At 34.5% G+C, this 72,089-nt stretch overlaps 3 protein-coding genes and 2 long non-coding RNA genes across 5 annotated transcripts; 1 reads left to right on the top strand and 4 right to left on the bottom strand.

Moving 5' to 3' along the window:
• Positions 1-10,925: 10,925 nt before the first annotated feature.
• On the bottom strand, positions 10,926-20,037 carry LOC125673611 (uncharacterized). The gene is made up of 3 exons (XM_056160293.1): positions 19,930-20,037; positions 19,281-19,307; positions 10,926-15,609 (listed from the first exon to the last, which is right to left on the bottom strand). The coding sequence occupies exon 3, from the start codon at positions 15,449-15,451 to the stop codon at positions 13,493-13,495; it is 1,959 nt and encodes a 652-aa protein (XP_056016268.1). The 5' UTR covers positions 15,452-15,609; positions 19,281-19,307; positions 19,930-20,037; the 3' UTR covers positions 10,926-13,492.
• A 2,152-nt stretch (positions 20,038-22,189) lies between these two features.
• Positions 22,190-35,491, bottom strand: LOC130053510 (uncharacterized). Its single transcript, XM_056160835.1, has 8 exons — positions 35,387-35,491; positions 34,750-34,830; positions 31,529-31,763; positions 25,217-25,333; positions 23,846-23,966; positions 22,704-22,780; positions 22,575-22,607; positions 22,190-22,227 (listed from the first exon to the last, which is right to left on the bottom strand). The coding sequence occupies exons 2-8, from the start codon at positions 34,789-34,791 to the stop codon at positions 22,190-22,192; spliced, it is 663 nt and encodes a 220-aa protein (XP_056016810.1). The 5' UTR covers positions 34,792-34,830; positions 35,387-35,491.
• Positions 35,492-39,806: 4,315 nt separating this feature from the next.
• LOC130053302 (uncharacterized) lies at positions 39,807-41,353 on the top strand. Its single transcript, XM_056160294.1, has 4 exons — positions 39,807-39,885; positions 39,973-40,034; positions 40,214-40,342; positions 40,452-41,353. The coding sequence occupies exons 1-4, from the start codon at positions 39,821-39,823 to the stop codon at positions 40,991-40,993; spliced, it is 798 nt and encodes a 265-aa protein (XP_056016269.1). The 5' UTR covers positions 39,807-39,820; the 3' UTR covers positions 40,994-41,353.
• Positions 41,354-43,321: 1,968 nt separating this feature from the next.
• Positions 43,322-47,409, bottom strand: LOC130053304 (uncharacterized). The gene is made up of 3 exons (XR_008801846.1): positions 47,255-47,409; positions 46,682-46,883; positions 43,322-46,481 (listed from the first exon to the last, which is right to left on the bottom strand). It is a non-coding gene; the product is annotated as an uncharacterized LOC130053304 (long non-coding RNA).
• A 3,897-nt stretch (positions 47,410-51,306) lies between these two features.
• LOC125673617 (uncharacterized) lies at positions 51,307-62,893 on the bottom strand. Its single transcript, XR_008801847.1, has 4 exons — positions 62,723-62,893; positions 54,485-54,715; positions 54,063-54,179; positions 51,307-51,364 (listed from the first exon to the last, which is right to left on the bottom strand). It is a non-coding gene; the product is annotated as an uncharacterized LOC125673617 (long non-coding RNA).
• Positions 62,894-72,089: the final 9,196 nt, after the last annotated feature.

The raw sequence follows: 72,089 nt of genomic DNA, 5'->3' as shown, positions 1-72,089 counted from the left end.
GATGGTGCAGGGGTTTCAACAGTCTTGTTTAAAGTAAGCATTTCGCAAATTCGCTGGTAGTAATAATGATCTACTTTGCCAATACAACCTATTATTGGATCAAATGCTGTGTGACGTGTTTCATTCCAATTGTTAGACCGTTGTTGGCACTGACGCACATTGATTTTGACTACGGATAACTCCGTTTACCTGTTTAAGATATAGGGCTCACGGCGGGCGTTACCGGTCGACAAAGAATGCTTGCTCCTCCTAGGCACCTGATCCTACCTTTGGTGTGTCCAGGGGTCCGTGTTTGCCCAACTTTCTATTTGTATTGCTTATAGGAGTTATGAAATTGATCGCTGTTCGTTATCTTTGCCTTTCATTTATATCTTCAATTTCCCGGCGGGTGTTCCACGGTCCCGTTTCGTCATGAATTCCGTGTTTCATTACCCATAATGTCTGCAATACCACCTTTGAAATGATTTGATAACTGGTGTTTGTTTACATCGTTGGACAGACGATTATCAGATTCTCTTTAAGCCCGATAAGTGGCGGATCTAAAGGGGTTCTGAATTCACGTAATGTTAATAAAAATGACATTGAAATCCATGTCGTCATGCAGGTGTTCTTTAGTTAGTCAAAATTAAGAATATTTGAAAATATACTAGAGCATATTCCTCTTTTATTCTTGCATGACCATATCAGTTGCGTGGCATGATGTTTCTACATTTTAAAGTTCATGCAATAAGTCGCTTCGGCGCAAGTAGAAGAAAAAAGATGCCATGACATTGAAAACTAAAGTGATTAGAGAGTTCAGATTTATGTGAATAAAGCTTGAAAATGTCATAAAAATTCCTAGCTTTGTTAATATTTAACCCGAATTGTCGAACCTTCTCAAATTTCAGGATACTATTCACAAACAATGATCGTTTATAACAGCACCAAAATAAATCCTACTTCCGCTAGCAAGATTCTCAAAAATTACATGTTTCCTCTCATGGTTTCACACAAAACATCAGCAAACAATCACCATCTTTTACTAGTACCTTAGCCAAGCCGTTGTTTACAAACAACTAGTTTTCTCCATGTATTCCAAATGCCGAAGCCCATTAGGGACGATTTCAAGATCACGCAGTGAGCCATTACTTCGCACCCGAGCAGGTTTCCCGCACGGAGACACTCACTCGTAATCCTACCATGTGACTACTACTATTCAGACTTACAGTTCTATCATTCCATGTATTTACCTGTGTGTCACTTATGCCCAAAACGCATGTGATGAACTTATGGCATGCCTACTTTGTATTAAATGCCATGATATTGCTTATTAAATAGTAGTTACATGTACATTTTAATATATCCTCGCTTTATCTTGCTTGACATCTAACACAGCAAAAATGTCAACACTACTTATCAGGCTAGTATCATAAAACTTGGTACACATGTTTTCAGTGGCTAGAGGAAGAATTAAAGTAAAAGCGGAAAAATAAGGGCAAAATACTAAAACAATATCACCATGGTGTGTAAATTTTTCAAAAAATGTACTTATGTTGTATTTCAAAACATGTGAACGCATCACATGTACAAATCATTGATACATGTATTGTCCATTATACTATACTTGAAAGAGCAGTGATCTTAACTGTATTTGTAAGTTCAAATATTATTTTGAATAGCATTTGAACAAGAAAAGGTAAAACAACTACATGAAAAGGAAATATTCACCTCATTTCTACATCCTCGAAATATATCTTTATTATACATAGATTTTCTTAATGCATGTGAAGGCATCGCAAAAACACTAGAGGTAAATTTGCGTATGCATACAATTTACACCTTTTAGTAAATGGGCGCATGTCAATGGGACTTACATTATTCAGCGCATCAACACATCAGAAGTAAAGCATTCATGTGTAGAATTTAATGGGCACATGTGATCTGTTCTTTTAGAACTAACATTTTATCAATACCCTCATGTATTGGGGAAAGCATCAACAGAACACTGCCAGAGGCATTTTCATACCAAGGAATTATCTAATTGGGCGTTAATCCTTTCTGGTTTACTAAGGTATTACTGGATAGGCGTTTTTGCAGGACCTCTTCTTTGTTGTGTTGGGTATTTAGCTTAGACAGCTCTCATTCATAAGAAGTTAAGTACAACCCTACAAAATAAGCACAACCTTACAAAAGAATGGAGTACATGTATATCATTTGAATAATCATGAAATTCCGAACTACACTTTATTTTGTAAGTACTGAATATCTCCTAGAAACTCGCAGGACTGTCATTAGAATATGATCTAGAATAAATGGACTTCTCTGTGTTGGAATATTCATCAGCATCAGGAATGTAAAAAAAGAAAGGTCACAATATATACACATGTATATATTGTAAAAAAAAAATCAAAATATAAAATCATGTAATAAAGCCACGTGCTAAATATATGCTGAAAAGTATGAAAACCCGACAAAATATTTTTGAAAGTAGAGTTGTGCGAAAGTGTACTGCTGTCAAATGACAAATACTGTTTTCCTAAGACGTACGAACGAGATAATTAATTCGTAAATGCGATATAACTACATGTATGTCGTGTGACTTAATAAGTGGTACGCACGACTTAAGTTAGTCGTCCTTGCGAAGTACTTAAGTCTTCCGTACGATATAACTAAGTCATACATACGAGTTAAGAAAGCCGTACGAACGAGATAAAACGTACGTTTTGAGAAAGGGCTAAAACAGGTTGTACATGTACCTGCTGCCCAATCCAATTCGCTTGTTGTGTAAATAGCTATTTAAGGAATGACTTTAATTGTGTGGCAAGTTATACGAGTATAACCTGGTTTGGGTCAGTTTACGCTTTATAATCCGCGAATCGGATTATAAAAAAGCGTAAACTGACCCAAACCAGGTTATACTCGTTTAACTTGCCCCACAATTAAAGTCATTTCTTATAATTTAATGTAGGAGACAAAGATACGAACCTTCGTTTATCAAAATGAACATAAACTCGGAAAAATACAAGTCAACTGAGCCGCGCAATGATTCACTTAGCAACAACGACGAAGCGTCTACATGTGGCTGTGAAGGTTGCCATCTTAACTCGTTGGCAATTTGCCTTATTTAATTCAACAGAGCCTAGCCTATTTATTAAAGTATTGTACCGAAGGTGAAGTTTGTCATGAAGGAAAATATGTGTAGAGTATGCATGCAATGTGTATTTTGCTGCCCTTTAGAGATTGACTTTGAAGTCGCTCATCTCCGACAGATTGAGAAATACACGAAATTGCATTGTTTAGGCCTAGATCTACCCAAAGAAAGTCTTCAAATATCAGAAAATGCAATAATTTGCGGCGTTTAACTCTGTGAAAATTTCTACTAAATGAAGGCTTACCCTTGCATGCAATAATTACGTTGTCACTAATGGTAAATCCAACACAAGAAAATGTGTAAGCAAGTGACAAATCGCGGTCCACATGTCAATGTGACTGACGTCATGTGGTAAAATGTGACGAATGATTTTTTGTTTGCTTTTTTGAAAGGCGGATCAGCAATGAAATATCCCCTTTCCCCAGTGAGAAATGTATTTGAAAATGAACAGGACAATGCTTACTTGGTAAATTATTAATTCGAATATAATATCTTTGTTTAAATCTATTTTAAAATTATTTGATCACCATACATTGGATACAGAATATGGCAGCACGAATCATCACTCGTACCAAGAGAAGTGATCACATAACTCCAGTGCTGATTTCTTTACATTGGCTTCCTATTGACAGGCGCAGCCAATACAAAATTATCCTCTACGCATATAAGATGATTCAGAAGATGGCACCAAAATAGTTGGAGGAGGTGATCACTGTTTACCAAGGTGAAGATAACGAACAGTGATCAATCTCACAACTCCTATAAGCAATACAAAATAGATAGTTGGGCAAACACGGACCCCTGGACACACCAGAGGTGGGATCAGGTGCCTAGGAGGAGTAAGCATCCCCTATTGACCGGTCACACCCGCCGTGAGCCCTATATCCTGATCAGGTAAACGGAGTTATCCGCAGTCAAAATCAGTGTGCCAAGAACGGTTTAACAATCGGTATGAAACACGTCAGACAGCATTTGACCCAATGCGAGGTTGTACCAACCAAATCGTTCCCTAAAATCTGAAAATTCAATGACACTAATTAGACCTAGATGTCGAACCTCCACATATGGAAACAGGTGTTTGGATGTGGCAGCAGCCACACTCTGAAACTATCTGCTTGACACCCTCCGCCGTTGTCAGAATTTGAACACTTTTAAAAAACATTTAAAAACACATCTTTTTAGACGTGCATATTATTAGTATTATATGTGGTTAAATCTTTATGGCTTCTTTACCATCATTTTAACATGACTTTTTCAAGTGTATAATTGTATATTTATTTCAACTATTGTATTTTAGATCATTTGATTGTACGGTGTGGAACTTTTTTCATGCATATCATGTTTTAGATTTTAGTAATTTTACTTCATAGTATTGATGTTTTTCTAGCATTGTTTTGATATTATCTGTCTTAATGCTATTATGATTTCCTTTTACTACTTTTATAACATGCTGTATCATTTGCATTGTGTGCGGCGCTTTAGAGAGGGTATTTATAGTCATATAGGGCGCTATATAAATAAATATTATTATATTATTATTATACAGAGAAAGATGATTTACAACAGTGATTAGCGTGCAAGTAGATACTAACTGACAACAAGAAAACACTATGTATATCAAACCGAAGTATCTTATTGTACACCTTGACTTTCTATTTGACAGAAGGCTGAAAACAATGCTTCGATGTAAATTTAGAGAGAGAGAAAATAGTTCCGGCTTCTGGTTGTCAAGGGTGTGTGTCCCCATATCAAACCAGGTTATACAAAAATAACCTACGTTCCTCAATTGGAATTTGACCAATCAGAGACAAGGATACCACAAAAATTAAATAATTGTTTAATATGAAGATACACATTGAATTTGATAAACAAAATCCATCATTTCTTTGTGACTTATAACTTGTAGCGTATGAGAAAATTGAACCGACGTATACACTTGAGTCTACTTCAATAACATTTCCAAGTTAATAGCTCTTCTTTGAACATTGTCATGGGTACAGAATATACCAGGGCGGGGGCAGAAAGGTTTTAAAGAAGGGGAGCCGAGATCCTATATTGTACCGCCCAAAGAGGTTCAGGTGAATATCGTATAACACATCTATTTTAACAGTCTAGTTTAAAGTCAGCATTTCGCAAATTCTATGGCCGTTATTACAACCAAGATTTCCAATACAACATATCATTGGGTCAAATGCTGTCTGACTTATTTCATACAGATTGCTAGGCTGTTCTTCGCACAGTGATTTTGACTACGAATTATTCCGTTTACCTGATCAAGACATAGGTCTCACGACAGGGGATGTATACTCCTCCTAGGCACCTAATCCCACCTCTGTTGTGTCCAGGGGTCCGTATTTGCCAAGCTCTTAATTTTGTATTGCTTATAGGAGTTATGAGATTGATCACTGTTCGTTAGCTTCACCTTTCATAACACAAATGCCAGGAACTGAGTTTTTGAACCAGGTAATGAAATGTTTTGCCTGTGCTTAGCCATCCTTTACTTGCCAGTTATTATGACCCTTACGAACTTGAAAGCAAGCTGAGTGGTGTTAACTTTGTAGTTAAGACACCAGCTCGGCGTTAAGAAAAAAGAGTTTGCCATATTAACATATCAAAACAATTGATAGATGTAACCAAAATTTTGTAATATCATTTTCCACGTTTGCCAATGTTAAGACATTTCCACATTTTATTGAATATAAATAATGTGTAACGAAGAGTGAAAATATTTCAATCGAAATGTCCTTTTAAGGAATTCCGAAATTATAATAATGATAATAATAACTAGCTCTAATTGTAACGGGGACCGTTACAGATGTTCCCCAAACCTCCCCCAATTAAAAAGTGATGTCCTTGTGAATCTATAGGAAAAAATCATTTTATTTTAGCCTTTAATTACATGTAGTACGTTCAATATGGTCATTTCAGTACCAAGAAATGAAAGAAAGCGTTGCACGTGCATACACGCGCACGCGTGTACGATTTCGATTTTTTGTTGATGTCGTTCAACAGGCATTTGTATCATATACCCACAGTATGAATTTCATAACGTTTCCACCAAATATAAGGAAGTTATAGCGATTTTAAAATCGTCCAATCAGAAATCAGCACACGTGCATGCACGTGCTGAGCAGTAATTCTAACCACAGCAATTTGTAAGGAGTACCAAGATACATCTAAACCCCTAATATGAATAGAATTTGATGAAAAACAAAAACGTTATCGTCCTTTAAAAATTGAACATTTAAAAACCGTTGCACGCGCATGCGCGTGTGCGTTGACATTGTTTGTTACACCAACATATAGATACACATATTGTCTAGATATGCTGTGAATATCATCTCATTCGCTTCATAAATAAGATAGTTACAAACGTTTTAGCATTATCCAATCAAAATGAAGCGCACGTGCATGCGCGTGCAAATTGGTAATTTTGACCATGTAAATCAGTTAAGGGTCTCAATATCTACCTATGATATGAATTTCAAGCCATTTCAATGAACAACAAAAAAGTTAGACTGATTCCAAAGTTAGTGTACAAATTTTGTAATGCGCGTGCACGCGCATGCGTGCGCGTGCTGGCAAAATAACTATTATTTGTCATATGTACAAATGATATACTATCATCCTATTTAGGTTTTATATCGCTTCCTTCAATATTCTGATTTTCCATTTTTTGTACCAAAATTGCAATGCACGTGCGCGCGCGTGCATGCACGTGCAAACAAAATGACTATCACTATGCACATCTACAAACGCTATACTATCATCCTGGAAAGTTTCATATCGATCCCTTTTGTAGTTTCTGAGAACACCACCGGACAAAAAAGTACCGGAGAAAAAGAATAATAATAATAATAATAATAATAATGATAATAACTAGTTCTAATTGTAACGGGGACCGTTACAGATGTTCCCCAAACCTCCCCCAATTAAAAAGTGATGTCCTTGTGAATCTATAGGAAAAAATCATTTTATTTTAGCCTTTAATTACATGTAGTACGTTCAATATGGTCATTTCAGTACCAAGAAATGAAAGAAAGCGTTGCACGTGCATACACGCGCACGCGTGTATGATTCCAAATTTTTGTTGATGTCGTTCAACAGGCATTTGTATCATATACCCACAGTATGAATTTCATAACGTTTCCACCAAATATAAGGAAGTTATAGCGATTTTAAAATCGTCCAATCAGAAATCAGCACACGTGCATGCACGTGCTGAGCAGTAATTCTAACCACAGCAATTTGTAAGGAGTACCAAGATACATCTAAACCCCTAATATGAATAGAATTTGATGAAAAACAAAAACGTTATCGTCCTTTAAAAATTGAACATTTAAAAACCGTTGCACGCGCATGCGCGTGTGTGTTGGCATTTTTTGTTACACCAACATATAGATACACATATTGTCTAGATATGCTGTGAATATCATCTCATTCGCTTCATAAATAAGATAGTTACAAACGTTTTAGCATTATCCAATCAAAATGAAGCACACGTGCATGCGCGTGCAAATTGGTAATTTTGACCATGTAAATCAGTTAAGGGTCTCAATATCTACCTATGATATGAATTTCAAGCCATTTCAATGAACAACAAAAAAGTTAGACTGATTCCAAAGTTAGTGTACACATTTTGTAATGCGCGTGCACGCGCATGCGTGCGCGTGCTGGCAAAATAACTATTATTTTTCATATGTACAAATGATATACTATCATCCTATTTAGGTTTTATATCGCTTCCTTCAATATTCTGATTTTCCATTTTTTGTACCAAAATTGCAATGCACGTGCGCGCGCGTGCATGCACGTGCAAACAAAATGACTATCACTATGCACATCTACAAACGCTATACTATCATCCTGGAAAGTTTCATATCGATCCCTTTTGTAGTTTCTGAGAACACTACCGGACAAAAAAGTACCGGAGAAAAAGAATAATAATAATAATAACTAGATGCGATCTCGTTGCGAGCAACGAGTGGGTCTTCCGTCCAATTTTAGATGAGATGAGATAAGATTTTGACTGAGATTTTCGTTCTGTCTAATCAAAAGATACTCGAGAGAAAAGTTAGGAATTGTGACACTAATCAAACTGTTAAGGTGAGCCATGAGACCCATTTGCATTTTTCATGATGTTGTCCGAAAGATCTTGCAAAAGTTGTTCAGGATGTCTTATTAAAAGTTTTTTGACAAAAATGTTTTAGATTGCAACAATAACCCAACTGTACAGATGAGCCATGAGTCCCGCAGGCCTATTTCTTAACATTGTTAGTTAACGCTTGCGAAAGTGAACAACTTTTGTTCTACATGTCTTATCAAAAGTTTCTCAAGAAAAAAGTTATTGATTGTGACACTAATCAAACTGTTCAGGCGAGCCATGAAGCCCGTTCGCCTTTTTCATGATGTTGTTTGAAAGATCTTGCAAAACTGAACAACTTTTGTTCTAGATGTCTTATTTAAAGTTTCTTGACAAAAATGTTATAGATTGCAACAATAACCCAACTGTTCAGGTAAGCCATAAGACCCACAGGCCTATTTCTTAACATCGTTAGTTAACGCGTGCGAAACTGACCAACTTTTGTTCTACATGTCTTATCAAAAGTTTCTCCAGAAAATAGTTATTGATTGTGACACTAATCAAACTGTTCAGGCGAGCCATGAGGCCCGTTGGCCTTTTTGATGATGTTGTTCGAAAGATCTTGCAAAACTGAACAACTTTTGTTCTAGATGTCTTATTAAAAGTTTCTTGACAAAAATGTTATAGATTGCAATAATAACCCAACTGTTCAGGTGAGCCATGAGACCCGCAGTCCTATTTCTTAACATCGTTAGTTAACGCTTGCGAAACTGAACAACTTTTGTTCTACATGTCTTGTCAAAAGTTTCTCGAGAAAAGAGTTATCAATGTTATTAATTGCGATACAAATTTTACTGTTCAGGCGAGCTATGATGCCCGGGAGCCTTTTTTAAGATATCATTAAATAGATTTCGCAAAACTGAACAACTTTTATTCTACATGTCTTACCAAAAGTTTCGTGAGAAAAAAGTTAATCATTGTAACAGAAATTCAATGGTTCAGGCGAGCCATGAGGCCCATGGGCCTATTTCTTGATATGACACGAAAGATCTCAATAAACTGTACAACTTTTATTATATATATCTAATCAAAATATTTACGAGTAAAAAGTTATGATTTAAAACGTGGAAAAAAATTGGACACTTTTTTAAACTCCATTTTCAACCCCTACCGAGCTTCCATAATAGGCACTTCCGGAAATTTTGAAAACCCAGGTGCACAACTACAACATGTCGTCTAACATCACTGAAAATTTCAGCACTCTAGCTTTTATCGTTTTTGAGTTTTTGTCTGGACAAAATGGTCATCAGAAAATCGATAAAAGGGGGATAACTTCCAACCGGAAGTGATTTTTCAAAAATTGAAACGGCGGTACAAACTTCAAATGGCAACGCATCAATCCTGAAAATTTGAAGCAAATCGATCCAGCCATCTCCGAGAAATCTTCTGCACAAAAATCGGTAAGGAGAAAAAAAAAGAATAATAATAATAATAATAATAAGAAAAGTGAAAAATCAACAATAGAATAATAGAAGGGTCTTCCGCTGAAGACGGAAGACCCTAATAATAACTAGTTCTAATTGTAACGGGGACCGTTACAGATGTTCCCCAAACCTCCCCCAATTAAAAAGTGATGTCCTTGTGAATCTATAGGAAAAAATCATTTTATTTTAGCCTTTAATTACATGTAGTACGTTCAATATGGTCATTTCAGTACCAAGAAATGAAAGAAAGCGTTGCACGTGCATACACGCGCACGCGTGTATGATTCCAAATTTTTGTTGATGTCGTTCAACAGGCATTTGTATCATATACCCACAGTATGAATTTCATAACGTTTCCACCAAATATAAGGAAGTTATAGCGATTTTAAAATCGTCCAATCAGAAATCAGCACACGTGCATGCACGTGCTGAGCAGTAATTCTAACCACAGCAACTTGTAAGGAGTACCAAGATACATCTAAACCCCTAATATGAATAGAATTTGATGAAAAACAAAAACGTTATCGTCCTTTAAAAATTGAACATTTAAAAACCGTTGCACGCGCATGCGCGTGTGTGTTGGCATTTTTTGTTACACCAACATATAGATACACATATTGTCTAGATATGCTGTGAATATCATCTCATTCGCTTCATAAATAAGATAGTTACAAACGTTTTAGCATTATCCAATCAAAATGAAGCGCACGTGCATGCGCGTGCAAATTGGTAATTTTGACCATGTAAATCAGTTAAGGGTCTCAATATCTACCTATGATATGAATTTCAAGCCATTTCAATGAACAACAAAAAAGTTAGACTGATTCCAAAGTTAGTGTACAAATTTTGTAATGCGCGTGCACGCGCATGCGTGCGCGTGCTGGCAAAATAACTATTATTTTTCATATGTACAAATGATATACTATCATCCTATTTAGGTTTTATATCGCTTCCTTCAATATTCTGATTTTCCATTTTTTGTACCAAAATTGCAATGCACGTGCGCGCGCGTGCATGCACGTGCAAACAAAATGACTATCACTATGCACATCTACAAACGCTATACTATCATCCTGGAAAGTTTCATATCGATCCCTTTTGTAGTTTCTGAGAACACTACCGGACAAAAAAGTACCGGAGAAAAAGAATAATAATAATAAGAATAAGAAACAGAGTAAAAACAATATGTTCCCAAACTTTGTTTGGGGAACATAATAATAAGAAACAGTAAAAACAATATGTTCCCAAACTTTGTTTGGGGAACATAATAAAGCCTTTATTTATCCAGGATTACATATTTAGCGATAACGCTAGTTTTCAATATGGTCCTGCATATAACATACATACAGACAGATATTAGTAAAATAAACACAGATTAAAAGAAGTAGAATACATATAAACTTAAGAAATAATTATGAATGTAAGATAAATAGGAACAAAATGAAGCTTAAAAAGTATGTTGATAATCTCTAAGATAATTTCTCTTAAAGCACACAACACTTGTTGAGTTTCTTATATTTTGACTCAAGGCATTCCACACTGTGTTCCCTGAAATGTTGAAAGATCTTCTATGATATTCTGTTTTTGCCCTGGGTATATACAATATATTTGAATAAGAATTTCTAGTTTGCCTCTGACTGACTTCTGATACATATTCAAAAACATTTAAATAATTTGGCATTGAACCATGTAAAACTTTATACACTAAAATGACTTTTCTACAGACAAAGTAATCTGATAGAGGCAACCAGTTAAGTTCTGTAAACATGACATTAGATGTTGTTTCAAAATTTCTGATGTTAAGAATTACCCTTGCAGCTCGTTTTTGCAATATAAAAAGCTTATTCACATTTTCAGCATTTCTTGGATTGCTCCATATAGTACAACAATATGTAAAATGTGGAAAAATCATAGTATTAAAAATCTTCAGCAGTGCATCGTTTGACATAAAATATCTTATTCTTCTTAAAATGCCAATTCTCTTGGAAATCTTGTTCATAAGTGATTCTATATGACTTTTCCAGGACACAGTTTCATCAATAAATCAAATCTGTCCCTATGAGTAGTCCAGCTCTTTTGGTCTCAGATTTTGCTGAGTATTTAAGTTTACTGCTGATGCTAGTAATATATGAATCAGGGCTGCTCTGTTTCAAAAACATGATAATGTTGATAAAGTTATTTCTTTTTTACAAAGAAACTTACAAAATGTTAACCAAATAATTCTACCATTGAGGAAGGGTGTATTGCTTTGTTACAAAGTTTGAAGTTCATTTGAATGTTAATATGCAACCAATTCTTGTTTTTACATATCACAAAACTTTTTTTAGATATAGCCCGGTGTCTATTGTCTTGAAAGTTACTAATAACATATACTTTATTTCAAAATATATTGTCTGATTAAACAACGTGATTTCCTGTTTTGATTTCAAAATTAACCCACCGCTAAGGAAGCGCTGCATATGCGTAAACGACGAAAATAAAACAAATAGCATGGTACAATGGGATGCACGATACAGTGAGAAGCGAGGATACTGACAAACAAAAGTCAAACACTCACAAGATGGGGTTTATTGTTACAAGAATAGGATACTTATTCATTAAAAGCATATCAACGGCAAACACAATGGTATTGCAGATGTCAAGAATATCACAAATATATTGTACACGTATTTCAGTTTCATTTCTGTTGATTGATTTTGTGTACCTGCAATAAGGTGTTTGATGTTGGAAAATGTCATTCAAACTTTTAAGGGGAAGGCGTTGAATTATACATTTGTACTATATATTGACATTACCTAGTTATTGAGAATCTGGAAAAAGACATTTATTTTTAGAGCTGTGTTTGCCAAAGTTCTCTAGAAAGCTGATGTAAATAACCTGTTTACTTTCTAGAATAGAACTTCCTAGAATTGCATCACTCCGCAAAATTACATTGATAGGAACTTGATTTAATTGTCCTTTGTGAACTTTGATGACAGTGGGTTAGTATTTTTCATTGATATTGATATTTCGTGGTGCAAGTAAAGTAGATAAATTGTTAAAGAATAATGCACTATAACTCTGGATCCCCGCCTAAAGTTTCCACTCATATATTTGAAAATTCTTTGCAATTTTACTTCTGAGATTCCTTTAATGCAAAATAGAACTCATTAGTAACTAATTATTAACTTTAATCCCAGTGTTAATTAATAGCTCTTAATTACAACTCTTTTTGATTAGAAGATAGAAAATATGTTCCTTAAAATCACGCTTTATAATGTCCTATATTATCAAATCCTTCTTGATATAAATAAATAGCCATTTCATTTGTCACATTTCTTTATATTATTGAGTACCAAAATGGTTAATCTTCATTTTTCATAGTTTAACCTCATTTGCAATTGATCTAAGAGTTAACATTTTCGCTGTGTTTTTGGTCTTTAAACACATGTTCCCCTGTGAAACAATACAACGTTTGGTATACATTTTCTAAATGAAAATATATTATACATGTAAAAAGGAATTTGTGTTTCACAGGGGGAATATGTTTTTAAAATATGTGCCGTTTTCCATTGAATTCTATAGAAAAATACGTATTTTTCACCCAATTCATAGTTATATTTCTTTGTTTTGTCAAATAAATCAACGTCTATAAAAATTCACATAAAAAATCATATAAAAATGATAAATTTCAAAAACTAACAAGAAGGTAGGCGAAACAATACTATCGTTCGAAGATCTTTTGAATTGTGTTATTAATTTTGCTGGCATTTGAAATATCCTGACCCAATAAAATATATGATAGACTGAAAAGATTCATATTTCAAATTTAGCATTTACAAGAAAGGATACTGAGATCTGTATCATGCTAAACAAGGAGTGGTTGATTCTCTTATTTGGATTTGGCACTTCGGTGTCTCCCTCTTCAGTGTCTGTTTTCTCGTTTTTTATTTCTGTTAAAAGTTGTTCAATGATGCTCGCCATCTCATTTTGTTTCTCAGATTTACCTTCCAACATTGCATAAAAATGCTTAAAACGTTGGTTATCTAGTAATGATTTGGCCTCTGCCTGGTGATCAGAATTAGTGCCATATACTATGAATAAACACAAGCGAACTGTCATTTCTAATTCAAACAATGCATTATAAATACTGGATTTCAAAGTCAAAGCTGTGTTGTGGATTGGATAATGTCCATCGATATCTTTTGTATTGGTGCAGGTCTCATCAAATTCTAAGAATGTTAAAATACTCAAAATCCTGCTATCACTTTTAATTGTTGCAGTTAAGGTCAAAGGTGTTTCTTCTCTCTTGTTAGCTTTGCTATACATTTCGGGTTGTCGATCTTGAAAATCAGCGTACAGTTTTTTCAAACTGCGACAAGAATGTAAATCAGATTTTGCTGTCATGGCGACTATGTGAAATATGTTGTTTCCATCACAAGTAATGCATCTGAGGACAGCATCTTTTGCATTCTCAACATCTTCTAGTGTTGTGTTGTTGGCGTGTTTGAGCAAACTCTCATCACTTGCACAACAGTCCCCAAATAAGCTTGCATAAAAATGAAGATCCGTGTCAATATTCTTTTTACGAATCATTTCAGTCATAAGCATCGCCAAATGGAAGCATTTGTTCTTGCTAACCCAAAATGTACCAGGAAATTTGAATTGACAGGAAGGCGTACCGGTTGCAGCAAAAAATTGTCTTATAAACGATACGCCATGTTTATCAAATTGTGCATCTAATTGTAAACAAAATATGTGTGCAAACGAAGACTCTGTCAATGCGATACATGAGAAAACTTTCGAAACATTGCCGTTTTCAACTACTTCACGAATAAGACGAGCACAAATTGCAGAACATTGCTTTTCAGTTATTGTTGAAAAGTCTTGATCTACAAAAGTTTCTATCGGAAACGCCTCTCTTGCCATTTCAAAGTGTTCAACAAAAAAATAATTTCCAACCGCATTGCAAATAGTTTGGTGTTTGAAGCAAAACGACCCAGGTTGCAGTTGCATCAAAATGGTTGGAATCAACTTCTTTGCTTGTGTTGCGAGATCTGAAGTGTCAAATTCTTTATTTTCATTTAGAAATGTTTCAAGTGTCTGCTGGCACATTTTCTCGTCCAATAAATTCATAGTTTTAGACGATGGATATTTTGGACATGATTCAGGTAGATACAATAAAAGAAGCAAAGTTTTGGTCTTATGTGTTTGATCTTCGCTTATTGCGTGTTTCACAAGATCTCTTAGATAATTCATTGGGTGTGAAAAAAAATTACTTCCCATACGTCTGTTTTTTTCTGCACATGCGTATAAATGTGCACATAATGGAAATCCAATTGGTCCCTCTGCGGCGACTATTTCTTTTCGAAATTTTTCATTTTTAGCTGGTTTGTCGATTCTCAACTCTTTGTTGGCGAAACTAATTTGATTATCGAAAATATCTATTTTTTCGGAATCAGTTAATTGCACATTCTTTACATCAATGACATGCTTCTGATCAAAGACATTTGATTTGTTATTCATGTACTTACAAACTTTCTCTATCACATCCTCTTTTGCTGTGATGAGTACTTGGACATTTTTTTCCTTTGCTAAATTGACGAATTTGAAACCTAAACTATCCCGCCATTTTGCAACTTCTTCGTCATACACGTATCCATCAAAAATGTTATCTATCAAAACAAACGTATTTTCCGTCGTGTCGATAGAAGCCAACTCGGATAAACGATTTATTTTGCGCATGGTCCAATCAGCAAAACTTGAATGTAACATCAAATGAATAGCTGTGTTTGTCTTTCCATGTCCTGGAGGTCCAATAAGAATAGCAACATGATGTTCCTCAATGACAGCCTTCGTTGTCTTGAATATTTCTGTTTCAACGAAATACTTATCGAAGTTTCTGAAGGGCTCAAGGAAATCTTTAGTGTGTTCTATAATGATAATAAATTCTATTATTGTTACAATAATGATAATGAGATTAATGTCGTATTGATAATAATTGTCATTCAAACTAAAACTTCGAAAGTTAGATATGAGCATATAAGAGAGATTTTAACAAAACTTCCTAGCGGTTAACTTAAAATGAAATAGTCACTTTTGGTTGCCAATAACCGTAAATGATAACATATTTCCTCATCATTACATACAGATCAGATTTAAGTCGGCAAGACATTATTTTTTTTAAATGTGATACAATTAAACTATTTAACCATCATTGGGATCAGATGACACTGCTTGAAGGATATCGAAAGATTGACTATTGAATGCTTTCTTTCATTCCTGGCTTTTCTTGTACGTTATATTATAGAATAGTTTACACTAGATAGAAAGTCACCGATTTAAGGTAAAGTGTCACGGTATTTGCGGTAGGTACATGTAGCCGTTAACTGTATTTGATTTCAACATCTGTCTTTTTAATGAATTGTATAGATTAAGACAAACTCCATTGCAAGACAAATTACGTAATTTTCATCTATGACGTCACATATACACGCCAAACATGGAACGTTTAACGGAAACTGTTACTTTATATTGCAGTATTACTTTCTTTTATGAAATTGGAATTTCGAACCTTTTACGTGCAGAAACCAAGTTCATTTTTTTTTTTTTTTTTTTTTGCATATTCATGTACATTTATTTGTAAAATACGTGTTCGTAGAATTGAAATGGTGTTTGTTGTTATCTATAATCAATATTCATTTACTGGATAACTAACATGCCTACGTCAACAAACAAAATCATTTTAAGCTGTGAGTGTTCAGGTCGTATGGGACTTCAATGAATATTTGAAAATATGTTTGCATACAAGTATAGAAGGAAAATATGTTAGAAGTTTTTATAGCAAAATTTTGAGACGACGATACATGATTTCAACGATATATTAAGGTTTCAACAGTACACATTTTCTTGGAAGGTTTTGGAAAAACTTTAAACATACTGTGCGACTACATACATGTAGACCAGAAGTGGTGTAAATCAAATGTGGGATCTAAAACATTCTAAACAACTTTCAGTAAATTTGATTGATTGATTGATTGTATATTGTTTAACGTCCCTCTCGAGAATATTTCACTCATATGGAGACGTGAAATCCCAAAACTTTTTTTTCAAATCAACAACATCAAAACGTTTGACTTTTCATCACTTTACACGACCTTTCTTCAGGAAAAATTAAAGACTAGACTTTTTAACATCATAGACAGTTGCTTCTTCAACAAAAACGGAAAACGTAAATAATCATATCTGGTGATCAGTCATCAAAAATATCCCTTTTTAAAAAATCGCTCTGATTCCACGCACAAGTACTCTGAAGTTGAAATAAAAAATATGTTGGAGTTCCTCATTGACAATATCTTCGTAGTCTTTGGTGATCAGGTCTTCCAACAGTCTGTTGGAACTCCCATGGCCACGAATTGTGCTCAACTATTAGCTGACTTCCTTTTATATTTATAAAGCAGAATTTTACGAACTTCTACATCAGAAGAAAAACACTTTTGCTTTGGCCTTCAATTCGACATTTAGATATGTCGACGACGTACTGTCTATTAATAATAATTTTAATTCATATATCGAATTATATGACCTCAAAATAAAAGACAGCACAGACTCGTCCTCTTCTGCTTCATAGACATACTTAGATATTTTATTGAAAGGAAATATTTTAAATACATTAACGACAAACTAACAAATCAACTTTATGACAAACAGGATTTCAACTTCTCCATCGTCAATTTCCTATATTTATGTAGCAATGTTCCATTATCACCTGCATATGGTGTTTATATTTCTCATCCGATTCGATGCGCAAGAGCTTGTTCTGCGTATGGTTAGTTTTTAAATCGAGGCATGCTACTGACAAACAAGTTGATGGTGCAGGGGTTCGAACACTCTCGCTTAAAGTCAGCATGTCGCAAATCATATGGTCGTTAAAACGATCTAGTTTGCAAATACAACCTATCATTGGGTTAAACGCTCTTTGACGTATTTCATACCGTTTTTCGCACACTGATTTTGACTATGGATAACTCCATTCACTTGATCAGAATAGATCTACATGGGATGCTTACTCCTCCTAGGCACCTGATCCCACCTCTGGTATATCCAGTTGTCCGTGGTTGTGCAACTCCATATTTTTATTGCTTATAAGAGTTGTGAGATTGATCACCGTTCGTTATCCTTTTTTTCGTTTTATAAAGGGTGGATCTGTAGTTCTCTCATCGGTCCCAATATTTTCTTACATAGTTATATTTCAATTACGTTTACATAATCTAAAAAGTAGCATATTCTGTCAAAGATTACGCAGTGTAGAAAAAAATTGAAAGTATATGAACTAGTGTATCATTGCAAACTCTGCATCCAGTCAGTTCGAAAAATCAACAATATTCTCTTTAGAGATGTGGACAGGCAAAGCTTACGTTCAGGATGCAAGCTATGTCTGTCCATTTCTCTAAAGAGAATATATTGGTAGTTGTATAATTTACAATGGTAATTTTTCAACCTTCTATAGCTTCGGATTAATAAAGCAAAACGTCGCTGTATACCTGAAATCAACCTCGCAAATGATTCGATATGTAAGTGCTCCTACAACGTATGACCAGTTTTGAAACCGAGGCAGGCTACTGACAAACAAGTTGATGTTACAGATATTTTAACAGGTTTTTTTTATAAGGTCACAATCTGTCATATGGGTCAAATATTGTCTGACATATTTCATACCTATTGTTAGATCGTTCTTTACACACTAATTTTTCAGTTTACGAGATCAATATATAGGGCTCACGACGAGTGTGACTGGTCGACAGGAGATGCTCAATCCTCCTAGGCACCTGATCTTACCTCTGGTGTGTCTAGAGATCCGTGTTTGTCCAACAATCTGTTTTATATCTCTTTAAGAAGTTTTGAGATTGATCACAGGTTCGTTATGGTTACTTTTTCAGCAGGACAAGAAGGGCCAACACCCTGCGAGATTGGTATTTAAAGAAATGACACCAATGTCCCTGATTGTTCGTCTTGTCCTAAGACCTTAATCCGATTGCACATTTTTGACGAGCTTGGTAGACGCGTGAGCTGGGAAGGACGTTGTTGGACCATTTGTCAGTCAATGGAATGTTGACAATATATTCTCCAGTATAAACGCTAATGGTGGATATACACGGTATTCGTAAACAAAATCAGAGTTTTTCCTATCCCTAACGTCTTTGGTCACGTTTTTATCTTCTTAGGAAATGTCAATGATTTTTTTTATAGATATAAGACTTTATTTATCAAAGATTATTTATCAGAAATAAGATGTTTCAAATTTATGAAATAACAAATAAAACAACAAATTACAAATTACCCATCATGCGTTTTGAAAGTCCCTTAGGATATATGGAGAATGATATAGTCATTTAGATTGATTCCGCCCCCTTGCTGAATTCCTTGCTTTCAATTGATATCATATTTTAATTGGATAACAAATCTAAGATATATTTGGACGTATACAGTCAGTATTGAATAAGTATTTATACACACAGCTTCTTGCTCGGTTGTATTCGAAAACTAAGGAACTATTCATAGCTCCATTCAATAAAGAATTACAGTTTTTGGTTGCTGTACTTACCTTTATTTTTATCTACTAAATCTGTTCCTGTAAAATACAAAACAAAACTCTAAATCAAAATTAAAATCCACATTTAATGTTGCTAGAGGTTCGTGTTTCCTCTGTTCTCGAATTTGTATTCTTAATAAGGCTATGTCGATTCGATATATCCCTGTTAACTCGAAATAAAAGACACCACAGGGTCTTCCATTTAGCCTAAAACTATTTGATTTGGTGCTTCTCCTCTGTATCTTTGTTTTAAAAACAAATTTACTTTAAAATGATACAGTTCATCACCCTAATTTACATTGAAGCTAAATGCCCATATTTTCTTTGTATCACCAGAAATCCAACATTAAAGTATTACGCCATGCTAATTTGGACGCACATAAGCTTTTTATGAATGTTTACGCTAATTAAAAGATATAAGCTAGAGAATAACATTTTCTGGAATTAACATTATTTTCTTTCATTTAGAATTTTACATGTTGAAGCGATATGTAATAAAATTGTTTTCTTCATCATTTCATTAAAACTAAATAAAATTATATATTCCACTGGAACTAGAACTGTCATCGTCTTATGAAAATAAAACAAAAATATTGCATGAAAGTTATCAAAAATCAGTTTCGGTTTGAATAGTTCAATAGGATTTTGATAACAATTTTACCTGTTTGCTCGTGTGGGATCAAGGGAGACGACTCCGTAATCTTGTCTGAAATGAAATGATCAGTTTGATTTAAAAGTTTCCACTTTAAATGAATAAATGTTTGTCGATTTGCGTCATTCCATCAATACTAATACAGACGTAGAAATTTGAATTAACAGACGTATACCATAAAATGTTGTATAGTTAGTATTTCTTATCCACTTACAAAGAGTCTCACACTAAACACATTGAAAGTACATGTATATGGATGTTTTGGACATATTATTATTCATCGGTTCAATGACATCTCTATGCTCTCCAGCTTAAATATTTCCTTTGCACTCTGTCAACTTGTTTACACTTGCTTGTTTGTTAATCGTCGTAAAATATAAAGTTTTTAAGTTTATGTAAAGAAATGCACGTGAATTCACATTGGCTGTTCGTGTAACATGAACTTATATGAACTTGTTATTTAAAATTTCACGTGAGACACATTTGCTAGTGTACATCCTCTTTTTGCTTGGGTGTTTGTTTACTTAAACTTGAGATCAAGTGTCAAAAGATGAGGATGCAGTCCTTCCAGCATCATTTAAAGTACACTCCACTTGAAAATTCTTGAATGCTAATCAACAGGAGTAGAAATACATGTGTATCACTACCTCGTCAGAATTCAATATATGTATACCTGTTTCTAAGTTTTTCTCCTAATGCTGAAAAATTTAGAGTTAAAAACAAATTCATTTCTTTACATCTGCATATTCTTAAGTTGGATTTTAAAAAGAAAAGGGGGTGTAAGTAAACCTAGTTGGCTGCTAAATGTTTAACTTGGGCAAACGGCCACTAATCAGGTTTTGTCACTGGTGGTCAATGTAACAATAAGTTCACTTTACTGCCAGTTACAAAGTACAAACCAAGCTCCGAAAGCTTAGATTAGAGTAGGACTTGTCTATCTGTTTGTTTTAGACAAATTCTAGATTCTTTGATGTACCAAAGCCAGTTGCGACACGAGAAGTTTTCATTTTAACACCCGACATTTGTAAAGACAATTCTTAGTATATTAGATATTCATCTTTTTTCAATATTTGAATATACAGAATATATTTTAACAGGCACTTCAGTTACATTGATGATGACATATCCCCTGAACCCCACAACTTTACAGGTTACAGAGAAAATTCAAGAACTTCTGCAAAATGTGGGACTTGGATAGAATCAATAATGTATTTGTGAACCCAGACCAATAGATATAATGTGCAACATACTACCTTGAAAATACTGATGTATATTTAATGGCTGTGATAAAATTTAGAAATTATTTTTTTGATATAGTAAGATGAGAAAAAAGACTTAATTTTTTTGGTATTACAAAGGTATTTGAAGTTAGGATGAAACCACTAGGGCCGAAACGACATTAGGCCGAAACTACTAACGGCCGAAAAAACTTGGGGCCGAACTGAAAAAGGGTCAAAACGACCAGAAATCAAACAAACAACAATTATAAAAAAAAATATCAGATTATTGAAACACAATAAATACTTAAGAAATATTTTTTTCATTTCTAAAAATACATGAGGGTATGAATAGCGCCGCTTCATACCAGCTTACATACACGCTTCATGTAACGTGTACTGGCATGAAGCATTAAAGTCCATACCCTACTGTATTTTCAAAATTGAAATTCCTTTTTTTATATTTACATTATACTTTTATTTATATCAGAATTCCCTGTCATTGAAATAGACATACTATATCCATTAAAATTCATACGTCCATTGTTCGCAACTGTAGCGGAGTCATGAGGAAATAGCTTTCATTACAATCTGTATAAATATCGAAAGTAAAAACATTGAACATGTACATATCTCCTGTTGAAAGATAATATACAACATTTCAGTATGTAGTCGTCCAAATTCACAAGATTTAAAAAGAAGGTCTTAAATTTATATTCCAAAGTTATCAAATCCACCATACCTGTCTGCCATCCTTTTCGAATTGGAATTAAAAAGAGTGTTTAATGGATTATCATACGGAATGATAATCTGTTGATAAATCCTGTTGCATAATGGAGTACTTTTATTTTGAAATGTAATTATATATGGTTCACGGCAGATATGACCGGTCAACTGGCAATGCTTACCCCTGCTGGACACCAGATTCCAAGCCTTTGGTGTCCAGTGGTCCGTATGTACCATACTCTTCACTTATTTTTAATATTTTTTATAGGATTTATGATAGTAATCATCGTTAGCCATATTCACTCTTTCATTAGATAAAGCCAATTTCAAAAGAATATCTCTACAGGAAGAACATTCCTTGTGTCTACAATGAAAGATGAATATAACGAACAGCGATCAATCTCATAACTCCTATTAGCAATACAAAATAGATAGTTGGGCAAACACGGACACCTGGACACACCATAGGTGGGATCAGGTGCCTAGGAGGAGTAAGCATCCCCTGTCCACCGGTCACACCCGCCGTGAGCCCTATATCAGGTAACGTGTATACAAAGTCTCATTAATCCATTGATATTGTGTAGTCCAAGTATTCAAATATCTAGATGTTTTTATAAAAACCATCACTGAAAATGTACATTCTTTGAGATTACTATGACACGAACGTGATGCCAGTCAATGATAATCAATTGAAAGAAATTCAAAACATACCTTTCATATACATTCTCTGTCTCTTTGACTGTCCTAAAAAAGAAACTGCATCTTGTAACAATACTTAGCACCAATTTTCATTTTCGTTTTACACTTATAAATATTCAAAATGCGTCCATAAATACTCACGTTTCTTCCAACAAATCCATAAGACTAAAGCTAAAGCCAATACCAAGGAAGCTACTACAACAGGCAACAGCCAAATTCTGAAAATGGAATGAAGGGAGAATATAACAAACGTATTAAAGAACAGAGAATGTGATACAGAGAACGATATTCTAAAAATGTGTAAGACAGTGTCGTTCTACCAAGGAATTCAACCGGAAGTAGTATAAACTACATGAAGGTTATCTAGTATGCATAGATTGAAATGAAATTGATATTTATCTAAACGATGGCATCCATTCCGACGGTTTCCATTATCATTCATTATTTTGTAATCTACCTCTCGCTGGTGAAAATGCCTTAACAAAGGCCATTGTTAAGGTAAAAATTCACTTTAATATTTAATTCACTACAGGAAAATTGTTACTTGCTGTGCTGCAGGAAGCACTTAACTACTATACTAGAAATCTTCTTTCATAAAACTCTGATACCTTGATGTACTGCGGATAAACTCTAACATCTTTATTACGCTAAGTGATATTTTTGAGAATTCATTTTTGAAGAGTAATTTCAAACGTAAATAAAATAAACATCAATTTTTTATAGCTATAATTCTTCGAGCTACTAAAGTAAAGCCTACTACTTTAGTACTATTGTAGTACTAAATTGGGCTCTAGCTTTATATTTACCACAATTTATAATAATTTGGTCTACTTCAGTAAACCTTTGTAGGATTGTTTATATTTTCTTTTACTATGGACATGATTTAAATTCATTTGTATCCATTGAAAAGCAAATATAGTTATGTTCTACAAGACTACTACAGTTTTACTCTCTAGCTTCCAACAGTAGTTCTATAAACGACGATTGTATCCGAATGGTACGTGAATATAGATTGAAACTTACATTGTATTTTGAAATAAGAATTGCTTAATGAAAGGTAAAGATAACGAACAGTGATCAATCTCATAACTCCTATAAGCAATACAAAATAGATAGTTAATGTTTTGAAAAGAATTAGGTTCACTAAAAGTTTAGATTACTAACCTGTCAGAAATAGTATTTACATTTCGTTTTTTACTGTACGAAATATCAAAACTTCTTATGATTTTGATCAGCATCAAATGTGATAAAGAAGCCACGATTCAAAAATACTTTCGACTTACAAAATAGAATCGGTACTGTCTCCGTGTATACTTGTTACGTTATTGCTGCCAATGGTTGTTGACGTCATGTTTGCTACATATGATTCCTCTGATGTTTCAACCAAGCCATAACATGATTTATCTGTTTAAAGTTTGTAGGAAAAAAAACATGTCCACACAAAGCAAAATTTATAGCTAATCATGTCACTAATTACAATTTCCAATTACTGGATATGTCACATACAGGAATAAATGGAGCGTGGAATAGTATATTCACAATATCTATGATTGATTGTACATTGAAAATTTTTCGCTCTGATGGAGACGTCACCATTGCCGGCGAAGGGCTGTAAAACTTAGGTCTATGCTCGGTGCTTACGGTCTTTGAGCGGGGATGAATCGCTGTCGTGCCACACCTGCTGTAACATTTGCGGTCTCATCCGAAGGAATACCCCCATCACAAATCTACAGACCTCTGACTCTAAATGGTTCGAACTTCAATCTATTGAAGTTCTTGAATTCTCTAAATGAAATCACGGACCGGACTCTCTATCTATCTATCTTTATTTATTTCTTTATTTATTCCAATATAATACTTTGATCCCCTAATGTGGCCCACCCTACTTGAGAGGGACATGATTTGAACAAATTTCAATCTGCACTACATGGATGATTGCATTTGTAAAATGATACGTGAAGATAACGAACAGTGATAAATCTCCTATAAGAAATACAAAATACAGAGTTGGGCAAGCACGGACCTCTGGGTACACCAGAGATGGGATCAGGTGCCTAGGAGGAGTAAGCATACCCTGTCGACCGGTCACACCCTCCGTAAGCCCAATCTTGACTAGGTAAACATAGTTATCCGTAGTCAAAATCAGTGTTATAATGACCATAGAATTTGCGAAATGCTGCCTTTAAATCAGACTCTTTCATAGTCATACTGTTCTTGAAAAGAAGATATTAAACTATTTTCATATACATCTACATGTACACCTTTGAGTCCCTATTGTGTCCGTACCCTACCCCAAGGGAATAGAAAGGTTGTAGAAACTTAAATCTGAACTATGTCAGAAACCTTTATGTAAATTTCAACTTTTCTGACTCAAATGTTCTTGAGAAGATTTTTAAATGACTCCACCCTATTTTTTTCTTTTCCTGATTATCCCCCATTTGAAAGGGATATGGGCCTTTATGTCAACAAATCTGAATTTCCTTTAGTCAAGGATGATTTTTATCAATTTCGATTGTTCTGGGGAAAAGATGAAATAGTGAAAAACATTTGGACAGACAGACGGATGACAGACAAAAGGTGCTCAGAAATAATCGCTTGGACCTTCAGCTACAGCGAGCTAATAATGTTAGTAATAATAAAGATAATAAACTTACAAAGGTATGCATCCGTTGAAATATATCGTCCCGGACAAGGTGGGTTAAATGTGCTACATTCAGCAGAATAATGATCCTGTATCCTCCCTCCTATAACATTGAATTCCGTACAGAAACCTGAATGATACGTGTAAAACACTTTTTAAAAGTCAAAATCCACATTTTCACCATTTAATAGAACTACAGAAAGACCTCCAATTTGTTATGCAAGTAATGTTATTTTAAATAAGATTAATGAAAACATGAGTTATACATTGATAAGAATAGTCATGCCTTTAATGAAAGGTGAAGATAACGAACAGTGATCAATCTCATAACTCTTATAAGCAATACAAAATAGATAGTTGGGTAAACACGGACCCCTGAATACACCAGTGGTGGGATCAGGTGTCTAGGAGGAGTAAGCATCCCCTGTCGACCGGCCACACCCACCATGATCAGGTAAACGGAGTTTATGTTTCCTAACACAGATACAAAGTTTGATTACAATTAGAAAATGTTAACACCTTAATGGTGCCCATGAAATGTATATTTCCCGAAGCATGCACATGGCGAACTGGAGTATAAAAATTACATTAAGGAAAATAAAAACAATGCATAAAACTATGTTCTACACAGTAAAGATAACATGTACATCAAGCATTACTAACTGCAAGTTTTCCATTTGTTATTTTATTTGTAAACACTTTCCTAGTTGGTATGATTATTTATTGTTGACACGCAGTAATAGAACATAACACAATATCAGTTTTAAAACACTTGGTTTCTGAAAATGATTGATTGATTGATTGATTGTATCTTGCTTAACGTCTCGCTCGAGACTTTTTCACTCATATGGATACGTCACCAAGACCGGTGAAGGGCTTCAAATTTAGGCCTATGCTTGGCGCTTACAGCCATTGAGAAGTGCGGGTTCTTTATCGTGCCACACCTACTGTGACGCGGGACATCCGTTTTCAAGGTCATCTCCGAGGACCCGTGACATTCACACTTGATGCCGAGCGTTTGGCTGAAGGTGAAACTGCTGATTTTTCTTATTTCCTGATAGAGCAGCAATCAAGATTGATTGATTGATTTATTGTTTTACCTCTCGTAAAGAATTTTCACTCATATTGAGACGTCACCAGGTGTAGGTGAAATACATGCTCTGCTCTCAGGGTCAAAGCAGTGAAGGTTCTTTATCCTACCAATGCCTGTCGCGATACGGGACCTCCTTTTCTAAAGTCATATCCGATAGACCAGTAATTATCACTTCTAAATGCCGAGCGTTTGGCGAAGGAGCAATCACTACCTATCTTAATGTCTTAGGTTTGACGTGGTCATTGCAAGAGCTGGGCTCGAACTCACAAGCTCTCGGTTACCAAACGAATGCTCTAACCACTGAGCTACCTCGATCGATAGTGATCTTCACCTTTTCGTAATCTTCAATATTATTAACACTACCGCATTTACACGTCCATGTCATTGTGAAAACTGAAGATAACGAACAATGATCAATCTCATAACTCATATAAGGAGAACAGGGAATGCTTAATCCCCTATGCACCTGATCCTACCCCTGGTATATCCAGGAGTCTCTGTTTTCCCCACTCCTTAAAAGAGTTATGAAATTGATCACTGTTATCTTTACCTCTCATTTCAAAATCACCTTCAACCAATAACTTTAATTGTTGCTTGATATCGACAATTCACCTATCATTGTTCTCAACCATGAATTCATAACGAGATTCCAAAATACAATTATTTGATTAACTAACTTTATGCAAGTATTTAAAATGTAATATTTTAAGAGCAACCAATTGTATTTTTAAAAACAAAGAACTGCCAATTTCGCAAAGACTTGGTATTATTACATGTGTACCCAAAGGTGATAAACCTAGACAATATTAAAAAAAAAACTGGCGTCCAATAACTCTGTTGTATGTTTTATATAAACTAATATCTGGATGTTTAAGCAACAGGATGAAATCGTCATTAGATGTAATTATTTCAGATACACAGTCTGGTCTTATGAAAGGTAGATATATATGTGAAAACACAAGATTTATTTATGATTTAATGTCTTATACTGAATCCAACAACATACCAGGTCTTTTAGTGCTAGTTGATTTTGAAAAAGCATTTGATTCAGTATCATGGTGTTTTATGTATAAAGTATTGAATTACTTTGGTTTTGGGAAAAGATTTATTGAATGGTTTAAAATTTTGAACACAAAATTCAAAGCATCAGTTCTACAATATGGGCATTTATCTGATCAAATTCATATTCAAAGAGGTTGTAGACAGGGAGATACCATTGCCCCGTACTTGTGTTTTCTTTGCGCTGAGATCATTGCCATTCTTGTAAAGCAAAATAAAGACATAAAAGGTATCACCATCTCTCAAAGAGAGCATACAATTTCTCAATATGTCGACGATACTTGCCCTTGATGGTTCACCAACATCATTGTTTGCAGCTCTAGATACTTTAGATTTCTTTTCAAAATTATCTGGGTTGAATATAAACAGTTCTAAAACAAAAATTATTTGGATTGGATCTAAAAATAAAAATTCAAACCAAGTATTTCACCATCCAAGATGGAAGCTAGATTGGGGATCAACAAAGTTTTTCTTTACTTGGTATTCAATACTCAGTAGATTTAGAATATATCACTGAAATAAATTATAACATAGTTCTACCAAAAATCAAGTCTATGATTCAACAATGGAAACGAAGAATATTGACCCCCATTAGTCCAGTCACTGTTGTAAAAACTCTTATTTTACCTAAATTTAACCATATATTTATTTCTCTTCCTACTCCCAATACAGAAAAAATTTCTTCGTTGTGTAAAGACATTTTTGAATTTATATGGAAATCAAAGTGTGACACGGTAAAAATATCTGTAGTTACCCAGGACCATCTCTCTGGTGGTTTAAAGATAGTAAACATTGATAACTTCATCAAATCACTCAAATGTTCTTGGATGAAAAGACTGGTAACTGCTAATGATAATGATAAACCTTGATTAGATATATTTTTTGCCATTAATGAAATGCTGTTATGAAAAACCTTTTGGATTTTGGAGATTTATATATTTCAAATGTTCTAATGAACAAAAATAAAAAAGCATGTGATGAAAAAATTAAATCAAGATAAAAATATGAAAAATAAAACGTTCACTATTCCAGTATGGTATAATTCAAACATAAACATTGGTGGTAAATGTATTTTATAAAGAATTGGTACCAACAAGGTGTTAAAATGGTTGGAGATTTTTTGTCTGATGAATATACTTTCTTATCAAAATCTATGTTTGAACAGAAGTTTTATATCCCTGATATAGATGTGATGCAATATAATAGTGTTATTTGTGCTCTTTCAAAACGCTTCAAGATTTTGAAAATTGAGAGGATGTGTATGTTAAAAATTTGTCTTCCTTACTTGCCATTTTATTTTGAAAATATTCTGCCAAATGTCAGATGTACAATCATTATTTATAATTGTATGAACACAAATGAGGTCACTCCTACTTCAATACCAAAGTGGAATGTAGAGTTATCTCCCCATGGTGTCAATGATATATGCATAAAGCATGCTTTCAAAGTTTGTTTCAAAACTACATCAGATTGCTCTGTACAGTGGCTACAGTATCGACTTCTTCACAGAATTCTTCCGGTCCGCTACTATCTCAAAAAATTTCAAATCAAAACTTCAGATGTTCTTAACTTGTGTAAGAAAGAAACAGAAACTATTCAGCATATGTTTGTGAGTTGTAATGAGGTATTGGATCTTTGGAGAGCTTTAAGTTTGCATATTTACAGGACTACTTCAAAACGGATTGGTTTTAATTTGAAGAATATCATTTTGGGAAAATTACCACTTACCAAAGACAACATGAAAATTAACTTTATTATTTTGTATACTAAACAGTATATTTTCAAAAACTCATTACAAGGTAAAACACTAAATATTTTAGGTCTTCTGAACCACTTAAAAATAAAATACAGTATTGAAAGGTGTATACATGTATCTTTTTACAATTCCAATAAATTACTTTTTTGAAAAACAATGGAATTTGTGGAACAATATATTTTAACCCACTGAATGATATATTTTTACTGCATGTTTCGTATAAATTTATATTTTTGATACTTTTATAGCAACCTCAATAATCATATTTGGGGGGGGGGGTATGATTTCAGCTATTTTTTAAATGTTTGAGTGGAGTATGAATGGTTGGTATAAGTGAGTATATACCCATTGTACATCTTACCTTCAAACGTATATATTATGATGCACTTAATTTTTATTTGTACAATGGACAATACTAATAAAAAAAAAAAAAACTTTAAGCAAGTATTTCAAAATTCTTAATTTTCCAGTAATACACAAAGGATATCTACCAAATTCTACACACACACTATCTTTTTGCCTGACATCTGTTTGTTATCCAAACAGTGATGTACGGTGATTATATTGGTTGTCTACACTCATCAATGCAGATCTATTTGTAAAGTTAACTGTGTGATTTTGCTATAGATTACCCGAGGGTATCGACAGCGGGAAGCAGTTATGTAACAAATGACGACGTGCGACCAAATATGGTCGACATTGTTACATACCGTTGGCGTAAACGTCAAGTGCCTATTTGATTGATTGATCGACGTCCGTCTCGGGAAACTTTCACTCATATGGAGACCATTACCTGTGAAGGGTTTCAAAATTAAGGACCGTCCCATTTAGCCGCCTATTAGGACAAGCAAGGGGTACTGAAGACCTATTCTAACCCGGATCCCCACATGAGTAGATGTCTGAGACCCGTAATTATGGGAATACTTTCCATTCGTATTATATCAGGGAAAGAAGAAATCCAAAGGTCATTTCCTCACAATAGCAGTTGCATCTTACAAGAAAAAGCGGTTAACCTTCTTATGACTCCGTCATAGCCCCAGGGATCACTATCTCAACAAACTTGAATTCATTTATCAATGTATTTGACAAATATATTATGAATGGCGTATGTATTTCTATTCAAAACTAAAAATTCCATCCCAGACTAAGTTCATGCCAGAAAGCAGTTTTCCCACCAAATTTCATACACGCCTTTATATCTTATAGGCGTACGAAATAACGGATTTTTTGAACGGCAGAAACACAGAAAATTGAAAATATGACGAATTGAAAGAAGTACTAGAACTCATATAATATCTTAAAATTTATCATTTCCTCCGTCTTTCTATCATAATTTCAAAATCATTGGAATAATGGTCGCCGTACTTGTCGCCTCTGGTCCAACGCCTATGCCTACATTTTTCTCGTGTCCACATCATGAACCTTGGTTGGTTGGTTGGTTGGATTATTGGTTGTATATTGTGTTCAGTTATCATTCATATGGAGTCGGTCCCATGGGGATCCGGGTTAGAATAGGTCCTCAGTACCCTCCTTGCTTGTCGTAAGAGGCGATTTAATGGGGCGGTCCTTCGGTTGAGGCCGCAAAAACCGAGGTCCCGTGGCACAGCAGGTGTGGCACGATAAAGATCCCTCCCTACTCAATGGTCATAAGCGCCGAGCATAGGCCTAAATTTTGCAGCCCTTCACCGGCAGTGGTGACGTCTCCATATGAGGGAAATATTCTCGAGCGGGACGTTAACAATATGCAATCCAATCCAATTCTGTTTGAAAATAAGAATTAACGATTGCCTATTGTTTTACGTCCCTCTTGATAATATTTCACTCAGATGGAGTCGTCAGCATTGACGGTGAAGAGTTATAGCATTTAGACGTATGCTCGGCGTTTACGGCCTTTGAGCAAGGATCTTTATCGTGCCACACCTGCTATGACACGGAGTCTCGGTTTTCGATCTTGTCCGCGGGACCGTCCGATTCAGTCGCTTTTGACGACAAGAAGCACTAAATTAAAGATGTAAATCCTTGTACATTTGCACCGGAAGCATCGAGGGCTCGGAAATGTTCAAAATCAAGCAACTGGAGTGTGTAAATTCAAGAATAAAGTAGTGTTCCGGCAGTAAACATAACGTAAACCTAAACGTCTGCTATTGAGACCTTACCATGACCCGTAAGGTTGAATCTTTGATATTCAACGTGGGATGAAACTGCAGTTGTAGTTTTAAATATTTTTTTCAACGATCTATTTTGTATTGCTTATAAAAGTTATGAGATTGATCACTGTTCGTTATCTTCACCTTTCATATGCTGTACAAGGTTTAAAAAATGATGAGAGATTGTTTGGGTTTTTTTTTATAATAATTTTTCACAACACAAATAGTGCTAAATTCATGATTGAAAAACTCGAATCTTGTTTTACTTACCGAGAATATACCGTGTAGGAGCGCAAACTTCTAACAATTTATTTTCGTTCTCGTTTATTACACAATGATACATAAAGTCAGTGGCTTTGGAACAATTCTGATGATGAGAATACTTTTCACAATCCTTCTCCTTTGCAGCATTTTCTCTATCTTGCTGTGTAATAGGACAAGAGGGAACTTGTTTTATGGTATTTACAGCTTCTTGGCAAAACTGAGGTGTATATGAAGCAATGGACTGAAATACCAAATATAATAATTGTAATTATCAACAAAACAGTAAAATAAAAACTGGAGAAAAGATTCTCTATATTAGTCTTTTTATCGTTGAATTTGTTTCATTATGATAGTTTGGTATGCAACTTTAGCCATCATTATTAATACGTTTCAAACAAGGTTTAATATTTCATCAAAATAAATGATTTACTCTATGACGATAAATCATTTATATCTGTTCCCTTTTGTTTGTGTTTATGATGTACAAGGCTCGTGCTTTTACTTGCATACTTGCAGACTGCGCATGCGAATTTTGAATTTGATACTTCGTAAACAAAGGGCAATTTTGAGTCTAGAATGTGATGTTTTGCATTTAAACGCAGCTAATCTTTATTTGAAGTGTTCCTGCCATCGGCTGAATATCTAACAACAACCCCTACATCGTTCGATATAGGTAAAGCGTTACAGTCTTGTGCAATTTCGCTGTAAATCCAATAGCGCCACTTGGAAAAATCCCTCTGTGATATACTCTGCGGAGGGCTAACTGACCTATGCTATTCTGAATAGCTGTTTCTAATTGGGATTTGTGAGCAGCTCTGTTATTATTGTCATATAAGGGAATTTATCGTCCGAATGAGGTTACCTGATAGTTTAGCCAGCATACGGAGATTGTGTCTGTATATTGCGCAATCCTAGTTAGCCCCTTTGTTTACTTTATAAACACTTCGTAATGTCCACACCGTGCATAGGCGATTCGCACGTGAAGAGAATTAAATCTCACCTCGACGTACATCATTCGAGTGCCTCAATGTATAATATAGCAGGACTGTGCCCAGTTAATTATTTTAGTATCAGTAGTGGATTAATTTCTTGTTATCGCCATTTAAGGTTGCTGACAGCTGCCGTGAGGCGCCATAAGCCACCCCCATATCATAGTTTGCTTAGGGGGTACCGATTTGGACGTAGCTTATTCAGATTGGAGTGCTGAATGTGTTGTTCCTAAACTTGTTACATTTCTTACACAATTAATGTAAAACTTACATGTATACGGTACCAATTTTGATGCACCAGATGGACATTTCGAGAAATAATGTCTCTTCAGTAATGCTCAAGCAGAAATTTTTGAAATTCGAAATAACAATAAACTTGTAAAGAGCTAAAAGGAAAACTAGAGGGCTAAAAACTGGAGCCAAATTCGTCCAAGGATAAGAGCTATGCATGAGGAAGATAATCCTTAATTTTGAAATGAATTTCTAAATTTTATCAAAGCAATTAAATATACATCCGTATTTTCAAGCTAGTAACGAAATACTTAGCTACTGGGCTGTAGAGACCCTCGGGGACTAACAGTCCACCAGCAGAGGCCTCGACCCAGGGGTGGTAATGTAAAACTACCCCTATTAGCTGACTATTCAAAAGGATTTGACCAGACTCTGTCTGCTTTTTTTTTATTCAAGGATCTAAATTTGGATTCAAAATCCCAAACCAAGGGCCAAAGCAATTTTGTCTCTCTCCAAACTTGCGATGTGGAAACTTGTCATTATTAATTGTCTGTACATTTACTTGTAGGTAACTTTTACTTATATTTGAATCCTAGTTTGTGTTCCCTTCATTGTCATTTATTGTATATGTAATAAATGACCTATCCTATTCTTTAAAAGGTGTGAATGACTTTTTTATTTCGTACAGAGAGACAGGTATAAAAATATTTCTGTTCAATTGAATATAAAGAATTACATAGAAATCAATTTGTGTACGTGAAGATAATAAATGTTCCATTTTTTAAGAACCCTGAACACTCTAGTAGAATTTTAACACAAAATTGATAATAAAAGTTTATAAAACTTAATTATTTCTGTCTTTGAAATTGTAAATCACAGTTCTAAAAATAAAAAAAAATCATACATCAAACATTCCTTTCAGGCGCTCAATTTGTTAAATTTTCAAGATCTGTATACTTCTTTTTGACTTTAATTCGGGAATTCATTTACTCAAGTCGTGTTTTTGATAATTACGTTCGAACTCAACCTGGCAAATCCTTCCAAACGATATAATGGTATCGTTTTGTTTTTTTTAAAGTTGACTTTCGAGTACATACTACAATAAAAGGTGAATATAACGAACAGTGATCAATTTCACAACTCCTATAAACAATACAAAATAAGTTGGGCAAATTAATCAGCATATATTTCAACTCTTCAATACCATTCCAACGATTTATATTGTAACATAGCTATTTCAAAAGCTGTGAATTTCGACCAAGTTCATACTGCCCACGGGGGTCATGCCTACGTTCCCTATGTCATATTTTCCGTCGATCTTTTTTTCAGTCAATTAGAAACGTCACTAGCTTGAGATGAAGACTTCTGCTAGGTGTTCAGGGTCATTCAGAGATACATATTCTTGATCATGCCAACCATTTTTACGTGAAATGGGACATCAAATTTAACACTTCATATTACATATTTTAATGCATGGCGCAGAAGCAATTGCTACGAGGTTTGGCACATTGGAAGCGAACACTCTACCTGCTGAGCTACCACGACTGCCATATTTTGGTCAGAAAAAATATATGACTCCATGGCTCATGTGAGCTAATATTCAATGGTTCAAAGAATACATAAAATGTAATGAGTTTGTATTTGACCATTTGCACAGTGGATCGTAAAAGGAGTTTTCAATTTTATGCCCCTTTTCCCTCCATATTCCTGTGCAAATTTTTCTACCTCGATTCTGGTCTCGGGAATATAGTTTAAACAAACTGCAATTAATCTGCATTACCCGAGTATGCTTGCGTATTACTATGCAAATTGTAAACTACCCCTAGGGTAATGTTTTTAAAAAAGCAAACGCCGTGAGAACTGTTCAACGCATTTCCTTTAGTTCTAATGATAATTGACCTTTTTATTGGAATCAAAATATTGCTATTATTTGGTTGGAGTAAAGAACCTTGATCGGGTTGTTTCCCGATCCTGTTTCTCGATTCGAGAAAACGATCCAATACTTACATGCGCGAAATCAAGAAATTGGAGAAGATATAAAACATTCATTGTTAACTGGCGATCATATGAAAGAATCGTCGAAAGTCACTGAAATTAAAAATACAATAATTTTAGTGTAAACTACACATATATTTAAAAATATTGATATGAATATGTAGTCATAATTATCATATTCCTGTGGTAAAATTGCACACAGAGAGATATGTCTGTATAGCTGTCTGTGTTATGTAAATTAAATAAAACACATTCCATTTCAAAAAACATATTAATGTAAATTTAACATACACTTAAAATCAATGCTTTTATGATAGGACATTGATAAGTATCAGTGTTACACAGAAAAGTTCCGTAAAGGTTAATGTATGTTTTATAGCTGAATATACTAGCCCTTTCTATTAGTTAATATATTATCTAATATCTAAAGACAAATCACTATTCCATAGAAATCACCTGAAATTTGAAAGAAACTGCGAAACCGAAAGTAAAAAACTTGCATATTTTTCTCACCATGTATAAAAGGAGAAATAGGTATCTTAATACACAGCTGATAAACGTTAAACATGTTAACAATATAGAAAATAGCAGATCAATTAACAGTAATAACATAAAGTAATAAATTCTTTATGAACAATTGTTGTCTTACTTGGGCTTCTGTCTTGCATATTGCGCATGCCTTCTTGACGTACTACATATATTTCAATGTACCAAGTCATATGACTTCGGTAAGACATTTAAAGTTTATCGCTTGGATCACTGACGAAATGGTATGCATATGTAAAGCACGTGATAGATAAAATAAATAATAAGAAATATAGTATCAACGAGTTTCAACAAGTCGGTATGAAGTTAGCTACTTGTACTGACCTATGGAAAGTGACTGGTATCAACGGGGGAGAATTTCTTAAAGGGGCATGGACACGATTTGAACTGAAGATTTTCAATTCTATTTTTACATTTTCATTGTTTACAATGTTTATCTAAGGTATTTCTGATGCCCAACCAAAATTTGAGTATCAGTTGCTGAGTCATAAGTGAGATACAGCACTCACAATTCTTTGTTATGTAAACAAGAGGCTTGTGTCATGTTTTTGTTTACATAGAAAATAACATGTTTAAAACAAAATGAGATGTGCCAAATACTATAAACTGTTTAAAATTGTGTTCAGAATTAACTTGTAAATTGAAAAAACAAAACAATATGCGTTAAACGAAACTTTACTAGTACATTTAATCTACGTTAAAAAAAACATGCCTCGAGCTCGAGCCTTGTTTACGTAAAAAGAATTGTGAGCTCTGCATCTCCCATGTACCTCGACAACTGGGGGAGGTCATCTCTTAATTACGAGATAATCATCTGATTGTTACTAACCTATATCTAGTATGCACGAGTTAATTTTCTTGCAATAATTGTCTGGTTTTCATGATAACATTTCGTCAGTATGAGGTAATTTTCTCGATATCATGAGAAATAATCACGTGAATACGGTGTGATATCGATGCGTGCAAACACATTTGTATTTATGAATTATTTGTCTTCATATCACAAATCACCTGAAATTTGAAAGAAACTGCGAAACCGAAAGTAAAAAACTTGCACTTTTTTCTCACCATGTATAAAAGGAGAAATAGGTATCTTGATACACAGCTGATAAACGTTAAACATGTTAACAATATAGAAAATAGCAGATCAATTAACAGTAATAACATAAAGTAACAAATTCTTTATGAACAATTGTTGTCTTACTTGGGCTTCTGTCTTGCATATTGCGCATGCCTGCTTGACGTACTACATATATTTCAATGTACCAAGTCATATGACCTCGGTAAGACATTTAAAGTTTATCGCTTGGATCACCGACGAAATGGTATGCATATTTAAAGCACGTGATAGATAAAATAAATAATAAGAAATATAGTATCAACGAGTTTCAACAAGTCGGTATGAAGTTAGCTACTTGTACTGACCTATGGAAAGTGGCTGGTATCAACGGGGGAGAATTTCTTAAAGGGGCATGGACACGATTTGAACTGAAAATTTTCAATTCTATTTTTACATTTTCATTGTTTACAATGTTTATCTAAGGTATTTCTAATGTTCAACCAAAATTTGAATATCAGTTGCTGAGTCATAAGTGAGATACAGCACTCACAATTCTTTGTTATGAAAACAAGAGGCTTGTGTCATGTTTTTGTTTACATAGAAAATAACATGTTTAAAACAAAATGAGATGTGCCAAATACTATAAACTGTTTAAAATTGTGTTCAGAATTAACTTGTAAATTGAAAAAACAAAACAATATGCGTTAAACGAAACTTTACTAGTACATTTAATCTACGTTAAAAAAAACATGCCTCGAGCTCGAGCCTTGTTTACGTAAAAAGAATTGTGAGCTCTGCATCTCCCATGTACCTCGACAACTGGGGGAGGTCATCTCTTAATTACGAGATAATCATCTGATTGTTACTAACCTATATCTAGTATGCACGAGTTAATTTTCTTGCAATAATTGTCTGGTTTTCATGATAACATTTCGTCAGTATGAGGTAATTTTCTCGTTATAACAAGAAATAATCATGTCGATACGATGTGATATCGATGTGTGCAAATGCATTTGTATTTATGAATTATTTGTCTTCATATTACATTTAAGAACCTTGAAAATAAATTATGCCGGGGAAACCTTCAAATCAATAACCATAGGCACATTTCTGAGCACTTTAACCACGATGATTAGTGCGTCTCTCATGACGGTTTAAAATTGTGTTCAGAATGAAAATGAAACGCACAGAAAAATTGTGTATGTTCCATTTTCACAGAATGAACAATCAAAATCATACGTTTTAGCCATTGCATTGTCTATACCAGGAGGTTAGGGTTCGATTCTTGTTTCGATTCTCGGTCCGCGTCGTGCTTAATACGTTTGGCATAGGTAGTGACTGTCCCTTTGCCAAGTGTTCGGTATTAGAAATGAAAGTCACAACTCTTTAGTAAGATATTACCTTAAAAACAGAGGCCCCGTGTCACAGTAGTGTCTGCACGGTTAACCCTCACTTTTACTGCCCTGAGCGCTAAGCATATGTCTCAATCTGAGGTACTTCACTTACAGATGGTTGAGCCTCTATGTCAGTGGAGTTTGGCAGATGGGACGTAAAACAATATATAACAAATCGGACACATGTTTTTTTCCCTTCCATTTCAGTGAACACATTGTTTAATACTAACACTGAAATATCAATCGCACCTCAAACGAATATCTGAACATTTGAGTCAAAACATCTCCTTCTCTGAACGGAAACATATTTTTATCATTTATTTTTATGTCTACAGTTTGATATTTTGTCTCGGTAACGTATTTTTGTTCTTGTGAACCCACGATCAGAAATGATTCCGTGTCGTTTCCAATTTACTTTGTAGAAACTTTTAGAAATATTTTCAGCATTTCGAAACTCCAATTTACTCTCTAGTTTTATTTACAATGAAAATGTTAAGATAATGAACAGTAAATAATATCATAATTCCTATAAAGAATGCAAAATTAATAGTAGGGCAAACACTAAACTATAACAGGAATTATGAGATTGATCATTGTTCGGTATCCTCACTTCTTCATATACTCGTATGCAATAGACAAATACAATTATATGCATATTTATATGTATATTTAATTGCTGTTATAAAATTTAGAAATTCATTTCAAAATTAAGGATTCTCTCCCTCACGCATAGCTCTTATCCTTAGACGAATTTGACTCCACTTTCTTGGCACACTGTTTTTTCCTATAATAGCTCTAAAACTTCATTGTTATTTCGGATTTCAAACATTTCGGTTGAGCATCACTGAAGAGACATTATTTGTCGAAATGCGCATCTGGTGCATCAAAATTGGTACCGTATAAGTTTTACATGTAAAATTGTAGTTGAAAAAAAGTTTTTAATTATATCCAAGAAAAACAACAAACCCACAATGACAGAGATTTGATATTGTGTGTCTATCCTAGGGCAATACGGTCCAGGTCGTTGAGCGAGCGGATTAGATGTTTATAACCCCTCTCGTCAACTTTCACAAACATTCAACCATCATTTGTCCAGAAAGAATGCACGGATCCTGTGTGTTTTGCCTTTTGTCAATTCCTACACAATGTTCTGTGGAAATCTGTTCAGATTTTCTGTCATAAATAATAATGTAAATGTGTTAGAGTTTGCATTATTTGGAGTATACTTTGTCTTTTGAGGTGACCTGATAGTTCCCATTCCTGATGGGTTTACCTAATGGGTGTGATCGGAATATACCGTCCTCGGTCAATTCGATGTTGCGCGTTGACTTTTAACAGGTCAATTACAATACTATCAGTATGTAGATTGTTCCTAGGATGGGCTATTTCATCAAGTAAAACTAGTCATTCAACACAAAACCTGATATGGAACTTTATTACAAATATCTAGGGTTCATTCAGCTTAAAAAGGTTCCAGTCTTTTAAAACTTTGGTGATTCAAGCAATGAAGGTTTTTGACGAAAAAGTGATCGATCTCTTTAAGTCTATATCTAATACAAATTGAGTGCAGGATACACACGGACCCCTGGAAACACCAGAGGTGAGATCAAGTGCCAGGGACTAATGTACAAGCATCTTTAGTTGCCAGATACACCCGCCATGATCCCTGTATCTTGATCAAATACAATCAGACGATTCTTGAATAACGTGGACTAAGTAATAATTTTAACTTCTTGACAAGATTAAACAACCGATTCTTACTTATAAAATGAAATGTGGCTACAAAACCAGAGACGAAGATGAAAAAGTCCACAGTAATTGGGACCAGCGAGAACACTTCCAACATTGACCAGCGGTTTACATTAAAATATTTCTATTCATCCATTATGTTTCATAAAATAAGTTAAATATAGATATGTATATATATCCACGATATTCGCAATCGTCGAGACTCTAATACATTTAATTGCGGAAACATTCAAAATACATGCAGAATTTACGTAAAGGGATTTGGTGGTATTGATAATAAGGAAATATATAAGTTTCACCAATTTTGAGCAGTGTATCATGTTCGTTAGAAAATATGGTTTGGATATTCATTCTTGTATTAGCAAATATTTCAAAGAAATCTAAGTCATCTTGTGGAAGGTATGTTCCCTTGACAATATCAATTACAGCTAAATGTAAATTTAGATAAGAATATTATGTAACATGTTTTCATTTCTTTGGTTACAGTCGAGATGGGATTGCTTGTTGCACAGGATTCATGTGGAACAATAATACAAAGGAATGCGAAAGTAAGCAAATCTACAAACTTTGTTACATTTAAGTCTTTTATCGATCTGTATGTTATGTAATATTTCTCCCTTTAAAGGTATGACTCGTTTGAGTTTTAAGTACCGAGTATCAAAAACTAATGCAAACGTTATGGAAAATAAATGAAATCGTTTTACATTTTTTTTATTCTTTCTTTTAGAATGTCCAGTCGGTCACTTTGGCATAAAATGTTCTCGTACCTGCAAATATCCGAGCTTTGGGGACGGTTGTCAGCAGTCGTGTGCTTGTCGGGAAGAGTACTGTAGTCCACAAAATGGATGCACCAAATGTAACGAATAGAGTTTAGATGCAACATATATACATGTCAATTTTTCAAAATATTTTAACAAAGGGCTTTTTTAAAAATGATGTTTATACAAATCATTTGATATTTGCAGTTGAAGACCTTAAATCAGAACACCATTTGACTACTGAATATATATACGTTACACGCGATTCGACTTCCTATGGAGAAAGCAAAAAACCATCATCAGAGGCAAATCTATCCCATATTCCTGACAATAACAACATTATCTTCTTCGGAGTATTTGCATTGAGTAGCGTCGTTGTTGTTTTGTTCGGAATTTTTGTTGCAGCATATTTCTATAAACAGTGTACCCTTCGAAAGCTATTAGCAAGGCAAGCTACGTCGCCAAATATTCCACCGCTTACATACAAAGCACTTAACAGCGATTTTGAACGTATATTTGTGAGCCCTGAAATTCGGGAGAATATCGAAACCGATCATGGATATCTCCATCCACTATCAGAAAGCGATACGCAGTATCACGAAATTGACTCCACAAGCGTTGAATTCAACACACCTACTTGGATAGACCCCGAAGACGAAAGACAAAAGAATGACAATACATATCTCAAACCTGTAATGCCGCATGAGTATGTTGACATTGTAGGAGAAAACAAAGTGGAGCAATCCTAAATGCAAACCGAACAACCCTTATCTCCTAAGTGGTACATTTTGTCCAATTGGATCGTTCAATCAATGTTTATTCTATATCACAAACAGTATGACTGTCACTATATTTCCTTTATCTGTAAGACAATTGTACAGGTAAAAATATCCTCCGATCCTAATCAATCACATGGATATGTACATATATGTCCGTAACCATGATTATCCCTAAATATTAAATAAATCTTTGTTTATTTACAATAAGGCTTTCAAACTAATTCATTGAAAAACAAAACAATCTATGCATGTAGACGTTTAATCCAGATGTGTAATTTTGACCATGCCGACCAGGTACGAATAATATATACCTAAAAGGCAAATTTCAAATAAATTCAAAGAAGACCAAATCAGTAATATAAGTGAGAGTCCAAAAATGGCAAGTTCAAAAACAATGTACGTGCATACAAAACATGCGCGTGGCTTTCGGCAATTTTAATCATCCTATTTTTCAGATACTTCTAGTATGTGCCTGTCTTGTAAATGTCCATTTTTTCAGGAATATTATGTTTAAGAAACAAAGAAAAAACAGTGTATTCAAAACTCTGATAAGGAAACACATATAGTAATTTTGTAGAATGTTATTTGAAATGAGGTTTCACTTATGCTCAATGACGCCCACTGTCTGACGAGCAAAGATTGTTTGCTTGACTGTTTACGGTTTTCCGCCACACTTAACAAGTTTTTAGTTATCTGGTGGTGCCCAGTCTTTATTGGTGGAAGAGAGAACCCAGATACAATGTACCTGGGAAGAGACTACCGACCTTCCGAAAGTAAACTGGGAAACTTTCGCACTTACCGGCGCGAGCGGATTCGAACCCGCACCCACCAGAGGTGAGAGGCCGTGTGATTTTGTGCGCTTTGCTCTAACCACTTGGCCACGGAGAGCGAAGAGGCTAAAGTGCATCGTCTTTCACTCATAAACAATCTGATTTCATCTTGATATGATGCACTATCTTCAATTTTGAGAGATACAAAACTGAAGATGTGGTGCCCTCAGAACTACACACTAATTTCATTTAAATGCCTTATAAGATGTACCGGTACCGTATGTTTTTGAGAGAGATAAAAGTAAGTACATGAAGACCTGACCTACATGTAACTGGCCCTCACTTAGATTCTACATATTTTAACTTCAAAGCATGTATGCTTCATAGAATCACTGTTTATCGTCATCCTTTTTTCCCATACATACCAATTTAGTAGTGACAATGACATACATGTAATTACAATTGAACAATTAGTATTGGCTCATCAGTTCTGTTTAAGCAATCCACCTTTATTTCTTTGTCCCAATCGAGAAGTTTTCACTCCTATAGACACATCACCAGTTTAAGAAAAAAATATGTTGACTTCAACATGGTGCTCAAAACAGAAATAGTGAGGGCACTACATTATGTAGTACCAATACCATCCTTTTTAAAGGACACTTTACTATCACTTTTTATCCCGAGCACTTGATGAACAATAACTAAAATGCTAAATATATTAGGATTGACTCCGTGTCGGGATCAAGAATCGAATCGGACATATTCCGGTTACGGAGATACCAAAATCATATCTGTTTAATACCTAGATATTTTATTGAACAATGATGTTAAAGGCAAACTAACAACTCAACTTTATGAAAAACGGAGGCGACTTTATCATCAAATTTCGACATTATTTAGCAATGTTCCATTATCACCTACATGTGGTCTTTATATCTCTCAAATGATTCGATACGAATGAGCTTGTTCTGCGTATGGTCAGTCTTTAAATCAATGCAGGCTACTGACAAATAAGTTGATGTTACAGGAGTATCAACAGTTTCGTTTAAAGTCAGCATTTCGCATATTCCATGGTCGCTATAACGATCTAGTTTGTCAATGCAACCCATCACAAATGCAGTCTGACATTCTTTATACCAATAGCTGGCCCGTTGTTCATGCATAGATGTTGGCCACCGGATTACTCCGTTTACCTGACCAAGATGAAAGGCAAAGATAACGAACAGTGATCAATCTCATAACTCCTATAAGCAATACGAAATAGGGAGTTGGGCAAACACAGATCCCTGGATATAAGGGAGGTGGGATCAGGTCTACGGCGGATGTGACGGGTTGACAGGGGGGGGGGGCTTATTCCTCCTATGCACCTGATCCCACCTCTGGTACAAGTACATCCAGGAGTCCTTCTTTGCACAACTCACAATGTTGCATTCCTTATATCAGTTATCAGAATGATCACTGTTCGTTATCTTCACCTTTTCTTGTAACAATGTTCTTTCCAAAAACAAGACTAAACATTAAATACTCTAATTTGTTATTAACAAAAACAAATATTATACAATTGTAACAAACGCTAATCAAAAGAGGCTGGTATTAAATATAATATATCAGAGTAGACACCATTGTTCTACTGAATTTTAGTGAGTTTTGTTAAAGAACGAAACGAGTTAAAACGAAATATACTCGCATGAATAATCATATATAATGTAAAACTTATACGGTATCAATTTTGATGCACCAGATGCGCATTTCGACAAATAATATCTCTTCAGTGATGATAAACCGAAATGTTTGTAATCCGAAATAACATATATGTAATACATTCTTGTGTTTGACGATATGGAACATAATAGCATAGTTAAGACTACGCGAAATATATAAACTATGACACATAACATTGGACAAAGAAGTCATGAAATGATCATGTTTGGTCGGGTTAAATGAAGGAAACATCACCATTCTGAAAATATTGCGCCAGTGAAAAGACGAGCATTCTATTTCCCCATGGATGGCAGTTCACATGGAATATCAATTGTCTGAATGATTCAGTGTACATAATACGAATATATCGATAAATTCTGAAACGCCAATGTAGCAGACGACTTCAAATCACCATAATTAAAGTTTACACCGGGTCTGTGAGCAAATTAAATTCCATTACATCACCAATACATTTTGTATGTGTAATACATAAGAAGCAACCAAATGGAAAAGATAGTACTTAGTTTATATTTACAATTCCATCATATAATCTGTCGTAATATCCATTGTTTCTTTCTTTGTTTCTTTCTTGGAGCCAAATTTAACGTTCCGTAAAATGTTGACTGCCTTTTCAATTGCCATATTTACTTCTTCAATCATTCTATTTTGTGGATTTGGTATCTGTATGATCCTTTTCGATAGATTTTTACTTTGTTGCTGTTTTAAAGTATCTAACAGGTCTGCAAGGACGCGCGCCATACTATTTTGATCTTTCGGATTGGCTATTATTCTTTTAGCATTTTCAAGACCTTTCGCATCGCATAGAGATTTTGGGCTTTCCTCCTGGTCAGACATCTTTTCCGGATCTACCCCATATATAATAAAGATGGCTACTCAAGCACATCGTTCTAAGTCAGTTAGAGGATCCGAACCACACAAGTGTACAATAGAATTGTGGATCGGGGAATACCCATCCACGTTGACCGTTTCAACAATTATATTTGAACACTGCATCAATTCTAATATACTTAGTATCCGACTAGAACGGGAGTGTTTTGCTGCAAGATTGAGAGCAGTGTCACCATCAGAGTTGTCTGAATTGATATTTAGATGCTTGGACAAGCGAAACAGCCGTTGAGGTACTCCTCGCATACTTCGTCATTGCTGTCTGACATGATGCAGTGAAGAAAAACGGTTGCACTATTCCGGTCTTTCAAATTCACTTCTCCGTTAGAAAGCATTAGTTCTTCAATGGTCATTGAACGCGACTGCACACTCTTCACCGCCAACATGATTGGAGTTTGTTCGCTGCCATCTCGTTTGTTAACAATGGATTTAATGTTTTCATTGGCCCTAACTGATTTGATAATATCGCTGACATCTTCGTCTCGTCGACTGGATTGCACAATGACACGAATCATGGAGCCTTCCTGTTTCCATTCATAGCTCATTACCTTTGTCTTTATTTCTTCTGTTGTTCTGCAGTGTTTCGTATCAATGTCTTCTAAAAAGACCGCGTCGTTGGCACAACATTCTCCAAGAAGTATCAAATAGAAATGATGGTTGTAATCAACATTTTTATTTCTTACTAGCTTTAGTAATTTGTTAGATAAACTGTACAATCTGTACCTACTAGCCCAAAATGTGATAGGAAAATCTTTTTTGAACTCTCATCCGTAACGTTGAAAAAGCATCTGATACTGCCATCATCTCTATTACAGAGTTCTTTGTAGAATGCATCTGTAAAAGATTTCAACTTAAAGACACTAAAACCGCATACTTTCGAAAGTTCGCTATGAAAAATTTCCTATAGCAGTCGCAATGAAAGAAGGCGATTTTTTCATCCGTTAATGATCTGTATTCATGGCTTTGTATCACGTGTAATGGAAATTGTCGAACCACTTACTTAAAGTGTCTTTCACAGAAATATGCACTAACGACGTCAAATACACTATCATGTGTAAATCGGAATGTTCCAGTGCCCATTTCAAGAAAGAATGCTCCTGTTAGCTTGTTGGCAATACCGCCTAAGTCTGTGAAATCTAAAAGGTGAAATTGTTCCATTAGATCCTTTGAATTTTTATCAAGGAAATGTATGCATTTCTCTTCAATATTGATGTTCAATTCTTCGTGTTCGTTTTTCTTTAACTGAAATTCGAACAAAAATATTAACAAAACCAATGTTTTCGTTCTATTTGTCTTGTCAGACTCAATTTCGGTCTCCAACTCATCTCTGAGAATATCAGTAGGTTTTGGGGAAAAAACGCCACCCTTTTTCCCTATACTCTTCTTTACACGCATATAGATGCGCACAGAGAGGAAATCCAATAGGGCTTTCTACATCCTTTACTCGTTCAAGAAATTCATCATCAAGTTTTTCGCAGTCGATTTTTAACACATCTTTTGCATATTTCAGCTGACTTTTCATAATCTGACTTTTTCATTGTCGGTTAAACAACATTGTCTACAGCTTCTTTTACTGGACTGAGGTGCCTTTGTGCATACACAAATGCGAAAACCATCATTAAAAATTGGCGTAACCCTATCCATGTACTGGCATGCTTTTTCAACAACATTTTCTCTTGCCGTAATTAAGATATGTACTTTTTGGCCAGTATACAATCCGTCTTTACCTTTACAAGGCTTAACTGATATCTCAAATACAATGTCCAATTCCTTCCACGAATTATTCAGCTCACTAGAGTTGGAATCATCACAGAAAACGTTATCAATAAAAAAGACTGTATTTTGCATTCCTCTCAAGAAGGAGAATTCTGAAAATCTGCTGATTTTGCGAATATCCCAATGGGAGTACATTTTGTTCATCGTCAAATGCACTGCAGTGTTTGTTTTTCCGATACAAGGTGGCCCTGTTATGATAACTACGGCGTTTTTCTTTATGAGATTTTCCGTCTCTAGGTACATTCCCGTTTCTATGCAGTACTTGTCAATTAGTTTGTACTTTCTTAGATATTTTCTAGTATCCTCTGTAAACGATGTAATCAGGAAATTCAAAAATATGCAAAGGTGATCAAAAGACTTTAACCCGTGTTACAAGTAATGACATTTTAGACCAAATTGCATTTTTTTTAAAGAAATCTTTGTAAAATAAATGAATGCAATAAAATAACAGGAATATTTTTTTTTGAAATATTCAATTCACATTCTTGTTGATTTCTGTACTAACCTAAATTTTCCTCTGACAACTCTTCATCATCTTTTGGTAACCCTACAACTGCAAATAAATGTATAACACAAAATCACACTTGCATTAGGTTTTTGTACAAAGTACCCGTAAATATTTAACTTTTATCAATATAACATTTACCTACGATTCCTGTCTGTCAGTGTGTATTTTGAAACTTCTTTCGTGGCTCCGAGTTTTCCCTCTGTCATACAAATATTTCAATATTATATAAACATACTCACAATGTTTGTATTACCTTATGATAAACATATTTTGTTCATATGATATTCAGATGTTTTTCTTATGATTTTCATATTATCTACATGCAAAATTGTAACATTATGTTTATATTAAACATGTTTAACATGTATTAAACATTTTTTTAACATGCATTAAACATATATTTAGGATATGTTAAACATATATTCAACATGTTTTGAAACACGATAATCGTGAAGGGACATACCACATATATATGTTTTCGAACATTTTTTTAATATATTTGTTGATAATACAGTAGATTACTGTTTACATGATTTCCATGATGTTGATATACATGCAATCAACGTTTACCATCTTTTGTTCATACATGCGATTTCGAAGTACCTCTCCAGAACAAAAGGAAACAATTCATGTCGGAAGGAATTAGCATTTATTTATGTCTCCGAGTACATAGTTATTATTCAGTCTGCGCTGCACCTAAAATGAAAGGAGGAACAATCAATACTTTGTTTAGACACATACAGCTCTATATTTATTTGTAAAAATATTATATTAATATCAAGCATGCAAAAAAATCATAAAAATACATTTGTGCGTGTATATCAGCATAAAATACCAGACAATTTACCTACAAGATCAATTCATTCAAATTCAGTTCAATGGCATACCTACTAAAATATTTTTTCACTAAATAGAAAGGAAAGGTAGTACTTGGTGAACATAAAAATTAAATTATCAGCATTATTGTCAGATGCTCTTTCTCTGGCAGTGAGTGTTGTAGGAAGGATTATATTGTGAGTAACTTTAATCCACGTCCCGTAGTAATGGCTGCTTGATTGCAATGCCCTCCGTATCAACTTTCTTGCTGTCTACTTGTTTCTGAAGAAAAAACTAAGATACTTGTTTACATAGATTAACACCCCACTGCATCCACTTATGGGGCTTCCCCCAATTAAATATAAAATAATCTTGATATATTTACACCACATCATTTTATTTTTATTCTCACAATCTTTGACCTTGACATTTAATAATGATTTTTATTTCAATACAAGATTTCCTAAACCAATCCTGGGCCCATAAAGCATGTAAATTAAGTAAGAAACATGACACTTTTTAAAGACGGGGAAAAGCCTACCGACTAAATCTTCAAAAAACATACCAACAGAAACAAAAAATGGAGGGGAATGTTCGTAGTGACTGTAAACATTGAAAGTTCTTGTCAATCGCTACTGTAAGTTGCATGTAATTTGGTGTTGTTTGTCAGTACCTTGTGTAAAATACTACATACATGTAATGTTGGTAGGGAGGGGGGATAATGAAAGTCATATTGCAGACATGTCTGTTATTATTAATGTACATGTATGCACTCTACAATTAATTTGAACATACAAAGCTTACGAAAAACATGCTCCTGTCATTGTATCAAAGGTGAAGAAATCCTGAAAAATTCATTCTTATTCCAAACTCATTCTTAAGGGGGGAGGGGGAGGTGAGTCCTAGACGATGGAATCAACTATGCAATTTGTGTGGTTGCATTGATTAATGTCATTAACATTGCAACATTTCAAATACAGTATGTATATCATATATTTTGTTTATCTAATGTAGTAAACTTAAATTTAGACCAGTGTGTTGTTCGGGGTCAAAACATATGTCTAATGTCTTGATCTAGTCATTGTTCCTGTGGACTTTTTTCAACAATAAATGCGCATTTTATATAAACTGAACTTACACATTGTTGAGAATCTTCCACGACCTTGTCCTGTAGTTCTAGTGATAGTTCGGGTAAACAGCTGCATCTTCACGGCCACGAGCAGCTTCCCCGTTAGTTGTTACGATTATTGATAGCTCTAAATATCAATATAAAGAATATACTTGTAAATACTAAATCAGCTATGCCCAATATGCAAATGTTTCTGCTGAATATAGAAACTTTCCTAATATTAACAAATCGTTTACAATTAAATTACATCGTCGTTTGTGGTTACGCTTCTCTCCTTGTTTAGTTCTGATATGCACTGCTTATAACCAGATTTTATATACAAAAAGCATAGTTTTGAATGTAATCCTATATTTGGCATTAATTTCATTTTTCTACTTACTGTTAGAAAGTATTTATCCGCCCTCCCTGGCATGATCGATTGTCTGCCAATACGCGCACGTGCTATGAATCTTCATAGTTACATCGATGCTTTAATTGCACGGACTTTATAAACAGCGAGTGTCAAGCGTGTAAATTACATCGACGGATATAATGACAAAGCTGTTTTGCAAAATTTTCTCCGCGAGCGAGAAACGTAATTCAAAATAATTTTACGTCATATTTGGTATGATTATTTTTTACAGATTAGGACCACGTAATACGATAGAACCTACGACTATAAAATCCAAAGAGTTTATCATACTATAAAACCGGTTTGCTCAGATTGTGTAAAAACCTTGTGATTTATTTATAAATATGACGAGTTTTTTTTAAACTCTGTAACATTTTTAGTCTTAGTTGTAAGTTTTTTTGTAAAACAGGGCCTAGGCCCAATGCAGCGATTTTGAGGGGTGGGTGGGGGTATTCCAACAAACAAAAATCTGCATAAAACATATACCCCAACCCCCTTTTTGATCATACGTTAATCATATGTTCAAAATTTCATACGTTTATCATATGTTGAACATATGTTAAACGTATTAATTTTTCACCTTGTGTTAATCATATGTTTGAAGTTTGTAGTATGTTCAACATATGTTTCAAACACACGTTAAACATATGTGCAAAACATATGTTCGCCATATGATGATCAAAAAATATCCAATCATATGTTAAACATATGTTGCAATTTTACCTGTGTAGACCTAAATATCGCAGCCCTTAACCAGCAATGGTGACGTCTCCATATGATTGAAAGCTTCTCGAGATGGATGTTAAACAATATATAATCAATCCAAAGAAGAGGTCATTACCCCAGGTATGCACATGTTTAAAGTAAACGTCAATTCAATTTCATTTCTTTGAGAAATGCCTGCAGTCAATAATGAGGAGAAACATTTCAAACAGCCAATCTATTGTCACTACTTCACGTAGTATCTCTCCAATAGAAAGAAGTATGGACCAGTAATCCCGTTTAACCAAGATGTATAGCACTTATTGACCAAGGACGTGAGGTGGGATAATGATACAAGGCTACTTATTATACCATACCTTCGTCCAACAAGCTTGTGATATCTGGATATTTTCCAATATTTCCATCATTATCTGTAACAAATCAAAGTTTACAATACAAAAAATATCAACATATAAAGCTACATAAATGCTATATTCAAACTTTAGTAGATAGAACTAGGAATGATTTTTGTATACACACATTCCCATACTGACATAAAACACTATAAAAGATATTTAGGCAGCATTGGTCAAATGATTGGCAAAACATAGTATCTTGACTGCAAATAGTACAGGTTTAATAAAAAATTTTGCACATAGTGCAATCTGCTCTTAGACAATAAACACGATTCGATGATGTACAAGTACAGTGTATTTAAGAGAAACATGTTTAGTTGCCTGTTCAATTCTTTAAAACTGCATTGCATCTACTTTATCCAAATGTTACATATACAGTGTATTCCTTGTAACATGTGGTGTGTATTCTCTTCAAAATCGATAGATGAAATGTATTTCTCATCTTACCCTCTTCTGGCAAGATTTTTTCCTCTACTTCGTGTTCTTCTAAAATCACAGCATATTCTAAAGTCAATAAATAAAAACAGATAGATGGAATCTCTAGAATTAGAATCCACTGTAACTTGTAAACATGATTTTGAATGATGATGAAACTGGGAGTTCAAATTATGGTGATATTTCTAATTATGAATTTGAAAGGATATACATGTAGGTATTCTTTCATGAACTGTGTAACAACGAACTGCTTTCATGTCAAATATAAATGTTGGGTTCATGTTACTTACCCCGTGTTCTTCGATATATATAACACAATAATCCCATCAGTGCAGTGGAACACACTATCAGAACATATATTGTGATTTCGATTACAAGACCACTGAAACAAATATAAATAGAGTATGTTGTAACTATCAATTAACTGAATACGAGGCACTATTACAATACACCAAAATGTCCATACGTGTTTGTTCCAGCATCGGTTGATTATCATCTATGGTTATGTTCTCTGGCTTCATTTCAAAATTAAGATATATCTCCCTCATGCATAGCTCTTATCCTTGGACGAATTTGGCTCCACTTGTTTGGCACGCTGTTTTTGGTTATATTTAGATCTAAAACTTCATAGTTATTTCGGATTTCAAACATTTCGGTTAAGCATCACTGAAGAGACATTAGTTGTCGAAATGCGCATCTGGTGCATCAAAATTGGCACCGTATAAGTTTTACATTTAGAGACGTGGAAATAACTTTTCGATTGTTGTACACGAGATCACAACAGTAGTGATCTGCAAAATATGAAACCGCGTGTAATTAAACAGGTTTGTGATGCACAGTTGGACACAATTTCGTCTACATTTACGTCCTAAGTGTTGTGTCCTGGGGCTATTACTATGCACTGAATTTGTCTGATAGACGTGCTGGAGTAACTTCATAATTCAATCCAATTACACTTTATGATGCATATATTAGATGTTCCACCCTAGGAGCTTTTGCTCTTTATTCATGTATCAGGAATTTTACAATTTCGTTAGAGGTATCCAAATCATTAAAAAACTTAAAATTATGAAGAAAGGGATTTGTAAAGTTTTGATCTTTCTGACTGTAACATTTCATAACATGTAGTTGAGCACTGGAGACTGTCCCTCGTCCAGGAATCATGAATGTAGTCGAAATGTGTATGTTACCACCAGTATCATCATACACTCAGAATAGTTATGTCCAGGGATCAAGCTGAAGATTCATTTACAGAAATAATGTATTTTCACTGTATGGGTCTATGTACCCCATTTAGCATCATAACTAACCCATCTTCATTCAAACAATGTGTATCAACAGGTGTCCCTTTGACTTAAATGGTCACCTAAACATCACATTACACCTTTTGAAATATAGCAATTGGTCAACCTCTCATTTTTGTGGTCAACAAGAGGACATTTTATTTCCAGATTACACTTCTGATCCTTGGGTAAATTGTTTAGGAGTTACCCATACAAAATTTAGGATCATCACGAAACTAGTTTCTAAAACAATATGCTGGAGTTCATCATGGACAATATGTTCGTAGTCTTTGATGATCAGGTATTCCAACAGTCTTTTGGAATTCCCATGGGCACGAATTGTGCTCCTTTATTAGCCGACCTGTTATTATATTCCTATGAAGCAGAGTTTATTAAATAAACTTCTACATGAGAAGAAAAAATATCTTGCTATTGCTTTCAACTCGACATTTAGATATATTGACGACATTTTATCTATTAACAATCATCACTTTCATTCATATGTCGATTCAATATATTTTTGTGAATTCGAGACAAAAGACACCATGGAGTCCTCCACATCTACTTCGTACTGTTCTATTAGAAATGGATATTAAGGGCAAACTAAAAACTCAACTTCATGACAAATAGGATGATTTCAGCTTCTCCGTCGTCAACTTTCCATATTTATGTGGCAATATTCCATTATCACCTGCATATGGTGTTTGTGTCATTCAATTGATTCTATAAGCAAAAGCTTGTTCTGTGTATCATCAGTTTATAAATCGAGGCAAGCTACTGACAAACAAGTTGATGTTGAAGGGATTTCTTTGGTCTTGTTTGGAGTCAGCTTTCGCAAATTCTATGATCGTTATGAAGGCCCATATAACCTATCAATGGGCCAATTGTTGTCCGACGTGTTTCATACCGATTGTTAGGCAGTTCTTGGCATACCGATTTTGACTACGGATTACTCTGTTTACCTGATCAAGACATAAATGGCTCGCGGCAGGTGTCGCCTGGGCGCCTGATCCCACCTTTGGTATGCACGTGGTCCGTGTTTGTCCAAGTCTTTATTGGGTATTCCTTGTAGGAGTTACGAGATTGATCACTGTTCAATATCTTTCTCTTTTCACTTAATATTTTCCGCTTTTCTTTGTCAAATGTATTCATCATATTCAAAATTGGTGGGGGGAATTAAATTGTAAATGCAGCTCATGCAAATTCCAGCCTCTCCTGCCTAAATCTTAAAGTTTTGATCTAACTTCTAACTATGCTTCTAAGCTTACATGTACAAATTTAACTGTTTTATTTTTATTCCGCTCTGTCTCTTAGGTATGCATATTTATTTATTCTATGTATATATCTATATTTTTATGTTTGTGTTGCAAACTGTTTTCAGTGCTGCATGTGCATCTTAATATAGCTAGTCCCTGTATATATATATGCATGACTTGTGATGTCTGTATACATGTATGCGTCCTGTTTTATTTCAAATTTCTGTTTTTATGTCTGTGCATACAATTATATATCATTAGTGCTTTGTGTTTTTTAATGCTATATAGTCGGTTAAAGAGCTCTTAGATCATGTTTATTGTTTACCTGTATATAGTTCCGACTTTAAATAAAAATTACTTACTTACTTACTTACTTATCGTACAGTCGGGACATATTGTTTGGGGATAAATGATTTTTATGATTCCAATCTCTATCCTATACAAACATTGGGGCCCGTTTTTATGACGGTATTAAGATGAATTCTGTCATGAATAACAATGTGTCTCTGTTATAAAGTACCATCCCCTAGACAAAAATTCTAACATTTCGTTTACTAGTGATCTTTACGTTAAGGAAATGACCCTGTTTCCACATTATTTGATCATAAGCAACCTTGTGTCACACATGACATTCCCTGTTTCTCCACTATTAAGTTGTGGACCTGACATGCATCATCTTTCTATTACTAGTGACACTGATTTTCGTCTTCGTCTTGAATAGCCTTAATTCAAGCATGTGATACCAACCTTACTTTTTAAGGATGTATCATGTAATTTAAATTTACGTTGAAGTCTGAACGAATTTGGTAGAGGCAAAATAGCATCTGCACCTAGAACCCAGGATCAGGAGTACAGAAAATGATCTATGACAATGTCTCAATGACGATCAATTAATGTACATATGTAATAATCACTAAGGTGATAACACACCAGTATCATATAAACCTTACATTTGTATGCATCTGTTGAACGGTACACATCCGGACACGGTGGTGAATGATTAGTACATATTGCATCATATAAACCTTGTATCCTTTCACCTTTGACATTGTATTCAGCGCAGAAGCCTGAAATATAAAGTGGATACACTGTACTAAGTGTGATTGGTCAGGCGTAATTCGTTTTTTCTCTGCAACACAAGGTCAATTCCACACCGTAAATCATTTGTAGTTGTGTGCTAGAACTATTCGCGTAATTCACGATTACAACTTCCTCCTGATTATTCGTTGCCTCAAAGCAGCTTTTTTTATTAAGGCACTTCATGTTTATGTTTACTTATTTTCAACCAACGATTCGACATCCCAAGTTAGTTCACAGTATTTCAGAACTGTCGTGTATAAAGCTACAAATATTAAGCCGAACATTGCATTACCTTTTATAACCAATTGAGGTGCACAAACTGATATTGTTTCATTGAGAAAAGTGTTGACAACACAATGGAACTTGAATTTCTCTGGAGATGTGCAGGATTGGTTTTAGCATACAAATCGCAGTTCTTCTTTTCTGACGCTAGTTTTACTTCCGCTTTTGACGTAGGACATCTCTCAACATATCCCACAATTGACGCAACACCTCGACAATTCTCTTTTTCACTCAAGGTACACTGAAACGACCAATAGATCATATTTAGGAAGGTAACATTTTAAGCTATAAACAAATCCATCTCTTACAAATATATAACTGTCAACTCGGCATTAATGACTGCACGCATTGATGAATATGATTGAACCCTTATCGTGTCTATTCTGATCTGTATCAATGACACCCGATATCGTTTCTAATAACATACAGTTAAAGCTCATATCATTAGTTACACAGTCAGTTTGGGACGTAATACGGAGTCATCCATGATGTGAAATGGAAATCCGTCTTGGGCGAGGCGAAGCCGAGTATGATTTCAGTAACATCTTTGATAAATACCGAGCGAAGCTCGGATGAGCAAATAAGGTTCTAAAAAGGCAACACGAAGAGAATGGCAAAATCAGCAAAAGAATAGATATAATCTCTACATACGTTCACTGAAACTTTTGTGATATATATGGACGCCACCATTTTTTAGGGTCGTTAGTTTCGTCAACAGTTATTCATGTTTTAATTCTAAATGACAAATATACATGACCCTGGCATGCAATTTGTAATTCAAACACAAACTTTCTTTTAAATAAATGGTATAATCATTATTGTTACAGATTTTAGCGAATATTTAAATAGAAAAATAGTAACACGACTAAATATATGAACGAGTTTACTTTTTGACCAATTTAGAATTGTTGGTTAATTTCGTTTAGTTTTAGATGTCTTTTGAGTTGCAAACGGGATGTGTTTATTGCTTTTTATTTAAGCGTAGCGCATTGATGAAAAACTTTTCCGTCCAATTTTTCGTTTGATGCAAGCATCAAATATAGAATTATAAGTTTTATTTCTTATCATTTAATTATGTTTTTAAATTAGTTTCTCTCATCAAAAGGCTTGAATTAACGTTTCTGAAATGGCGCGTAGGAATACCTTTTACACGTAACAATGAAAACAACAACACTGGCTGTGCGTTCAAGTGAGGTAGAGTTACTGTGCAGAATTAAATGGATTATACGCCAAATTAAAGGTACAATGGTTAAAAGCTGAACTAGATATAAAGGTAGAGAACAAGTGGTGACTGAATGTATGCTGTGGTAGCATGGGACAGTTTCGCACGATAGGCCCGGCGCACGATAGGCCTGGTCAACTTTTTAAAAAAATGGAAATACCCCATATTCTAAGCGATATTACATGTGTAAAAAGTATACAATAATTTTAGGATGCATGTCAAATGTAGCTGAGTGCTTAATAAAAATGTTGATATACAACCATGATTCCTAGCATATAGATGGGTGTAAATACGAAACTAAGACACGTGGTCAGTTGCTGAAGAAATTCCGGTGAAAACATGCATGGTCCAGCAAAAGGTCTGTAGCTGAGAGGGAAGGTGGATGGCCCCATATCAAAGGTAGATTTTTAAGAAGGGCAGATAGGGTTATTGACTGTGCACATTGTCTAAATCCCCATGCTTGGTACTATAATGGTGTGTGTGTGTGGGGGGGGGGGGTGCGGATAAGCCCAAATGAGAGAAAATCAAAGCAAAAAGGGGGCACCTGCTCAGAGCATGTTTTGTGCACCAGTATTTATAGATTACATGTAATTTAGGGTCATAATTTATTAACTAAACCATTGACATAAATGGGGAATATGATTTTTCATTAATCTGTCATAATCTGACTTTGATGTATACCCCCTACCCACATGTTTCAGAACCAATTGCATTCGAGGTGACGTTGAAGACTGGTTTTTTCGTAGGAACGGTGGAATGCGACTCGGCTCCATTTCAATATCAAGTAAAAAGATCAACGCCTCTTCATTTAAATTGCCCTCGTTGATTGAGAGAGAGTTGTGTTTAAATCCATTTCACTACCGTCTCCAGATAATAATGTAGTGTACGATTACAACACAATGAACGCTTGTTCAATATTTTCATTTTATTTTAACAACGTAGGCTAATTTGGGGTAATTTATGGATTGGAGTGGAGTGGAGTCGTGCAGTCATGGAGTCGTGGAGTGGAGTCAATGAATAAAATATTCATGTTTATCATGTATAAAATATACATTTACAAACTACAACACAGGACTTTGATAGAAATGCTTACAAAGAACATGCATTACTGAAGGAAGAAACACTTTAAAGTAAAAGTTTAAAATGTTGAAAGATTTACAATTCTAACCAACTATCCATTTTTTATATCAGCAGTGTATGTTGACAGCATCCTGTTCTCATTTCCTTTCATTATTCCACACAATAAGGTGAACTAATGTGCATCCAATTAAATGTCAACACCAGGAACAGATAAAAAAAAACCGCTATAATGAAAAAGCTCTCATCCTTTTTGATAACACATAGGTTAGCATTTAAAATAATTGTATCCTGAGAGCCTTCTATTCGATTCAAAACCTAATAAAGAACAATTAAAGAGAAACTTGATGTTAGATACGTTTGCTAAATTTTCTGCTTTTCTTAAGTTTATCAAAACACCCAGGATTTTGTACCAATAACAAAGGATGGAATACACCTACTCCTGCATTCTAGTGGTTTTCAATATTGTGGTATACGAGGGTTGTTCAAGAGAAATGTGAACATTTTCAATACGAATCTCATAAAATAGCTGCCAACGCAACACTGACCATGTCAAAACGTAGCTCGTGGCGTTTGTGAATTTTTTCAGGAGTTGTGCGTCTTGAAAATTTGTTTGAAGCTCAAAGTTTAAGCAAAGTGATTTTTTTAACCGAGAAACTTACTTGTAGAAGAAAGAATAAACCTGGCTTGAGCATTTCTGCTATTCAAATTAAGTATAATTTGACTGTTGTCAATTGATTGATAAATCAGCTTAAATTTGAACACTGTTCAGTTCCTGACAATTATTGCATTACAGTAACTATATATTGAATTTTATATTTCATTACACTCAATAGACTGCTGCTTTTCATTATGATTAACTTTAGATTCATAAATTTCGAATCGATTCTTGGCAGATTGAGAGGGAGGGGGCACACATGTAACTCTAAGAATGTCAAAGGTTTCTTAATGAAAATCAAATATATGTATTCAAAAACATATATAATTTATTTATAGCATATTTTATAAATCAGTGTACTATCAAAAAATTTGAAAATACATGTAAAACAATTCTATATATAATGGGGAAAAAAACACACTTAATGCTCATCATTTTTATCTCAGAATTTACCCCCCCCCCCTCCCCATAAATAAATAAATACATAACTAGCCAAACAAACAAGATAAATTGAAGGGGAAAAACATTCATGTAATGTCTTACACTTCCGTGGAGAGAGGCTAAAACCCTCCCATTTTAATCTGTCGCATGTGCTACATATACCCAATAAAATACAAGATTTACTCCTGTCAATTGATCAATAAGGTTATATCAATCTATAATTGATCGCCATGACATAGTGCTAACACACCCAAAACATATTATATGTTAAAATTAAATAAACAAATCATGTAGTTTGAAACTGAATGCAGACATACATTGAAAACTACGGTAGCTGTCAGATCAATATACCCTTTTATCATATAGTTAACCCTTATCCAGTGGATAGTTTTCATAAGATAAATTATTCGTATCCCAAAGTAGGTGTTCCTACGCCGCGTGACGTAATGGGCATAGAGACAGAATTCCCCAAAAATTGTTAAAGCTGTATGGTCCGAATTACAATATTTTTTTCCATCTCGTAAAAACGCTATTAAATCATCGCACGTGTGTAGTTATGAGGCTGTATGACATATCATACATTATTTCATCTGTTTTAACCAATATTATTTGATTTAAAATCGATGTTTACAAACAACCGCGTCACTCTGCCATTTCAAGTGACAGTCACGTGACCATTTCAAACTTTCAGATCATCGGTGGTCTTATATGTGTAAAGCTGTATATTTTGTTACAACAGTACCATGCCATGAGTTTAATAGAAATTAAAATATCAAATACCTCTACTTAATTCGTTGTTTTACGCTCTTTCAGCCTTAAAACTAGACAGTTGCGTATGAGTTAATACATGATGTTGGGATTCCCCTGACGCGCGTGGGTCTATTTATAGACGTCTTAACACTGTATAATTTATGGGATGATTTATATATGTACCACACTATATTTACTTTCTGAATAATATTCTCACTGTTTTCTTTTACATGCAGATGTTTTCAAGCATGTAATTAAAGGAAAGTTGATAACTTTATAAAGTAATTAATCTGCTTTAAAGTAATTATGTACAAAAATAATACATGAACATTGGGTAATACAGCTTTAAAGTCGGTACTATATACAATCAACAAGTCAATACAAGCTTTGTAGTTAAAATATCGGAAATATGTTATTGTGATTATGATTGGTAAAAAAAAAAAACCCCACTATTATGTGATTTCATAAATATTCATGAAAATCGAGGATTTTGCTGACCATGCAGCCATGGTTTGAGGTAGGGTAGGTACTCAGTAACCGTGGCTAGCGACGATGCCGCTGAGACGAAAACCATCTGTATGCCACATTTTATGCTATTTCTAATATACCCGTAGATCTGCCAGCACGGTCCTTCTTCAGGTGAACCGACACCCGGGCCGCTTATCACGCCATGAATTTGTATTACGCAATATATACTACTCAAAATTTGATAAGGATCACTAGGTTATATGTGTGTAATTTACCACTAACATAACAAAAGACATAAATTTGACTCAGAAACGTGTTTACTCAGGTTATGAATGAAAATTCATGAACGGCATGAACTTTTATCAATACAGAATGCTTGAAATCTGATAACAACACCAAAAGGCATTTCATTACAAAAAGTTAACAGCAAACCAGAGAAAGAATTACACAGTTTTTGGGGATAGTCCATCATTACACTTAGTCGATGAAGTGTCAATACCGGGTATGGCCTCCCCTTGCATCAATGACGGCTTGACAACGTCGAACCATGCTGTCAATAAGCACCCGGATGTTTCCAATGGGAAGGTTGTTCCACTCTTCCACGAGGGCGTTTCCGAGCTCTGCCAAAGTCATGGGTTGTGCTCTATGGCGTGAAAGGGCAACCTGCAGCATGTTCCATACATGCTCAATCGGGTCCAAGTCCAGCGAGCGCGCTGGCCAGTCCATACGGACAATTGTCTCCTGCTGAAGGTACTGCTCCACCACCCTGGCGCGATGAGGACGGGCGTTATCATCCATTAGGATGAACTCAGGGCCAACAGCACCAGCGTAGGTTTTGACGTAAACATCGAGGATCTCATTCCGGTACCGCACCCCCGTCATTGTTCCTCTCTCCAGGACATGAAGATCTGTTCTTCCATCCCTGCTGATTCCACCCCAGACCATGATGGAACCACCACCATAACGGCCATGTTCACTGATGTTGGCATCATGGAAACGTTCACGTTGTCGTCGCCACACTCGGTGCCTCCTGTCTGTAAAGTCCAAACAATACCTGGACTCATCGGTGAACAGAACTTGAATCCAATCGTTCTGTGTCCAAGTGACATGATCTTCAGCCCAGTCCAATCGCTCCCGCCAGTGTCGGACAGTCAGAGGGACTCGAACACATGTCCTTCTCGAGTTGAGACCTGCATTGTGAAGCCGATTCCGTATCGTCTGAGTGGACACATTCACCCCCGAGGCGTTCAGGAGGTCGTTACGTAGGCTGGTTACTGTCCAGAAGGTATGGCGTCGTGCCTGAAGAGCCACAAAATGGTCTTGGCGTTGGGTTGTCGACCTCTGATGACCACCCCCATGTCGGTGTGCTGCTGTACCAAAAGTTTGCTGTCGGTTCCAGGCCCTGTTTACAACGCTCTGGCTGACGTTTAGTGCATTTGCAACGTCACGTTGTGAATAGCCAGCGTCAAGCATTCCAATACATCTGCCCAGTTGTTCTGTCGTCAGGCGACGCCTTACATGTTGAGGGGGCATTGTGTTGATAAACGTAGTGTAAACACTCAAGTGAGTTTGAAATTTTAGAAAGAATCAGAAACCGATGCCTGAGTGAAAATCGTGCAATGGTAGCAAAAGCATAAACTGTGATAAACAAAGTATTTCCCATGGCATGAAATGCACGTGCAAGTTTGTTGAAGACGTTTTTGATTTCACTTGGACACAATATTGCCAGTTATGCAGTTATTAATTTTTTAAACATAAAAATATCTATGATCCTTATCAAATTTTGAGTAGTATATTTCAATTTACTGTTAAAGGTACGGGCATGTGGATGATGTTATTCAGTTTAACTTGGGGGGGGGGGGTACATGTATATGTATATATTGTTTGAATATGGTTATTTTGTAACAGAACGTGAGAATTCTTGTCCTGATGTGCCCTATAGACATCGAGCAGGACGAGGACACGAGCTTTGTTTCTACCGATACGTCCGATTATATATATTTCTATTTCAATTTTATTGGCAAACGGAATACAATATAAACGCTTTAAACATTCTACTGGCTTGGGTAACCGTCCACAAATTTAATAATCCAAACTTAAACAAGTCACTGAGTAAAGATTTGTTTGTGAATAGGTGTTAACGACAGCACGCTGTAATGCTCAAAGGAAGCATTTAACTGTAGTGTGTATCACATGTAATTATTTAAGTTAAGATTGCAGATAAGCAACATATTGTTTATACTCCGTATATGTATAATATGCAATTTTTAAGTAATCACAACGACAATAAATCACACGAAACCATGTTAACTACAGAAACAACGAAAGTATGGGATAAGAAACACCAATGCCCCCGTATAGCCATAGGTCAAGGTCATGAATATTAACATAGAAACTATGGAATGGGAAATCTTTTGGATAATATAATTCTGACACTGATATTTTTATAATTTAAAGGTTTTGTGACACAGCTGAAATGAAGAGAACATGAAAAATTAAAATGATATGAAGCTCTGTAAAATTTAGTTGTCTGATGTTTTTCAAATATGTTGGAGTTTAAGTATATAATACAAAATAATATTCTCATGATTTTGTATCTATATTTCAGTGTTCATATATATATATATAAAGAATCCCTACCTACCCTAATTTTTTCATCAGTGTTACCCGAAACACAATTTTTTTTAGGCCTTACAGGGACAGCAAAATACCCATGATACACACATTATGCACAGGTATATCTGATCTATATTTTCATGGGATATAAATACAGGGGAAGGGGGGAGGGGGTAACAACAAAATATATTAAATGCATAATTACTTAAACAAAACTTGTAAGTGCAGTTTTCTTTAGTTCAACATTCCTACAATTTTAAAAGATTTTCTGAAACTAATGTTATGCATCCATTGTGTAGAATACCATCATACTATAAAAGCTTCATCCCATCAACAATAAAATTATGGAAATATAATCAAAACATTCAGCGTCTTTATCAATGTTTTAAAAAAAATCCAAAACTAAAGCAAAATAATGTACCAATTTTAATCATGGTAATAGGAAAGAAAATATGTCTCTGTCAGCTAAATAGTGAAACCAGTAAAATAAATGCATATCTATAAACACTTCTTAGCAACCAATTGTATCTGTATTAGATGTGGATACCATAATTCACAATCTGAATTCGTCCTTCAGAGATCTGAACTAAAAACCCTTGTGGTCATATAAAAAAAACTGTAAAAGATTTGACCTTACCGAGGTCCCGTGTCACAGCAGGTGTGGCACGATAAAGATCCCTCCCTGCTCAAAGAGCGTAAGCGCCGAGCATAGCACTAAATTTTGCAGCCCTTCACCGATAGTGGTGACGTTTCCATATGAGTGAAATATTCTCAAGAGGGACGTTTAACAATATTTAATCAATCAATCTATATTATTTGTTTGACTCATAAATAGACTAATATAATAGCATACCCTTATAAAATTACCTTTACATTGCGAGGAGAGGATATATATACAAGATAAGTATTTTGCTTAATCCTATTCAATTATTTCTTAAATGTAATATTGTTTAAACTAAATATAATGCTACATGATGGTGAAACAACACTACATCTTAGTATCATGAATATCTTACCTTGAGCAATACACACAGTAGCAGACATGTTAAAACAAAACATTTCACTAACTCCATAGCTGACGTTTATTTCACAACCTCCATAGCTGACGTTTATTTCACAACCTTCATAGCTGACGTTTATTTCACAACCTCCATAGCTGGCGTTTATATCCTTAGAACCATTGCCTGCAAAGTTAGCATTGAAATTTCAGAAGTAAAGAAATTTTAGGTTTTCTTTATTTCCTAACTGGTCCACTTTTTAATTATCATATGCATGTATTTTCAAACAAGATGCATAAACTGCTGGTATAAAATGGGTCTAAGATTAAATGTTAAATCAAAATTAAGATTCTCCTAAATCAGAGAAATGTTCTATCAATTTTGATTATTGTTAATAAAGGGTATTGAGACATTTAAAGTACAGTGATTAATATCTTGTATCTTTATTTAGGTTTTCTGAACAGTGAGAGAGACATATGGGGGAGTTGCATTACATATTCTATTATCACATTAACATTGAGTGGCCCAAACAATAATTTGGAATTGACAGAGAAAAGCCTTTGTACTTCGTGTTGTGCTTGGCATAATCATGTTATTCGCTCCGCGGATCGAATTAGTTTGACGTTGTAGACGTTAACGTCAATTTGCAGTATTAAGGATATTAATGTGCGTCTAATCTGATAAGATTAGATATACACCACAATGAAGACATTTGTGTTTGTAACAGGTCAACCTCACTGTCTACAATGGATTATAAACAAATAGCAGAGCGAATAACATGAGTATATATATACAGAGGCAACATTCTAAAAGACGTTGAAAGGGGAAGCTTTCCCCGGAAAAGGGTTTCTTTGGGGGTTTAAAAAGAGAAAAATGGGGCTTGTTTTTTTTTTGGGGGGGGGGAGATTAAGTAAAACCACGATGAAAGCGGAGCGAATAATATGAGTATATACCGACGCAAAAGCATTTCCTTGCATTGAAATATGGGGGGGGGGGGGGAAACAACGAACAAGTCTTTAAATATTGAAAGATAAACATTTTGCGTCGGTATATACTCATGTTATTCGCTTCGCTGCGAATTGAAATTTATGAGAGTTAGCTGTCTGTGGTCTCCGCGCTACATGGATTATAAACAAATAGCGGAGCGAATAACATGAGTATATATATATATATATATATATATATATATATATATATATATATACAGAGGCAACATTCTAAAAGACGTTGAAAGGGGAAGTTTTCCCCGGAAAAGGGTTTCTTTGGTGGATTAAAAAGAGAAAAATGGGGCTTGGGTGGTGTTTTTTTTTGGGGGGGGGGATTAAGTAAAACAACAATGAAAGCGGAGTGAATAACATGAGTATATACCGACGCAAAAGCAGTTCCTTGCATTGAAATATTTAAAAAAAAAAACGAACAAGTCTTTAGATATTGAAAGATAAACATTTTGCGTCGGTATATACTCATGTTATTCGCTCCGCTGCGCATTGGAATTTATGAGAGTTGGCTGTCTGTGGTCTCCGCGCTACATGGATTATAAACAAATAGCGGAGCGAATAACATGAGTATATAAATATATATATATATATATATAAAAGCACTAAAGTTCCAACAACACCCGATACCTCAAAGTGTCGGATCCACAACATGGATACAAGGTCAAATACAAAAAATTATACAAAGCACTAAAATGACCAACGACACGAACAACGAGATGTCAAATTTTCGGAACGACCCGTCCCTTCTTCTGGACAAACGAAAACAATTACATAATGTGGTCAATATCAACAGAGCATAATAACAAAAACTACATATAAATACATCTAGCACTACAACTACACTAATCTACAAACGTATTTATAACGCAGACTACATGTTTTTGGTCTTTAGGCTTGCCAATCAATGTTAAAAGTGGAGCGAATTAGGACATGCCTTATTCGTCCAAAGAGCTGATCCAAAATGTCCGAAAAGAAAAACAATAAACTCAATTAATCTCAAGTGGAACGAGTTAACCCAATTACGTAGACAAATAGTAAAGCTAACTCGTACCCAGAGAGATTCTATTTTAACCATGCATAATTTATAAAAGATAATAGTAAGTAACAAATACAAAAAATAAATAAATAATAAATAAATAAATGAAAATAAGCTATGTAAACGAAGTAAGAGATGAACAAAGTTTGAGAGAAAGATAATGTAAACAACAAGTTTGAATAAGTTAACAAAATGGACCAACTCCAAACAAAAACAAAGAATAGGCAGCCCAGGAAATTGAATCAACATCAGACATTCCCGTACTGATCATGTCTAGGGTAGATGTGTAAGAAAAACATAGAATCACGGAAACTGATAAATGGGTTTTACATGTAAGCAATCGGTTATGAAGTTCAAAAAAATATTATTAAAAAAGGTGGACTGATTGTAAACAGAATTGAAAAGAGAAAAAAAAAATGTGTTCAAAAATGGTCTTAGTACCACTGTTAGGGACATGATCAGACGAGTAGGTCTAGATGAAGCTTAAAATCTAGTAAGGGTTTAGCCCGTATTCATCCTGGTGAAGTCAGTAGGTTTGTTGATACCATGAGGTTCAAATGACCTCAGCCTGTGCATCCAGAATTTTCCCTTCTGCTTTCTTTCGGTATCTGACCAACTAGGGTCATGATCAATAACCACTACTGTCATGTCCTCCCATCGGTGGTTATTGCCATTAAAATGTGTTGCTACTGGCAAATCTTTTTTGGTTCTGATGGAGGACCGGTGGTTGTTGACCCGTCTGCGAAGGTCTGTTGTTTCTCCTATGTACTGCTTCTGGCAGACATCGCAACTGATGAGATAGATGCAGTTATTGGTTTTGCAGGAAAAGTTTCCCAATATTTTATAACTGCGACCCGTGACAGGACTGCTAAAACCCTCAGTGTCTGAGCTATATTTGCATAATTGACATCTGAGGTCTGAGCATATTTTGAAACCTCCATTGGGTAAAGGGTTATCCAGTTTGTTCCTTACTAGCATGTCCTTCAGGTTTCTGGGACGCCTGAAGGATGCCATCGGTGGTTCCTTAAAAACGCCAGCCATTCGTTTGTTGGCATGCAGAATGGGCAGGTGTTTCTTCAGAATACCGTTGATGTTCTTGAGGGCGGGATGATACGTAGTGACCAATGGAACCCTGTCATTCTGAGGTTTTTCTTTATACTGGAGGAGGGACTGTCGGTCCTCTAGTGACATCTCATCAATCGCGGATCATGTCCCTAACAGTGGTACTATGACCATTTTTGAACACATTTTTTTTCTCTTTTCAATTCTGTTTACAATCAGTCCACCTTTTTTAATAATTTTTTTTTTTTTTGAACTTCATAACCGATTGCTTACATGTAAAACCCATTTATCAGTTTCCGTGATTCTATGTTTTTCTTACACATCTACCCTAGACATGATCAGTACGGGAATCTCTGATGTTGTTTCAATTTCCTGGGCTGCCTATTCTTTGTTTTTGTTTGGAGTTGGTCCATTTTGTTAACTTATTCAAACTTGTTGTTTACATTATCTTTCTCTCAAACTTTGTTCATCTCTTACTTCGTTTACATAGCTTATTTTCATTTATTTATTTATTATTTATTTATTTTTTATTTTTTTGTATTTGTTACTTACTATTATCTTTTATAAATTATGCATGGTTAAAATAGAATCTCTCTGGGTACGAGTTAGCTTTACTATTTGTCTACGTAATTGGGTTAACTCGTTCCACTTGAGATTAATTAAGTTTATTGTTTTTCTTTTCGGACATTTTGGATCAGTTCTTTGGACGAATAAGGCATGTCCTAATTCCCTCCACTTTTAACATTGATTGGCAAGCCTAAAGACCAAAAACATGTAGTCTGCGTTATAAATACGTTTGTAGATTAGTGTAGTTGTAGTGCTAGATGTATTTATATGTAGTTTTTGTTATTATGCTCTGTTGATATTGACCACATTATGTAATTGTTTTCGTTTGTCCTGAAGAAGGGACGGGTCGTCCCGAAAATTTGACAATCTCGTTGTTCGTGTCGTTGGTCATTTTAGTGCTTTATATATATATATACAAAGGCAACATTCTAAAAGATGTTGAAAGGGGAAGTTTTCCCCGGAAAAGGGTTTCTCTTTGGGGGATTAAAAAGAGAAAAATGGGGCTTGGTTTTTTGGGAGAAGGATTAAGTAAAACAACGATGAAAGCGGAGTGAATAGCATGAGTATATACCGACGCAAAAGCATTTCCTTGCATTGAAATATACTGCATTAAAAAATCCGAAAAAGTCTTTAATTATTAAAAGATATACATTTTGCGTCGGTATATACTCATGTTATTCGCTCCGCATTCATCGTGGATTTACTTAATCCTCCTCCCCCCCCCCCCAAAAAAAAAACCAAGCCCCATTTTTCTCTTTTTTATCCCCCAAAGAAACCCTTTTCCGGGGAAAACTTCCCCTTTCAACGTCTTTTAGAATGTTGCCTCTATATATATATATATATATATATATATATATATATATATATATACTCATGTTATTTGCTCCGCTATTTGTTTATAATCCATGTAGCGCGGAGACCACAGACAGCCAACTGTCATAAATTCCTATGCGCAGGGGAGCGAATAACATGAGTATATATATACCGACGCAAAATGTTTATCTTTCAATATTTAGACTTGTCCGGGTTTTTTTTTAAAGATTTCAAAGCAAGGAAATGCTTTTGCGTCGGTATATGTACTCATGTTATTCGCTCCGCTATTTGTTTATAATCCATTATAGACAGTGAGGTTGACCTGTTACAAACACAAATGTCTTCATTGTGGTGTATATCTTATCCGATTAGACACACACTAATATCCTTAATACTGCAAATTGAAGTTAACGTCTACAACGTCAAACTAATTCGATCCGCGGAGCGAATAACATGATTATGCCTTGTGCTTTACAGAATTGTTGTTAAAGAGAAAAATGACATAGCACACCATACATTATACCAAACAATAACACACACAGTCACACACACACACACACACACACACACACACACACACACACATCATACACACACACAGAGAGAGCTTTACACGTAATTTGCTTCCGATTCAAACGCCCATGATACATATACACGGTTACGGTTACATGTATTATTTCATATCCACTTTCGGTTTAACTGCAGCTGCATTCAGCTGTTCAGGTTGCTGTTTTAACAAAAGGAAAGTACACTATCGTAATTCAATACATGTGAATTTTCATTATCTTTCAATCTCTTTGTAATATACCTTACTTAATGCTGTAGATATTCAATTATCGTAGTTTGAAGAATTTAAATCCAAACACAGTTTTACCGAATCCAAACATCTAAACATATCGTCCGCTTCCATAGCACAATATTTCAACGCGCAGCTGCAAACAGTGTAAACCTGGCATACTATATCACCTTGCTTGGCTCAATTGGCCTGGCCTGGCCTCAAAATTGGCCTGGCCCCAATTTTGGACTCTAATTATGCTCCATTCCAAATTTTGACCTGGCCTCAATAGTTGGCCTGGCCTCAAATTTGGCCTCTAAAAACTTTTTGGCCTCAACCAAAAAAAAGTTTTTTTAATTCAAAATTTCGATTGAATTCATTGATTTCTTATTGGTTTTAGTTTTTCAAAGCCATAGCAGATAAATGATATATTTCTGTTGTTTTGTAAATGTGCACTTTAAAATAATCATGAACTACCACAAATCTGATTGATTTTATTGAATATCTATTGATCAGTTTATTGAATAAATCATTTTCTTTTCCCTTCATATCTGTATGTACTAGTACACACCAAAAACGTATGTATTATACACAACTAATGAAACGATTGGCATAGTGATTTTTTTTAGAACTATGATTAATTTCATTGATTTATTATTGGGTTGTTGTTTTTTTTCCAGAATTGTTGAACATGAATGATTTTGTGAATATGCACATTAAAATAATCAGGAACTACCACCAATCTGATTGATTTTATTAAATATCTATTGATCAGTTTATTGATTAAATGATTTTTTCTCTTCCTAACATACGTACTAGTACACACCAAAAAAAGTATATGGAACTAATGAAATGATTGGCTTGTTGATTTTTTTCTGAATTATGATTGATTTCATTGTTTTATTATTGGTTTTGATTTTTCATTATGCTAGCTGTGTTTATTTTGATGCTTTAAAAATGTCATTTATCATCCTTTGGAAATTAAACAAGTAACACTAAATGCGCGGTATCTGCACATTGAAAACATTAAGACAACATGCTCTTAAAATCGAATTCATTGTAATGACAACACAATTGTAGCACTTTTATAATATGTAAATTGACATCAAATTGAATTCTATTGAATACAAAAAATATCAATAAATCAATCATTTCATCAATATACTTTTTGGTGTACTAGTAAATAAGTTAGGAAGGGAAAATCAAATAATTTTGTCAATAAACTAATCATTAGATAATCAATAAAATCAATCAGATTGGTAGTAGTTCATGTTTATTCTAATGTACTTATATCATTTCATTTCTACAACTTTGAAAAACTAGAACCAATAATAAATCAATGAAATCATTATGTCAATCATTTCATTAGTTGTGCAATCTGTTTTGGTGTGTACTAGTACATACAGATATGAAGGAAAAAGAAAATGATTTATTCAATAAACTGATCAATAGATATTCAATAAAATCAATCAGATTGTGGTAGTTCATGATTATTTTAAAGTGCACATTTGAAAAACAACAGAAACATATCATTTATCTGCTATGACTTTGAAAAACTAAAACCAATAATAAATCAATGAATTCAATCGAAATTTTGAATAAAAAAATTTTTTTTTGGTTGAGGCCAAATTGTTTTTAGATGGAACATAATTAGAGGCCAAAATTGGGGCCAGGCCAATTTTGAGGCCTAGCCAGGCCAGTGGGGCCAGGCCAGTGGGGCCAGGCCAGGTTTTATAGTATGCCATTTGAAGATTACCCCACAATTTAACACAATATCACTATACCTCAAATAAGAATAAAATATGTCTTTAAAGTCATATTTGTGATAAAACATGCCATTACAGTCATGAATATAACTTAATCGCTTGTTTATTTTGTCACCTTTAATAGTGTCCATTATCATTGCTATTTCGGGTGCGTTTTTAAAATACAGGTGTATACACACTGTGGTATTTAACGTGTGTAGGGTGCATTTGTTTTCAGGAGTGGATCCAGGACTTGCAATTAGGGGACACCGGCTTCACTACGGCGCAAAGCGAAAGGAATGGGTGCCGTTCGTAGGGGGACCCCCAAACACGCAAGATGTTGCATTCTGGGAGCATTTTCTTGTATCTAAAGGCACTTACTAGAATGATTATATATTTTGGACTTTGAACTGCTAATTATAACTGCATGTTTTATTCTTTCGATCAAGATCTATGCTAAAGAAATTTTAAGAGAAAGGTTTTAAAAAAAAAATGGGGAAAAAATACTTAAATAATTTTTTTTTCTTCGTTAAGGATGTTCGCATCTGACCTTTGGAGTGATGTCAATTTTTTGGGAAGTGTATTTTTAATTTCTATGTTGAAGGACAATTAGGTAATTGAAAATAAAAACTGGGGTAGCAATGCTTGTTACTTAGCTACAGTGTTCTAAACATAACTTTTTGCACTTAAAATTTATTGAATCAAACTTCTTTTTTTTTTATTTATTTTTTTTTTTTTGTTTGTAGTAAACAATCTGTATATATCATAATACATGTTCAATATATGCATACAAATGGTCATGTAGGAATATAGACAAGTTTTTTATATGTGTGTGAGAGAGAAAGAGAGAGAGAGGGGGGGGGGAGTTAAGGAAAGATCAGGTTCCATCTGTTCCACTGGGTATCAAATTGTTCGCTATCACCATTTTTGTAAAATAGGAATTTTTATGTTTCATAATAGAGTTTTAAGTAGGATATTGCAAAACGAATGTTCAATGATTTCTCAGTACATCTTGCTGTATAAATATAGTATTTCAACCAAAGGATAACAGTATTTTGCATACAAAACTTTACCAGGAGTACCTAAAATAAAATATTTTTTGGTAAAAACTATATGAAAGTTTGTTTTATCTTCTATGTAAAGTTGAAACTCATCTAGGAATGCTTGAACACAATCACATTCCCACAGTATATGTTCTATTGTCTCTTCCTCTCTGTGACAAAACGTTCACATTTTACAATTTACTTTTTTAATTTTGAATAAAAACGAATTTGTTGCTAAAATTCTGTTATTTGTTCTGTATTGAAACCATTGGAGTTTGCAGTTTTTAGTTATTTTAAAAGGTAGTATATTGAAAATTGTCCATTCTTTGTTATCAATATCCAAAAGCTGACTCCATCTTATTGTACCTTCAGTCACTGAAGAGTTTTTGTTTAAAAATTCATTTTAAAAACTTTGACTTTTTACACTTTAGTACATTGTAAATGTTTTTTTCTAATAAAAGGATTTGGTAATCTTTTAAAGATAGTGTCTGTACCTGACTGCTTAATCCAAGTTTTTATAGCATGGATAATACTTGCATATTCCAAGAAGTTAATTTTTACATTTGGATAAGTAGCACTAAAAGTTTCATAGTTAAAAAAAGCACCGTCCTCCTCAATACTATCATTAATGTGTCTGATATTATTGTCGAATAAATGTTTATTAAAATACATTTCTAATGTGTCTGATATTATTGTCGAATAAACGTTTATTAAAATACATTTCTTGCTAATATGGATCATAGGGTTGTAAAACAAAGGTGAATCTGTAGTAACATTAGACTCGGTACAAGTGCTCTGTAATTCGAGCCAGGCCTTGAATACATCTATTATTGATATTATTGAATCAAACTTGATTTGTCTGTTGGTGTCATCACTATATATTTACATTTGCCAATGCACTTCCTTATATGACAGTACTAATGAAATTGATGTTCAATTTCATGTGACATGAAATTGGTCATGTGATCAGTTTATTCTTGCGTATGAATACAATCACCGCTTCAAAAGTCAGTTCCTGTATTTTCATCTGGCTTCTTGCTTATGCAATGCAGTGGGGGATTTAGACCCCCCCCCCTCTCGCCACAAATTTGAATAATAGAAATAGTGTGAGTAAAATTCCAGATTAGTAAAATTCCAGATTGGTACCCAAAATGGCTAAGCATTTTGGCTAATACTTGACTTTCACACACACCCTGTCGTAAACCCTGATCCGCCACAGCAATGAAATCATAACAGAAACACACGCAGCAGGATATTTATACAGAGTTTATTTTGTAAAAAACAAGAATTTCATCAATCTATAAAAGAGAAACATTAAACATATATCCTTCTGTTGTTTCATTTTA

This window comes from Ostrea edulis, chromosome 3, assembly GCF_947568905.1.
Source record: "Ostrea edulis chromosome 3, xbOstEdul1.1, whole genome shotgun sequence".
Lineage (NCBI taxonomy): Eukaryota > Metazoa > Mollusca > Bivalvia > Ostreida > Ostreidae > Ostrea > Ostrea edulis.
The sequence above is the reverse complement of the archived record's forward strand: the minus strand, read 5'-3'. Positions and strand labels throughout refer to the sequence as shown.

Coding starts and splice junctions, on each gene's coding strand:
- LOC130053510 (XM_056160835.1), bottom strand. CDS start 34,791: ATGAATGTTTTATATCTTCTCCAATTTCTTGATTTCGCGCAT. Junction 31,764..34,749: donor AATTTCTTGATTTCGCGCAT/GTAAGTATTGGA, acceptor TTGGTATTTCAG/TCCATTGCTTCATATACACC. Junction 25,334..31,528: donor TCCTACACGGTATATTCTCG/GTAAGTAAAACA, acceptor CGTATCATTCAG/GTTTCTGTACGGAATTCAAT.
- LOC130053302 (XM_056160294.1), top strand. CDS start 39,821: ATGGTTTGGATATTCATTCTTGTATTAGCAAATATTTCAAAGAAATCT. Junction 39,886..39,972: donor TCTAAGTCATCTTGTGGAAG/GTATGTTCCCTT, acceptor CTTTGGTTACAG/TCGAGATGGGATTGCTTGTT. Junction 40,035..40,213: donor TAATACAAAGGAATGCGAAA/GTAAGCAAATCT, acceptor TCTTTCTTTTAG/AATGTCCAGTCGGTCACTTT.
- LOC125673611 (XM_056160293.1), bottom strand. CDS start 15,451: ATGTTACATTCAAGTTTTGCTGATTGGACCATGCGCAAAATAAATCGT.